Raw genomic sequence first — 72,089 nt, forward strand, 5'->3', positions numbered from 1 at the left:
AAACTTTTAACATGTTCGCGATTCATTGATATTGATTTTGAATGCTAGATCCGTTTTGAATGTTAAATGGAGAATGCAGGTATGCCAGATTGGAAACAGATTATGAGTTATATGAAAGGATTTTAATTCCTAAATAGCATGTATGTATGCAAAGTGCACCAATTATCCATTTGATGTAGATTTAGATTTCTTTGTTGTTATCGTTTATTCATTGAGCCTTACTATGATAACTAAGTGGAGACATTCAAAATGTCTTTGTTTACACAGAAAGTTAGTCAATTAAAAGTTTCAATCCTAAATCTGGTAATCTTATCGAGGATTTCAAGTTATGTAGAAGTTCATCAGATTTGGTTTTTCTAGAAATTAAAGACATCTTTCAATAGGCAATTAATTTAACGAAATCATGGCACGGAATAGGACGTAACACATTTTCAATTATTTCAGAACTTAACAAAAAAATGTGCTACAAAGGTGTAGAATATTCGTTTAATTAAGAGACCAAGATTTAAATTAGTTACAAACCTCGGTTGCCTGTTGCTTGCCAGCCCCTTGGGAGGATAAGCCGTCGTTTTCATGAAGACATGTTGCAATATATTGGTTTACAAGGCACCATCGCGTGTGTTGACAGTTGCACTGTTTATTGACAATAGCAACCAATAATCTAAACTTGTTGTTTTGCCCTCAATGTCATAATCAGGCAAAGGATATCAGCAGTTGTGTGAATAGCATTAAATTAATCATTTTTTTTTTTTTTACATTATTCTGCGATTATAAATTCAGTAACTGTGAGGGGAAACTTCACATTATCTCGATGCACTCTCGGATAAACTATTTCTCATAGTCAAGGTGTTAAGAATGCTAAAACGTTATTGAACCTGTTCACTAACTTTAGGATTGTTTTGTTGTTGTTTTGTTGCCGTCTTTCATTCGATTTCATATTGACGCTATTGTCATCCTACTTTACAATATGATAATGAGAAATCGCTAAAGTTATAAAAAAAGTTTTGTTTTATCATTGTTGCCATCAATACGTAGTTTTTAAGTTTATAAGATATTGAAAACACCATGGATGCCAAGCATATACTAGTGTTCAATTTTGGCGACCTACATAAAATAGTACAGGCGAAGCGATGTCGTAGATATAGCATACTTACTAGGTATTGTCTTGTTTCAGGAGTGTGGTAGAATGCGTTTGTTGTCATAGGATGCATTTGAGCTTTATGATATTCCGTTGGATGTCCTTTAAGGCTTGAGTTTTGACAATTCCGAAATGTATATGATCCATGTTTAACTAAATTCAGGTTACTTGTGCACACTACCATGTTTGGGTGGCAAAATTATAAACAGAGTTTAGAAAAACGTATAAAACCTCGCGATGTTGCGCTCGCTTTAACTGTCATGTGTAGAAATTTAAATAACTAAGTTGAGGAGCTACTCATATCACAAAAGGGTATATTTGGCTCCACTAACACATTACTTAATACACGGATAAATTCCTTATGTTAAACATTAACTAGGAATGTTAATATGGCACGACAATTGATCGTAACAGAACAAAAACATTTTATTAATTGCCAATTGTCTTTCATCTTGAACAGCACCGTTAGGTAATATTAACATCGTAAACAGGAAATAATATTAAAACAAATACATACTGCTCAAAACTATACACCGACAAACTAAAGAACCCACTGTGAAACGTAACATAAATTCGCACGAAGTATTCCGTTATAGACGTATGATGTAATTGCCACTACGCACGTAAGGTTACATATGCATAATACAATGAACACTACAGTGACAGCTTTACTGCCATCATCTTCCAAAATAAACCGTTTCCAGACAGACAGTCTTATTTTTGTCGAGAAGATGTAAAGATGGATAACCACTTTCCACTTCCTAATGAGCTATAAGAAAGATAATCCCCTTTTACACATTGTTCAACTTATTACTTTTGCGGTTTTTGGTAAAAGCCCTTTGGCTGCGATTTATTTTTCAGCATTAGATTGTTTTGTCGTCTCTTAAGCCAGTACATCTATCTTATTACACTAATAAGAAAGAAAATGTTGAAGTCCATGGTATCACTTTCCAAACTTTGCTTATATTTGAAACATTATCTCATCGAAATTCACACATGGTACATACCCATTAAATAACCATGCTGTTTAAGATTAATCATATCATGAACTAGCCCTGGTTTTATGTTATGTTTTTTTTCTTGTGTCCAAGCTATTCATGTTATGAATCGGACAAAATACAGTGCCTTTTACCTTACTTAGTATATTTAAAAAACAACAATCAAGGTGCTTCTGTAATACGGCCCCTGGGTTAATATTCAATATTGATCCTATTTGGATGTAAGAACAATTAAGCTATTCGGACTACGCGATATAATAACGGATTTATTCTCTAAATGGAGTCAATGATGTGGCTTCCAAAGATATCTTTGTATGGAAACGTATTACACGTATGTAGTTCCTCTTATTTTTTATATGCTAGTGATCCTTTTTCGTTAAGCTTTATAAATATAAAAAAATGCATTCAAAAGGGGTTGAACATTGCTAACACACAAAATATATCAATCAAAATCAAAAGATTTCACGTATGGCAGTTAAAGCGGGAAAATTCAGTTCATTCGAAGAGCATCTGAATTGGTTACTCGTAAAAACCGAAACACTTTCGTTATGTCGATGCGTTTTATTGGGAGTCCTACACTTGAATCAATCACAAAGATAGATTTTCGTTACTTTTCAGCACCTTGGGATTACCTTGGGACGTCGTTTTCTGAAGGCAAGAGATACAAGGTAAAATAAGATAACTCTGTATTCATAGTCGGGAAATATGATTACAAAAGAACATTATCTTAATGAGCTATAATCCGACATGAATAACGAACATACATTTCTTAACAATGCATAACAATGTCGCAATAGCATGGTTGAATGCATAATCGTGTGCAGTGAAAGTTGCCCTTGTTATTGAAGATAAGAGAGAATAGAAACTAAGATTATTATTACACCATTCATCAAAGTCATGACCAGACATATCACCAGTTTTATGAATAGCAGTTATTAAATAATCATTAATACTCAATTTATTGACATTAATCTGCGATAACCAGTTTCACATTCGTAAACAAATGAAACGTCGTAGTATCCCCATGCATTATCCCCAACATTTCTCATTGTTATAATAGCTATCACGTTAATGAACACTTAAATGTTTGTTTTGTTGCTGTTTTGTTACCGTGTTTCGCCGATTTCATTTGGCAATCTAGCAATTTAACATCACAGTGGTTAGTTTTTGAATCCGATATCAGAATTAGTTTTACTGACGGTATAACATGGTTATAACAATACGTGCTCGTGGGAAAACGCTGTTTGCAGAATATATATAAAATGTGTTTGTGCATCCTGATATATTCTATCCGAATAATGTTTTAGCGGATATAACAGAATGTAACTGTAGCATGTGCCCATACAAACCGTAACAATTATGAAAGTTGTATCTTTCACAACTTTGACTTAATTGTGTACTCATATGGCTTACGAGAAACGGACAAGAAAACCCAATATTTTTTAAAACGTTCTACTTTTGAAACTGTATTGGTTAGTGAAAATGCTATTGTTGACGCAAAGAGGACCCATGTGTTTGCTGAATATTGGCATATGTAAATTTTCTACAAAATAATTGCACCATACTATGACAGAAAATAATGTGGTAAACCGTGTGTCGTTAGTGTGACGTTTTGACTTTATTCGCTGAAAATGTTAATGTATTGGGAGGTCGTATGTGGTAAAATGTTCATGAACGGTGGAATACCAGTCGACGATGACGAGAAGCCAGGTCAACCATATACTGTTGTGGCTTGAAACATGAGTCCGAGCGGACCAAAACAAACTTTGTTTCTGAAACCAAAAGTTTATAAGTGATTTTTTCTCAAGCATAAGTCTTTGAAACTAGACGTGTTTTCTTCTCCTCACATGTCGAGCTAATTTTAAGTGGCACCAAACTGTGTGCCATACCAATTATCAAGGACAATGATATTTCCAACAGAATGTACACTAGTTAGGTCAATCAGGTCACCAGTTATTATGGAAATTGGGTCTACCACAATACAATAGCACGTTACAGGTCTATGTTATCTGTCTAGTAATCGCGGTGATACCAGTTGGTCAAAACCTCCATTTCATTCGAATATTTAGGTGAAAAACTAAAAGGGGTTACAATGAAAGACAACCAAAGACAAAATTATTCCCTGAATGGACTTCGCCTTTAGATGTGTCTTTACTCGTAAAGTACCCATTTGAATCTTTCTCAAAAACAAGTTTGAAGTTCACAACTTACAAAACTGATTTTCCTACAGACATCACTACGTTTTGGAAGGTATGGGACCCCAAGGTGGGAGGAAAGGCGAGGAAGCGGTATCAGTTCAGGCGAAAAGAGTGACATGCCTTGGACAATGTTAAAGTAAACGAGACGTCTAGTAATATTTCTGGAAAAAAAATTGTGCATGCATTTAAGAAAAACAAACTCATGTACTCAAAACAGGCTTTGTATTGGTATCTGAAAGAAAGGCTGATCAATATAGAAGATGTATTGGGAAGTCTGAAAATAGGTGTTACATAGCAATAAGCTGGCAACATAGAAAAGTGTTAATGCAGACATTTAGTAAAGCCAATGATGACATATCTAACAAAGTGAAAACACAATCGACAAGGTCATTGAGACCTTCTTGGGCCGTTTACAAAGGCTAATCTATGTTCCCTGTGTTGGAAGCTGCAGATTGGCCAAAAAACACTAAATTTGTCATATGTTATCTGAGGAATATTGAACACCCAGTATTGACATAAATATGAAATTTTACAATGTGTATAAGACTCTCTGATTAGTGAAGGTTTTTAATTCCCGACAGATTCCTTTTGGTATTTCAAGCGGGATTTTTTGCATGTGATATTAAGACTATAGTTTAAGTCTTAAAGATATAAGAACATTGGTACAGAATGTGCGAGGAAAAAATACTTGTGTTGTACAGTATTGAACAGCGGGATGTAAAGAACAAAGAAAAACATCTTCAACCATATGGTAATACTACTTGGTAATACTCCTTATACACATTTCATCAGGCAAGTATAAATCATGATTGAAATTCATAAACATTTAAGAAAATTAAGATTTGATGAATGACTTTATACTTGCCTGATGAGGTTCCTCCACCTCCCCTTTTTCTCCAAAATAAAATTGACGATACGGAATTAGCTGGAGGTTATATAATGCGCTTTAATGACATGGCCATGTTTAGTCACGTGATCTTTGTGTATAGCGGATAGTTTAAAGTTAAAAGGAGATATTATCCTTATGCACCAAGCAAGTTTAAATCCATTTATAAAATATATATGTTGCTTAAATTTCATGAAATGTATTTTGGAAAAAGGAGTTATATTGCATATATGGGACTGTAAATATGTTCATTGACTTCTGGAGATAAATATTAGAGAATGCATTTGCAGATACCTTCACAACCTTACAATACGAATACTAGCTAAAGGTGTATGGTACGTGTATTGCATATACACAGGAAAAATATAGTTTTCAAGAGCACTAACGAATCGTATGGATATAATATTTGTGGAGACAGTTCAGCAGTAAATCCACCAACTTAGATCCTGTCTGGCTAAAAACTGTCAAATCTTTTCCTAAGTCACACATCGCCAGTTTTTTTAGAGTATTTGTTAGAAGGATGTGCTCTCATAATATGTTTTTTTTCTTGTTTTCTTTATCCTATGAGATCATTTTTGAGATTGTATTACATTACTTATATCAGTTTTACACTTATATTTGTATCCATGATTCTTGTTTGTGATTTTCTGTGTTTGTGTTCTTTGTCTTTCACCTTTACTCTGTCCTTTAAACGGGGTTTATGTTTAACTCTTGGCTAGTGAGCTTGTTTCTGTATTTTTTCATATAAAAATTTATACTGCCTCTTATCTTATAGTTATATATTTATTGTTACATTTATTCTATATGTTTTATAGCATATACATGCTTAATAACTTAATTTATTTTGTTGCTGTATATACTAAATCAATTTTATCCTTCCCTTTTTTTGAACACTCAATTTTGAAATTGGTATATTAATCAAATCATCTGCAAACACAATTTGGTTTATATATATATATATCGACATGGGCAATGTCTTGCTAGATATATTTGTTTATAACACCATTAATCTTTGCCCTGTTATCTCAAAATAAAACATGGAAAACGTCTTTCCAATACTTATCTTCAAAATAATTGGTGGAATACTTAATATTTTAGTGTTTGCATTAATATTAAACAAAATGCAAAGTGTAGTCGTTCCCAATGATAGCGACACATATTTAACATCAAAGAGTGCCATATTGTCATGAGGCAATAAAGGAGGATTTACCCCTTAACTCCTCTGTTGCAATAAATCGGACAGCATCAAACCTAATATTTCATAATTAAGTTACGTTTTTCTCTTTGCTATTTGCGGATTCATCAACATTCTGTATGTGTAGAGTGAATTTTCACGTGCACTATTAAGCACGTGCAAATTGTGAGTACTCCTCTATCGAAAACAGCTTTATCGTTTTCGCAATAATACATAATGTACATGAATAGACGATGATTTATTTTAAGAACAAAGTATGATCTAGTTTTTTTCGGGTGAGTATAAATAAGTGTATGTGTAGACGGCTTGTTCTAAACATTTGAGTCGAAGTATGAAACCAGGAACACAAAGATGTTATAAACCAACGTTTTACTATTTCATTTTATTGACACACCGTGCTAAAATATCGAGCCTGCTTGTAACTGTTTATAAATTGTAATGTCGTTTTACTTTATTAACATAGAAGTTGCCTACTCCGCTACGTGGGTATATGATGAAAAAAATGTTCTTGTTTTGTATAATCTGTTCTACTTATAATACCCTTTGTTTCATTTAAAATGGTGAAGAAAAAGAAAAAAAAATATCTATTTAAAGTCGTCATTTTTAGCAAAATATTGCCTCCCGACGTAACATTTATGACGTAATTTACCACGCCGTATACACAAACGGATTTCACGAAGTGTTTCAACGTGTATTTTAAAAAATTTCTAAGTTCAAATTTATTGTCAATAGAATTATATTGCATGAAAACATAAGATTACCGAGAGTAAAGTCCTTTGGTTTAGCTGCAATATTAATATTTCACACGATGTACTTGCAGCGTTGTTAAATATTGAAAATCTTGACATTATAAACCGTTCATATACATCCGAGGTTGTTTCGATTGAAAATGGCCGATTTGTACCGAATGCTCTAAATTACCTCTGCGTTTGTAAGGTACTACCTGATCTCCTTGTCAATAAGTCATATCAGCGAAACATTTATGAAACAAATCATGCCATTTATCAATCCAACCTATTTTTCTCCCATCTATCCGTCTCCAGTTGTTGTGAGGTCTGTAATGCACCAGTCAATTGTAACCACGGCCCCCAGGTCCGGGGAATAGCTGGGACTTTGACTTTCTGTCCAGCCAACCCCTGGTAAAATCCCCGCACTGCGGAGACGAACTGATGGTTAAATCCGCGCCAAATGCCCCCGCACCCACGGTACCAAAGGTAAGGCCCATTCCATGCTATAGTTTACGCGAAGACAAAACCACCGCATTCACTCGGCACTGCGGGCCACCTGAAAGGTAAACTGGGGTTACAATTGACTGGTGCATAACTTTTGTGTCGTGATAACATAATTCTTTGTTCTAGTTTCTCCTTCAGTGTTGCGTCAATGTAATCACGATAACTCACAATTATATTACACTATTATGCTTGATGTAATTATGTTACGACAATTGAACACTGTGCACATACTTAAAATACGATTTCAAATGGAACCTCCGATATATTTAACTTGCAAAGCATTAAAGAACAACAAATTGACAGCGAAGGTAACACTGATCAATTAAACATTTGTATCAGCAGGATTTTGTGACATCAAATACTGTTGAGGCAGTTAGTATAAGCCCTGTATCCTGTATAGAAATAAACGCTCCGTGTTTAGATTTTTCGGAGAACAATTGTCATCTTTGTATTGACAAATAATTAAACAGTACGCGTAAATAAAAAAAAAAATTAGAATTAGTGTTGCTTAATTAGGTAACCTATTTTCCGTTGATAATTGAAAAGCTATTTTGCAAACAGACAATTATGTAAAAGTCATTAAAATAAAGTCATTTTTTCTTAACATAGCCTTTTACATTTTTGTTGTATAAGATAACAAATCCATTGGTTACTAAAATCGAATTATATTCACTCATGTACGTCCATGGTTCTCTAGAAAACACCAAGTTGTATAAACATCTGCTTTCGTTTTACAATTCTGTTGCTTTGGACTACAATCACTTTATATGTTTGGATTTCAAACAATGATAAGTGATACGAAGTTGCCTTGCTGTAAAACGTCTAATGATTATCATTTTCACATCATTTTCAAAGAAAACTAGGTGGTCATGGCTTCATTGATTACATAAATGGAAACCTCATTTCAAAATAAAATGTACACAGCTTCTTCAATTGACATCACTTGAAGAAATGAATTTATCAAACTCTGAGATATTCATCTTTTTTTTTACTTTCAAATTGCAGGGATTGGACTTAATTCAAAATATATAATACCGCTAATAATTTGCATAAGACTTGATTGTCATAATTACAAGTTGCAAGTTGTGTTTGGTATAAAAATCAATTTCTATGCCATTTCTAGCTTTGCCACCCAAACATATGAGTTTGCACAAATAATCTGATATTAGATATAAATGGATTTGATACATTTCGGAATTGCCAAAAAAGTATTCCCCCATATATTACTTTCGTATCATTAATGGCTAGTGTCCATATTTAGCGATACGCACAGTCAGGGCCAGATAATAGTGAAGCAGGCTGGGCCAACAAATGGCTCTCCAAAAAGATACATTTCCAGACGAAAAGGAAACCATCAAGTTCATAAAATGACTCAATAAAGAAGAAGGCCCTCATTTTTCGATAAAAATATATCTTAGTTTAGCAACTTATTTTTCGATCCCGTATAAGCGCAGCTCGGTGTTTAGAGTTATGTCCTTTTAACTGTGATTTTTTATTACGTTTTTACAATATTTACATATAAACTTATAACATGTCATTTTATAAAAACATCTGGAATTCGTTTAATGCTTGAATGTGACCATAATTATGAGTCGACATGGCTTAAAACAGCGCTACTCAGATACAGTATCAGCTTTTGGAACCTTTTGTAAATTGGGATGAAATCAGGTACTTTTTAACCCCAATGTATGGAGTTGTGCTATCCTTAGCACCACGAATTTGACGTGCATTATGCATTATGTACAGTTAGAAGGAATAAACTCATGATTTGGAGTTCATTCCTTTCAAATGAGGGTGGTGTTTTAAGCCTTTCGAGACTTTCTGACATCGTTACACTGCATTCGTTCATAGTAATGAATGTTATTTAAAAAAATCAAAGTTGTTTTAACTACAGTTCAAATTTATATACAACTATTTGGACTTTACTATCCAGGGACTGACCAAAATGTTTATACACAGTTGGCCTCAATACCCTTAAAAGTAGGTGTTTCAATTAAAGCCGATATGCTTTCAAAAAATAATATTTGTTCCATTTTTGTATCATATTGTTGTATATATTTTTCTATGGACGAGACATTTTAATCGTTAGTGTCCATATTTGGCCACCAGCACAGTCGGAGTCTAATAGTGTTGAAGCAGTCTGGTCCAATAAAATAGCTCTCCAAAACTATATATGGCTATTTTCAGACGAAAAGGAAATCATTAAGCCTAAAAAATGAGAAAAGACCTAAAGTCCAAAGGCAGGTTCTCATCTTGTTATTTTAAATCCTGCCCCGAATAGTCACATACTTAATTTTGTATGAGCACTCCAATATAAGCTAGACATGTGCAAAGAAGATACACTGTCTAATGTATGATAATAACATGAGTTGGTAAGTTGATTTTGCGCTTATTTATGTTGCGTATGTTTCCCTTCATTTTTGAAAATTCATAGAAGTAATATTGAGTGAGATAACTAATAAAATATGGATTAAGGAACCAAGATGTTTGACCGGCAAGAAATTCTTTTTTACATTCACAACAGTAGATGATTGACCAGGACTCTTGCCATCATCGACTAGTGTTCAACCGTTCATAAATACAAAGACAAACGTCCTCCCACGTAATAACATTTTCAGCGAATAAAAGCAAGACGTCACACTTACTTAACACATTTTAGCACCAAATTATCCTGTCAAAATATGTTGCAATCATGTTATTAAAAAATTACCTGTTTCGAAAATATGGAGATAGATTTGCCCTAATCGTTATATGTGTGTTATCAAGTATACCAAATCACTAGTAATAGCGTAAGATGAAAAGCATAATGTTTCTATAATGCATGTTCATTGCATTTTTCTTTTTTTGTATCAATATTCATTAAACACATATGTTGTTATTGTGTCAATTATAGCTTTTTACTTACCAATACAGTTTCAAAAGCAGGATAATTCAATATGAGTTAGTGTCGTATCTCATACACCATGTGAGCTCTCGGTAAGTCACAGTTATGAATGATGTTCTAAATTCTTTAAAAGAAATCATATAGGGTTATTACATAATTTTATATTATATAACAACAGCAGTATCAATATGAGTTACATATATAGTTCATGTATCACCAATAGCGGTTGGTAAATATTTCATATCATTTAACCTAATGCATACATCGTATATATTAGCTTTAGAAATATTCTTGTCAGCAGCGTTTGTACAAAGTTTGATACACCTTTCATAACAGCTACGATTTGGAATGGAGAATGCGTCAGTAACATTCTTTGTAATATCCGTCTAACTTTACTGACATCATGATAATCGCGATACATTTTGTCTATATTTATACTAATAAACTATAATATTTGAGGATGTATAATACATTTAATGCTTATTTTCCACACAACGTTCGAATATATATCTATATATATATATATATATATATAATTCGGTTTATGTTTAAACCTTTTGCTTCTGAGCATGTTTCTGTAGCTTTTTGCATAAATATAATACGAAAAAGTCGTTTTACTATTGTTAATTCTATCTGACAATTGTATCAAACGCATGAGTTTCCATTCCGCTTCATAAAGCATTGCGTTAAATGTATTCCATTTATTCGAAATGGCATAATCGTTTGGCAACAACATTAAACTCGTACTTAAATGGTACATTACAATGAACGTTGTTCATACCCAGGGTAATTCATTCCCTTCAATGAACTGTAGTGTTTAGGCCTTCCGAGATTTTCTGACATTGTTAAACTGCAGTAATGCATAGAGCTGAGTGTAAATAAAACATCAACTTGATTTTACTTCGATTTATATTAGTACAAAACCATATGTACATGAAATGACCAAAATAGTTATACACCGATACCGCAATACCCTTTCAAGTAGTTTATTTTCAATGAGAGCCGAAATGTTCTCCAAAAGGTTTCTTCCCACGTATCGCTTTAGTGTCCTTTTGGAAATGCATGCGATGTATATTTTTCCAAGGACGAGACATTCTAGTGGCTAGTGACCATAATTGGCCATCAGCACTGTCGGAGCCTGATAGTTGTAAAGCAGGGTTGGCCAATAAAATGGCTTTTCAAAACTATACATATCTATTTCCAGACATAAAGAAAATCACTAAGCTTAAAATTAAGGAGAAAAGGCCCTAAATCGTAAGGCAGGTTCTTATCTTGTTATATTTAATCATGCCCCGACCGGTCACATACTCATTGCTGGTATGATTACTCCATTGGATGAATACATTAATATTTAAACGTTATAGCGACTTTGCGAAATCGGCATTTTATTTTAATTCCCATCCACATCCTTTATCATATCCGATAGTGAAAATACAGTGCATGAATGTGACCGTACTTATAAGACAACGTGATGTAAAAAACAGTACTGCCAAGATACAGAATCAGGTCATGGAACATTTTGTTAATTGGTAGAAAATCGTGTTTTTTGTTAACCATATGTATGGAGATTTGGTTTCCATGGCACCACGCATTTTCGAACACGTCATGTACGGAAACGACAAAATGGCTACAGCATAATAGCAACATTAGTTGTTAGGTTGATTTAGTGCTTACTATGAGGATTAAGTGTCTTGATATAATTTTCTAAAGTTTTGAAAACGTTGTCTTAAGCAAAATAACTAGCAAAAGGCAGGTTTCATGAACAATTTTGTTCGGCTGGGTGTCTTGTTTCCAGCCCAAACGGCACATGTGTTGTCATTTTCAAGTTGTATTTCCGCAGTTCCCGAATACTTTCTCCCCATTGTAGACAAACGTCTTTTGGCTTATTTAAATTGTACAGAAGTTGTCAAGACGAGACATGAATGTCACTTATGTTAGCTCAAAATATTATGTACATATATTTTAGAATCTTTTTACTTACAAATGTTTGCTATAGTTCAGCATGTACAGACCCATTTAATGTTGATGGTCCACATGACATGTATATAAAGTTGTAATCGTCGACGATAATTTCCAATGTTATTTCTGTCTGCCAATTGATGTGCAATAAGCACGAGTTTCCATACCACTTCTTCAAGCATTCCACTAGCAGTATACCTATCAACTGGAACTACATAATCGTTTAGCAACTACAATAAAATACGTTTGGAGTCAGCTGAAAACAAACGTTCACTCAGGCTTGTATGACTGTACGCAAACTTTTAACATGTTCGCGATTCATTGATATTGATTTTGAATGCTAGATCCGTTTTGAATGTTAAATGGAGAATGCAGGTATGCCAGATTGGAAACAGATTATGAGTTATATGAAAGGATTTTAATTCCTAAATAGCATGTATGTATGCAAAGTGCACCAATTATCCATTTGATGTAGATTTAGATTTCTTTGTTGTTATCGTTTATTCATTGAGCCTTACTATGATAACTAAGTGGAGACATTCAAAATGTCTTTGTTTACACAGAAAGTTAGTCAATTAATAGTTTCAATCCTAAATCTGGTAATCTTATCGAGGATTTCAAGTTATGTAGAAGTTCATCAGATTTGGTTTTTCTAGAAATTAAAGACATCTTTCAATAGGCAATTAATTTAACGAAATCATGGCACGGAATAGGACGTAACACATTTTCAATTATTTCAGAACTTAACAAAAAAATGTGCTACAAAGGTGTAGAATATTCGTTTAATTAAGAGACCAAGATTTAAATTAGTTACAAACCTCGGTTGCCTGTTGCTTGCCAGCCCCTTGGGAGGATAAGCCGTCGTTTTCATGAAGACATGTTGCAATATATTGGTTTACAAGGCACCATCGCGTGTGTTGACAGTTGCACTGTTTATTGACAATAGCAACCAATAATCTAAACTTGTTGTTTTGCCCTCAATGTCATAATCAGGCAAAGGATATCAGCAGTTGTGTGAATAGCATTAAATTAATCTTTTTTTTTTTTTACATTATTCTGCGATTATAAATTCAGTAACTGTGAGGGGAAACTTCACATTATCTCGATGCACTCTCGGATAAACTATTTCTCATAGTCAAGGTGTTAAGAATGCTAAAACGTTATTGAACCTGTTCACTAACTTTAGGATTGTTTTGTTGTTGTTTTGTTGCCGTCTTTCATTCGATTTCATATTGACGCTATTGTCATCCTACTTTACAATATGATAATGAGAAATCGCTAAAGTTATAAAAAAAGTTTTGTTTTATCATTGTTGCCATCAATACGTAGTTTTTAAGTTTATAAGATATTGAATATAGAAAACACCATGGATGCCAAGCATATACTAGTGTTCAATTTTGGCGACCTACATAAAATAGTACAGGCGAAGCGATGTCGTAGATATAGCATACTTACTAGGTATTGTCTTGTTTCAGGAGTGTGGTAGAATGCGTTTGTTGTCATAGGATGCATTTGAGCTTTATGATATTCCGTTGGATGTCATTTAAGGCTTGAGTTTTGACAATTCCGAAATGTATATGATCCATGTTTAACTAAATTCAGGTTACTTGTGCACACTAACATGTTTGGGTGGCAAAATTATAAACAGAGTTTAGAAAAACGTATAAAACCTCGCGATGTTGCGCTCGCTTTAACTGTCATGTGTAGAAATTTAAATAACTAAGTTGAGGAGCTACTCATATCACAAAAGGGTATATTTGGCTCCACTAACACATTACTTAATACACGGATAAATTCCTTATGTTAAACATTAACTAGGAATGTTAATATGGCACGACAATTGATCGTAACAGAACAAAAACATTTTATTAATTGCCAATTGTCTTTCATCTTGAACAGCACCGTTAGGTAATATTAACATCGTAAACAGGAAATAATATTAAAACAAATACATACTGCTCAAAACTATACACCGACAAACTAAAGAACCCACTGTGAAACGTAACATAAATTCGCACGAAGTATTCCGTTATAGACGTATGATGTAATTGCCACTACGCACGTAACGTTACATATGCATAATACAATGAACACTACAGTGACAGCTTAACTGCCATCATCTTCCAAAATAAACCGTTTCCAGACAGACAGTCTTATTTTTGTCGAGAAGATGTAAAGATGGATAACCACTTTCCACTTCCTAATGAGCTATAAGAAAGATAATCCCCTTTTACACATTGTTCAACTTATTACTTTTGCGGTTTTTGGTAAAAGCCCTTTGGCTGCGATTTATTTGTCAGCATTAGATTGTTTTGTCGTCTCTTCTGCCAGTACATCTATCTTATTACACTAATAAGAAAGAAAATGTTGAAGTCCATGGTACCACTTTCCAAACTTTGCTTATATTTGAAACATTATCTCATCGAAATTCACACATGGTACATACCCATTAAATAACCATGCTGTTTAAGATTAAACATATCTTGAACTAGCCCTGGTTTTATGTTATGTTTTTTTCTTGTGTCCAAGCTATTCATGTTATGAATCGGACAAAATACAGTGCCTTTTACCTTACTTAGTATATTTAAAAAAAAAAACAATCAAGGTGCTTCTGTAATACGGCCCCTGGGTTAATATTCAATATTGATCCTATTTGGATGTAAGATATTTGTGATAGCTGGTGCCGGGCTGGTAGGCCAAGAGGCGAAAATTATTCTGAATATGTTGAGTACAAAAAAGCGAAGTGTGCATTTAGACGTAAACACAGAAGAACAGTTGAAGAATTTCTGCAAAATCTGGACCATACGATTGAAAGGGCGGCTGAAACAGATTCCGATTATTTCTGGAAATCAGTGAATTGGTGATGGAATTAAGTTTAACGGGGAGATGTGCAGAGGCCGGGAGAAAATTACAGAGCAGTGGGGCTTGTATTTTCAGTCACTTTATTCCCCATCAGAATCACCCGAGTTCGACGAGAATTGGAGAGAACATATAACAGAGGCGGTGGAGCAGTCATTTGCGGAAATTACCCTTGATCCAAAAGTTGTCGTGTCACCAGAAGTTGTGAAAAACGCGATAAAGACATTACCAAAGGGAAAGGCGTGTGGGCCAGATAGTGTTAGGCATGAACATTTGATTTATGGGCGAAACGTTGTGTCCAATACTCTTGCAAACTTGTACACTAGTATGTTGCGTCTAGGATATATTCCTGATTTGATGAAGCGTGGTGAAATAATTACACTCCATAAGGGCGGGAAAAAGTCAAAAGACGACACCAATAACTTTCGCGCTATCACGTTGTCTTCTACACTGCTCAAACTTTACGAATTAGTACTGCTAAGTCGATGTAAGGACTCTATTACTCATAAGCTGGACAGACAGCAAGGTGGATTTCAGGATCATCTTGGTTGTATCATGACGTCATTTTCACTCCGGGAATGTCTGCACTTTGCTAAAGAAAACATGTCAACAGTGTACCTTTGTTTTTTGGACATTAGACAGGCCTTTGACCGTGTCTGGACCGACGGTCTTTTATTCAAGCTTATTCAGCTAAACAAGGAGCGTGACAAAGATACCTCATCCACAGTTATTGACAGTAATACCTTGGTTGCGTTTCAAAATATGTATTTAAATGTGACTAGCCGTGTAAGACATCAAGGACTCCACTCGAAGGAATTTCCAGTTTTACAAGGCACCAGACAGGGCGGGAAAAGTTCACCGTTAATGTACCTCCTTTTCATAGACGGATTAATCAAAGAACTGGAAAATAGTGGCAATGGTCTTTGTATCCATGACCTGAGGATGTGCTCCCCGACAGTGGCGGACGACATGGTATTGGTGTCTTTTTCTAAAACGGGACTAGATAACATGCTAGACATCTGTTGGGATTATTCTAGACGGTGGCGGTATTTTTACAACCCAGGTAAATGCTCAGTCGTTGTGTGTAATTTCTCAAGTAGCATTACCAGACCACAGCAAACATTTTCACTTGGTCAGAATTTAGTTGCCACCGTTGGTAAATACATGCACCTGGGTGTTGTATGTGATGAACATCTATCTGCCACAGAATCAATGCGCGAAGCGTGTATTAAACTAAGAGGGGCTTACTTTAGCATTTGTAGTAGTGGCATATGTCCTGAAAAGATCAGTGCTATAACATTGAGGACAATTTACCAGTGTGAAATCCTTCCAAAGGCATTATATGGATGTGAAATGTGGAATCAGTACTCGGCAAATGACATGAGAAAGTTAGAAGTTGCCCATCGTCATTGTATTAAGCACATGCAAGGCTTCCGCAAAATTATGTCATCAAACTTTTCACTGTGCACATTGAATATGACAGATATCGAAACAATGGCCAGTTATGTCGGCTCCCATGCAAGTTTTTAGCCAATGAGTTATTTGTGAATAGGCTTGTGCGATTTCTGAAATTAAATAAACAGTTTGGATTTATACCCGACGTTTACAGACTATTAACAAAATATAACCTGTTGTACTATTTAAATACATATGTAAATGATGCCATATTTCCATCGAAGTTTGCATGGAAGAAGCTACTTGACATTAACGTAACTCGACCAGTAAAACATAAATTGTTTGTGGATATAACGAGCGTAGGGGGTAACCTAGCACTTGAAAATGTTGTGCAAGAAAATAAATGCTCCCCTCTTTGGAGAATCGCCAGAAACAGTCCAAAAGATCGTCCACTATGTGTAAAATTTTTAAATGCTATCGGAAACGTTGTTTCACGCCCATATCCACAGCGATGTAACTTGTGCAGTTTATTGACTGAAAACATGACTGAACATGTTCTTGGTTTTTGTCATATAAGAGACAAATGGCAGAACGAAGTATGGAACTCTATCATTAAAGCGTATGGTATTCGCAAGTTTAGCTTGTTTATGTCAATGCCCTATGCTGATCAGTGCCAGTATTTGTTAAGTGTTGCTTCGGCAAGTAGTAACGATTGCTTAACTAATTATGATGTAATGGTTGCATGTGTTAGGTGTTATGCTTAAACTATAGCACCTTATCTGAATGTACTGCTCGTGTGCATGTAAACTAGTATGTGATCTACAATATCCGATATTAATTATGCATTACTGTATTTTGTATTATTTATTGTTATGAATTGCTTGATTATCAACCACATTTTGTAAATGTGAACAGATGAAACATGTACTTTATATATATATTATGTGATATCACTGTATATGTTTATCAATTGTAAATACGTGCTCTTCATAATTGGAGGAAATAAATAAATATAAATATATATTCGGACTACGCGATATAATAACGGATTTATTCTCTAAATGGAGTCAATGATGTGGCTTCCTAAGATATCTTTGTATGGAAACGTATTACACGTATGTAGTTCCTTTTATTTTTTATATGCTAGTGATCCTTTTTCGTTAAGCTTTATAAATATAAAAAATGCATTCAAAAGGGGTTGAACATTGCTAACACACAAAATATATCAATCAAAATCAAAAGATTTCACGTATGGCAGTTAAAGCGGGAACATTCAGTTCATTCGAAGAGCATCTGAATCGGTTACTCGTAAAAACCGAAACACTTTCGTTATGTCGATGCGTTTTATTGGGATTCCTACACTTGAATCAATCACAAAGATAGATTTTCGTTACTTTTCAGCACCTTGGGATTACCTTGGGACGTCGTTTTCTGAAGGCAAGAGATACAAGGTAAAATAAGATAACTCTGTATTCATAGTCGGGAAATATGATTACAAAAGAACATTATCTTAATGAGCTATAATCCGTCATGAATAACGAACATACATTGCTTAATAATGCATAACAATGTCGCAATAGCATGGTTGAATGCATAATCGTGTGCAGTGAAAGTTGCCCTTGTTATTGACGATAAGAGAGAATAGAAACTTAGATTATTATTACACCATTCATCAATGTCATGACCAGACATATCACTAGTTTTATGAATAGCAGTTATTAAATAATCATTAATACTCAATTTATTGACATTAATCTGCGATAACCAGTTTCACATTCGTAAACAAATGAAACGTCGTAGTATCCCCATGCATTATCAGGTACAATATTTCTCATTGCTATAATAGCTATCACGTTAATGAACACTTAAATGTTTGTTTTGTTGCTGTTTTGTTACCGTGTTTCGCCGATTTCATTTGGCAATCTAGCAATTTAACATCACAGTTGTTAGTTTTTGAATCCGATATCAGAATTAGTTTTACTGACGGTATAACATGGTTATAACAATACGTGCTCGTGGGAAAACGCTGTTTGCAGAATATATATAAAATGTGCTTGTGCATCCTGATATATTCTATCCGAATAATGTTTTAGCGGATATAACAGAATGTAACTGTAGCATGTGCCCATACAAACCGTAACAATTATGAAAGTTGTATCTTTCACAACTTTGACTTAATTGTGTACTCATATGGCTTACGAGAAACGGACAAGAAAACCCAATATTTTTTAAAACGTTCTACTTTTGAAACTGGATTGGTTAGTGAAAATGCTATTGTTGACACAAAGAGGACCCATGTGTTTGCTGAATATTGGCATATGTAAATTTTCTACAAAATAATTGCACCATACTATGACAGAAAATAATGTGGTAAACTGTGTGTCGTTAGTGTGACGTCTTGACTTTATTCGCTGAAAATGTTAATGTATTGGGAGGTCGTATGTGGTAAAATGTTCATGAACGGTGGAATACCAGTCGACGATGACGAGAAGCCAGGTCAACCATATACTGTTGTGGCTTGAAACATGAGTCCGAGCGGACCAAAACAAACTTTGTTTCTGAAACCAAAAGTTTATAAGTGATTTTTTTCTCAAGCATAAGTCTTTGAAACTAGACGTGTTTTCTTCTCCTCACATGTCGAGCTAATTTTAAGTGGCACCAAACTGTGTGCCATACCAATTATCAAGGACAATGATATTTCCAACAGAATGTACACTAGTTAGGTCAATCAGGTCACCAGTTATTATGGAAATTGGGTCTACCACAATACAATAGCACGTTACAGGTCTATGTTATCTGTCTAGTAATCGCGGTGATACCAGTTGGTCAAAACCTCCATTTCATTCGAATATTTAGGTGAAAAACTAAAAACTAAAAGGGGGTTTCAATGAAAGACAACCAAAGACAAAATTATTCCCTGAATGGACTTCGCCTTTAGATGTGTCTTTACTCGTAAAGTACCCATTTGAATCTTTCTCAAAAACAAGTTTGAAGTTCACAACTTACAAACTGTTTTTCCTACAGACATCACTACGTTTTGGAAGGTATGGGACCCCAAGGTGGGAGGAAAGGCGAGGAAGCGGTATCAGTTCAGGCGAAAAGAGTGACATGCCTTAGACAATGTTTAAGTAAACGAGACGTCTAGTAATATTTGTGGAAAAAAAATTGTGCAAGCATTTAAGAAAAACAAACTCATGGACTCAAAACAGGCTTTGTATTGGTATCTGAAAGAAAGGCTGATCAATATAGAAGATGTATTGGGAAGTCTGAAAATAGGTTTTACATAGCAATAAGCTGGCAACATAGAAAAGTGTTAATGCAGACATTTAGTAAAGCTAATGATGACATATCTAACAAAGTGAAAACACAATCGACAAGGTTATTGAGACCTTCTTGGGCCGTTTACAAAGGTTCATCTATGTTCCCTGTGTTAGAAGCTGCAGATTGGCCAAAAAGTACTAAATTTGTCATATGTTATCTGAGGAATATTGAACACCCATATTATTATTATTATTGACATAAATATGAAATTTTACAATGTGTATAAGACTCTCTAATTAGTGAAGGTTTTTAATTCCCGACAGATTCCTTTTGGTATTTCAAGCGGGATTTTTTGCATGTGATATTAAGATTATAGTTTAAGTCTTAAAGATATAAGATCATTGGTACAGAATGTGCGGGGAAAAATACTTGTGTTGTACAGTATTGAACAACGGGATGTAAAGAACAAAGAAAAAACATCTTCAACCATATGGTAATACTACTTGGTAATACTCCTAATACACATTTCATCAGGCAAGTATAAATCATGATTGAAATTCATAAACATTTAAGAAAATTAAGATTTGATGAATGACTTTATACTTGCCTGACGAGGTTCCTCCACCTCCCCTTTTTCTCCAAAATAAAATTGACGATACGGAATTAGCTGGAGGTTATATAATGCGCTTTAATGACATGGCCATGTTTAGTCACGTGATCTTTGTGTATAGCGGATAGTTTAAAGTTAAAAGGAGATATTATCCTTATGCACTAAGCAAGTTTAAATCCATTTATAAAATATATATGTTGCTTAAATTTCATGAAATGTATTTTGGAAAAAGGAGTAATATTACATATATGGGACTGTAAATATGTTCATTGACTTCTGGAGATAAATATTAGAGAATGCATTTGCAGATACCTTCACAACCTTACAATACGAATACTAGCTAAAGGTGTATGATACGTGTATTGCATATACACAGGAAAAATATAGTTTTCAATAGCACTAACGAATCGTATGGATATAATATTTGTGGAGACAGTTCAGCAGTAAATCCACCAACATAGATCCTGTCTGGCTAAAAACTGTCAAATCATTTCCTAAGTCACACATCGCCAGTTTTTTTAGAGTATTTGTTAGAAGGATGTGCTCTCCTAAGATGTTTTTTTTGTTTTCTTTATCCTATGAGATCATTTTTGAGATTGTATTACATTACTTATATCAGTTTAGCACTTATATTTGTATCCATGATTCTTGTTTGTGATTTTCTGTGTTTGTGCTCTTTGTCTTTCACCTTTACTCTGTCCTTTAAACGGGGTTTATGTTTAACTCTTGGCTAGTGAGCTTGTTTCTGTATTTTTTCATATAAAAATTTATACTGCCTCTTATCTTATAGTTATATATTTATTGTTACATTTATTCTATATGTTTTATAGCATATACATGCTTAATAACTTAATTTATTTTGTTGCTGTATATGCTAAATCAATTTTATCCTTCCCTTTTTTGAACACTCAATTTTGAAATTGGTATATTAATCAAATCATCTGCAAACACAATTTGGTTTATATATATATATATATATATATATATATATATATATATATCGACATGGGCAATGTTTTGCTAGATATATTTGTTTATAACACCATTAATCCTTGCCCTGTTATCTCAAAATAAAACATGGAAAACATCTTTCCTATACTTATCTTCAAAATAATTGGTGGCATACTTAATATTTTAGTGTTTGCATTAATATTAAACAAAATGCAAAATGTAGTCGTTCCCAATGATAGCGACACAAATTTAACATCAAAGAGTGCCATATTGTCATGAGGCAATAAAGGAGGATTTTCCCCTTAACTCCTCTGTTGCAATAAATCGGACAGCATCAAATCTTATATTTCATAATTAAGTTACGTTTTTCTCTTTGCTATTTGCGGATTCATCAACATTCTGTATGTGAGTTAATTTTGCACTATTAAGCACGTGCAAATTGTGAGTACGGCTCTATCGAAAACAGCTTTATCGTTTTCGCAATAAAACATAATGTACATGAATAGACGATGATTTATTTTAAGAACAAAGTATGATCTAGTTTTTTTCGGGTGAGTATAAATAAGTGTATGTGTAGACGGCTTGTTCTAAACATTTGAGTCGAAGTATGAATCCAGGAACACAAAGATGTTATAAACCAACGTTTTACTATTTCATTTTATTGACACACCGTGCTAAAATATCGAGCCTGCTTGTAACTGTTTATAAATTGTAATGTCGTTTTACTTTATTAACATAGAAGTTGCCGACTCCGCTACGTGGGAATATGACGAAAAAAATGTTCTTGTCTTGTATAATCTGTTCTACTCATAATACCCTTTGTTTCATTTAAAATGGTGAAGAAAAAGAAAAAAAATCTCTATTTAAAGTCGTCATTTTTAGCAAAATATTGCCTCCCGACGTAACATTTATGACGTAATTTACCACGCCGTATACACAAACGGATTTCACGAAGTGTTTCAACGTGTATTTTAAAAAAATTCTAAGTTCAAATTTATTGTCAATAGAATTATATTGCATGAAAACATTAGATTACCGAGAGTAAAGTCCTTTGGTTTAGCTGCAATATTGATATTTCACACGATGTACTTGCAGCGTTGTTAAATATTAAAAATCTGGACATTATTAACCGTTCATATACATCCGAGGTTGTTTCGATTGAAAATGGCCGATTTGTACCGAATGCTCTAACTTACCTCTGCGTTTGTGAGGTACTACCTGATCTCCTTGTCAATAAGTCATATCAGCGAAACATCTATGAAACAAATCATGCCATTTATCAATCCAACCTATTTTTCTCCCATCTATCCGTCTCCAGTTGTTGTGAGGTCTGTAATGCACCAGTCAATTGTAACCACGGCCCTCAGGTCCGGGGAATAGCTGGGACTTTGACTTACTGTCCAGCCAACCCCTGGTAAAATTCTCGCACTGCGGAGACGAACTGATGGTTAAATCCGCGCCAAATGCCCCCGCACCCACGGGACCAAAAGTAAGGCCCATTCCATGCTATAGTTTACGCGAAGACAGAACCACCGCATTCACCCGGCACTGCGGGCCACCTGAAAGGTAAACTGGTGTTACAATTGACTGGTGCATAACTTTTGTGTCGTGATAACATAATTCTTTGTTCTAGTTTCTCCTTCAGTGTTGCGTCAATGTAATCACGTTAACTCACAATTATATTACACTATTATGCTTGATGTAATTATGTTACGACAATTGAACACTGTGCACATACTTAAAATACGATTTCAAATTGAACCTCCGAGATATTTAACTTGCAAAGCATTAAAGAACAACAAATTGACAGCGAAGGTAACACTGATCAATTAAACACTTGTATCAGCAGGATTTTGTGACATCAAATACTGTTGAGGCAGTTAGTATAACCCTGTATCCTGTATAGAAATAAACGCACCGTGTTTAGATTTTTCGGAGAACAATTGTCATCTTTGTGTTGACAAATAATTAAACCGTACGCGTAAATAAAAAAAAAAATTGGAATTAGTGTTGCTTAATTAGGTAGCCTATTTTCCGTTGATAATTGAAAAGCTATTTTGCAAACAGACAATTATGTAAGTCATTAAAATAAAGTCATTTTTTCTGAACATAGCCTTTTACATGTTTGTTGTATAAGATAACAAATCCATTGGTTACTAAAATCGAATTATATTCACTCATGTACGTCCATGGTTCTCTAGAAAACACCAAGTTGTATAAACATCTGCTTTCGTTTTACAATTCTGTTGCTTTGGACTACAATCACTTTATATGTTTGGATTTCAAACAATGATAAGTGATACGAAGTTGCCTTGCTGTAAAACGTCTAATGATTTTCATTTTCACATCATTTTCAAAGAAAACTAGGTGGTCATGGCTTCATTGATTACATAAATGCAAACTTCATTTCAAAATGAAATGTACACAGCTTCTTCAATTGACATCACTTGAAGAAATGAATTTATCAAACTCTGAGATATTCATCTTTTTTTACTTTCAAATTGCAGGGATTGGACTTTATTCAAAATATATGATACTGCTAATAATTTTCATAAGACTTGATTGTCACAATTACAAGTTGCAAGTTGTGTTTGGTATAAAAATCAATTTCTATGCCATTTCTAGCTTTGCCACCCAAACATATGAGTTTGCACAAATAATCTGATATTAGATATAAATGGATTTGATACATTTCGGAATTGCCAAAAAAGTATTCCCCCATATATTATTTTCGTATCATTAATGGCTAGTGTCCATATTTAGCGATACGCACAGTCGGGGCCAGATAATAGTGAAGCAGGCTGGGCCAACAAATGGCTCTCCAAAAAGATACATTTCCAGACGAAAAGGAAACCATCAAGTTCATAAAATGACTCAATAAAGAAGAAGGCCCTCATTTTTCGATAAAAATATATCTTAATTTAGCAACATATTTTTCGATCCCGTATAAGCGCAGCTCGGTGTTTAGAGTTATGTCCTTTTTACTCTGATTTTTTATTACGTTTTTACAATATTTACATATAAACTTATAACATGTCATTTTATAAAAACATCTTGAATTCGTTTAATGCTTGAATGTGACCATAATTATGAGACGACATGGCTTAAAACAGCACTACTCAGATACAGTATCAGCTTTTGGAACCTTTTGTAAATTGGGATAAAATCAGGTACTTTTTAACCCCAATGTATGGAGTTGTGCTATCCTTAGCACCACGAATTTGACGAAAATTAAAATAACAAAATATTATGTTCTCATATTGTATATGTATTTACTTATAACTATTCAGGAAGTGTATGCCATATTTGGGCATGTACGAGCGCATTTATGTGATGTGCTTATCGAGTTGACCTACCACTTCTCCAAACATTTCGTTAGCACTATGCCTATCATCGCGAACTACATAATCGTTTGGCACTAAAACTTGTATGACAAGTTGAACTAACATATGGTGATACCAATTACTGTACAGACCATTTATTTGAACAGCAGAGTGTGTAAGACCTATAGTTTGAGTTCCTCTGTGCACGTAAACTTCAATATCGAAAACATTACATCCGTGATCATTCAAAATACACGATTGTCTCACAGGTCGTATATGTGGCAAGAAGATTTTATGATATATATAATTATATTTTGTAATAAACTTGAAACACACGTTACAAATTATAACATAAACTATTATTACGGTTAGATGCTTGTGTTTGCAATCCACTGTTCAACTGACCTTGTTATTTTTATAATAAATCGGATATCACACAGAGACCAGTGACTCTGTTTCCTATGAAGAACAAAGTAACTAGTTCTAGGGACGATGACAGTGCTGTACCGTCTGCTGCTGTCAATTGCCAATCTAATCTTATACCATATATAGTTGAAAACAGCATTCCTGAAACAGACACTGCTATTTTGATATTTGTATGAATATCGAAGGATATCATTTCAAAAGTGTATACATACGTTTAACATATACGCGATTCATTATTATTGAATTTGAATGAAAATCCGTTTTTAATATTATATGGAAAATGCAGGTATATTAGATTTAAATCAGATTAGGAGTTAGGGGAAAGGATTTTAATTTCTAGATAATATATATGTTTGCAAAGTGCACCAATTATCCATATAATTATATTTAGAAGTTTGTGTTGTAACGTTTATTCATTGAGCATAACTATGGTAACGAAGTGCAGACATTCAAAATTCCGTTGCCAACAGAGAAAATCAGTCTTTAGGGTTTCAGATATTTTAAATTAAGGAAAACTTTTTCAAAATTTGTTAATGGTCATTATAATCTCATATCAAAGTACAAAAGTAGTCTTAAATCACTCATTGCTGATAGTGTTGCTCATCCCGATTTTTATTGTGATGTTTTAAAGAAAATTCGTAAAATTAAAATGTTTCCAGCAGGTAGTTGGGCAGATAGACTGAATTACTTGGATTTTATTTAAACCGTGGATATAAAGGCAATATTTTGAAGAGCACTTGCCTTCTTGTTTTTGAAGATGAATACCTGAAACAAAATATTGGGTGGAATATAGCATCCTTTCATAACTGAACTTTCAGTGCTTTGATTTTTGTGAAGAATTTGCTAATTCATGTTATCTTTAAAACCGTTTTTGGCGAACACGTGTTGACTGACTCCCGAGTGTTTTGACTGTGACTTAGTTTTTTTCAAATATTTTACGTTTTCAAATCATTTGGAAGGAGAGAATAGCATATACAAGTCGCTTTTATTTTTAATAATGTTTTTCTTTATTTGTTTCCAGTTTAAGTACAATGATGCTTTTTATTATGAAACTCTATGATCACACAGTTTTAAACCTTTTATTTTATAAGGCAGATTGTGTGTGATGTTGCTGATGACTGCATCGTATCTTTGAAAAGTATTTGCATTAGATGCTCTGAATTGATTCCCTCCGTCTGCAGATAGAGTTGGGATCTCTAATCATAGAAGTACTTGGGGTTTACCTTTTCGTTTTATTGATAAGTTTCCTCAAGTTAATGCATACTTTGAGAAGATGTACCTTTTGCGTTTATCTTTATTAAGGATTGTTGGGATAAGAGTGAGTTTTGTGCACATAAACTGGTTTAAACCCCCAGTAAATTTACATTTTACTGACCGTTCCAAGGCGGTACCTAACAATTCTTGATAAACATACCAATTATTATATATATATATATATATATATATATATATATATATATATATAGTATTTATGCACTGTGCTTTTTGTAGTTTTGTGCTGTTCTATGTTTCTTGTTTGTGATTTTGTGTTCTATGTCTTTGGCGTTTGTCCATTGCCACTAAACCGGGTTTATGTTTAAACATTTTGCTTCTGAGCATGTTTCTGTAGCTTTTTGCATAAATATTGAGAATATTTAGATATAATGAAGTTCAGCAGGTTTGATTTTTCAAGAAATTAAAGACACCTTTCAATACACAATCAAAGTAATTGAATCATGGCTTACAATAGGACGTAACACATAATCAATTATTTGACAATTGCAAGGAAAATGTTCTACAAAGGTGTAGAATGTGCGTTTAATTAAGAGTCCAAGATTTAAATTTATTACAAACCTCAGTTGCCCTTTGCTTGTCAGCCCCTGGGAGGATAAACCGTCGTTTTTCTGAAGACCTGTCGCAATATAATGGTTTACAATGCACAATTGCATGTGTAGACAGTTGCACTGTTTATTGACAATGGAATTAAATAATCAAAAAATTGTTGCATCGCCCTTAATGTCATAATCAGGCAGAGGATATCAGGAGTTGTGTGAATGGCAGTCATTAAATCATTGTAATTTCTAATTGATATCATTCTGCGATTGTCAATTACGTTAACTTCACAGAATCACGATGCACTCTCGGATAAAATATTTCTCATTGTCAAGTTCTTAAGATAGCTATGACGTTAATGAAATAGTTCACTATGGAGTCGTGTTGATGTTGTTTTGTTGTTGTCGTCTTTTCTTCAATTTCATGTTGTCACTATTTTCATCTTACGTCACAATATGATAATGAAAATCGGCTGAAGGTTTTAATAATAAAAAAATAAATGCAGAACCTTTTCGTTCTATCATTTATTTTTCACGCACAAACTCACGCACGCACGCATGGACATTTCGATAAAAATGATTTTTCGCATGTATTCTCTGATATTACATATATACTTTTCATTAGTGCTTTTACAAAATAAAGATATCCAATGGTCATGTTCATCTCAACATCCCTATATGTTTGAGATCAACTTTACTGTTATTCCCTTCACTATATTTCGGAAAGAGTTGCAAATTGATCTATAATTTATATTTAATATTTGTGCTTTCGATAGATTTCTCTTCTAGGTTGTTATCATATAGCAACTCAACATATTTCATAAAATACTCAACTAAAGATACATTCTGACCAATTGCATTTTAATGAAGCTCACCTCCGATACAACAAAAATAACACGAAAATCCAATCTACGGTCACCGTGGCTGACTATACTCCATAGCTAGTTTTCACGTTAACGTGTAAGTTTTTTTTAGACAAATTGGCTTCATGTTTATACGCGGAATTGATTGTGTGCTTCTAAAGGGGGTGTCTTCAAGATTGTATGAATTATACGTCTTTCAATGAAATAATGGAAATGACAGTGACATGCTCAATTACCTAAAAATCTTACCAAGATTCTGGCCAAAGGATCATTGCCGAACACACACTTAACGAGATACGCTACTTCATTAGACAACACACACGCTAGACAAATATTGACATATCTTTAATGTTGTGGTAACCATGTCAGTACAAATTAAGTTAAAAACTAACCATGTTGCGTTCGCGTCATAATCGTTATGTGTAGGCATTCAAAACGAACTAAGTACGGAGCTACACATATAATAAAACGGTACATTCGGCACAACTATCACATTAATTAATCTCGGAAAATGTAAGTCTATAATCTTAACTATGAAAGTTTATAAGGCATGACAATAAATCGTAACAGAAAAAAAACCCATTCCGAATAACTTTGATTAATTGCCGATTGTCTTTCATCTTAAATGGGACCGTGAGGTATTATTAACAGCGTTAAACATAATAGATTTACAAATTACATTGACGAATCATATAACCCACTGTGGAGTGTAACACCTGTTTGTAAGAGGCATGCTTTGTTAGACGTATTATGTGATTACCACTGCGCACGTAAGGTTCCATATGCATAATAAAACGAAAACTACAGGGACAGCTTTACTGCCGACATCATTCAAAACAGACAGTCTGATATTTGCCGACAAGATATTAAAATGGATAACCACTTTCCAGTACCTAATGATGTATACAAAAGATAATCCCCTTACACAATGTGCAACTAAATACTTTTGCGGTGGTTGGTAAAAACCCTTGGCTGCTATTTATTATTCAACAGTGTTTTGTTTATATCAATATTATAACTCTAATCTAATGGTACTAATAAGAAAGAAAATGTTAAAGTCCATGGTACCATTTTCCAAACTTTGCATATATATATATATATATATATATATATATATGGAACATATTGCCTCATCGAAAATCGACGGTACGTGATGTAACTTAGATACGTCATACATTACCATACTGTTTAAGATTATACATTTTTTGAACTAGCTCTAGTTTTATGTTATATTTTTTTCTTTTATCAAAGCTATTCATGTTACGATTCTGATAACACACACAGTGCATTTTATTCCTCAGTTGAAATATTTTAAAAACAATCAACGTGCTTCTGTGATTCGGCCTCTGGGTATACGGACTGCGTGATATAAATAACGGAACTATACACTAAATTGAGTCAATGATGTATTACCGTAAGATTGACTTAAGTTGCATATTGAATGACCAGTGAGTTTGTTTTCGATGTAGAGCAAACACATGATTGGCTAGTACTAAGGACATTGACATAATTGCTGCCAATGTCTAACCAATCTTAATCAGATAGATTGTCAATAAGAGAGTCTTTGGAAGTATAACTTGCATCTGGATTACAATTTTCTTGAAATCGTGACTGCCAAGGTTATCTCGTTCAAAATGTATCAACACGTTAAACACTGATGTGGTCTATTTTGTCTTTATTCTATTCATACTAATGCTAATTTTGTGAAGCTTTATAACAATTAATTTTTTTTATTTTTATTGCTATCACTCAAATTAAATTAATCAAAAGCTTCGGTTTCAGGTCTGGCAGTTTCATCGGGAATATTAAGTTCATTTGAAGTGCAACTGATTTGGTTACTCGGAAAATCAAAGACATTTTCAATATCAATCAGTTTAATGTCATGAAACAGGCCGCAGCACGTTTTTATTTCTTAAAGAAAATTCAAGAAAGCATGCTCAAAAGGATTTGAGTCCTAGATTTAAATAAATCACAAACGACATGTTATGGTTACTTGTCAACACATTGGGAGGTGAAGACGTCGTTTTCCTAAAGGCAAGAGATACAAGATAAATTAAGAAGGCTTTTTATTTATAGTCGGGTATATGATTACACAAGAACATGAGCTATATTCAGACGTTAAATACGCACATACATTACATAACAATACACACCACTGTCGCAATGGCATGGTTAAATGCATAATCGTGTACTGTGAAAGTTGTCCTGGTTATTGACAATAAGGGGGAATAGAAACTTATATTGTTATTACACCATGCATCCATGCCATGATCAGACGTAATATATCAGCAGTTTTATGAATAGCAGTTATTAAATAATCACCAATACTCAATTTATTGACATTAATCTGCGATAACCAATTTCGTATTCGTAAACAAATGAAGCGTCTGAGTATCCCTATGCGATATCAGGTACAATATTTATCATTGTCATAATTACTATCACGTTAATGAACACTTAAATGTTGGTTTTGTTGCTGTTTTATTACTGTGTTTTCACCGATTTCATTTTAGCACTCTTGCCATTTTACCTCACAATGGTTTGTTTTCGAGACAGAAATCAGCATTATTTTTACTGACGGTGTAATTTGGTTACAACATTACCAAAACGCTGTTTGTAGAAAATATATTAAATGTGTTTGTACATCCTGATATATTCTTTCAGAATTATGTTTCAGCGGATATAAAATAGAATGTAACTGTAGCATTTGCCCATCCAACCCGGAACTATCATGTAAGCCGTACTCCTCTTTCTTCAAACGCTGCTGGCAAGAAAGATTCAAAAGCTTTTACATACAATATATGCGTTCAATTCAATGCTCTCAAATATATAAAAATCACTATTGGTAATATATGAACACAATATGCAACTCATACTGATACTGCTGTTGCTTTTCAATTCAAAACTGTGTCATAACCATGTATGAGATTTCTTGTAAATAATTTAAAACATCATTCACAACCTTCACTTACAGTGTGGTATCATGACTTATGAGATACCGACAGGAAACCTACTCATATTGACAATGTTCTACTTTTAAAACTGTATTTGTCAGTAAAAATGCTACTGTTGAAGCAAAAAATCCCAATGTGTAAATATTGGTACAGATGAAATACAAATGCAATGCACCTGCATTATGGAAATGATATATATTTTATCTAACGCCATTTCTACAGTTCTGGTATATATGAAAATGTGCTAAAATTTGTGACGTTAGTATGACGTCCTGACATTATTCGCTGAAAATGTTAATGTGTAGGAGGACGTTTCTTCAAGTGAAAAGCATACTTCTGAGCGATGGAACACCAGTCGATGATACATGAGGCCTGGCCATCCCTCAACCGTTGTAGCTGGAAACAAGAATCCTTGCAGACCAAAAACAAACTTTGTTCCTAAGACCAGATGTTTACAAGTGATTTTACTCGAGCATACGTTTTCGTAATTCCAGAACATGACGCTATACATACGCTTACTATATTAGCGCCAGATCAACTTATCAACTAATGTTGCTGTCACACTGTAGACATTATTTTTCTTCGCACATGTCGAGCTTATTTTGAGTGGCTCAAAACTGTTTGCCAGACCAATTATCAAGGACAATAATACTTCAAACAGATTGAACACTAGACGGGTCAAACAGTCACCAGATATTCTGGAAAGGGGATCAATTCCATGATACATATATTTGCCTTTCATTTGAATAAGCAAGTCCCAATGTTTTTTCTTGGATTTTACATCAAAAAGCTTAGGCAATGGATGCATTGACAATTCATTGGGAGGGGATGTTTGCAAGTGCGTTACCCTTATCGTTTTCGATTCCAAGGGTCATTCAATATATGAAAAGAAAATGAAAGCAGGAACACAAATGTTTTATAATGCAACGTTTTCAAAATGCTTATTCTTTACTTTTTGATTTTTTGGACACTCCTTGTGAAAAAATTGTGCATGTAACTGTTTATAAACTGTAATGGTGTTTTACTTTATATTAATAAAAGTTTCTTTTTAAAAGTTTTTTTTGTAAAATCTATTATTCCCATACTGCCCTTTGTTTCATTTAAAATGGTGAAGAAAAAGAACAGTTTTCTTTGTTTTAAGTCTTCATTGGAAGCAATATATTGCATTCCGACGTAGAATTTATGTCATTCTTTACGACATGGTATACACACATTGGTAAAGTGAGGTATTTAAAGTGAATTTTATATAACTTAGGCCTGAAAAAAAATGTCCGTTTCGGGTAACCCGACCCTACCTATAAAAATGCGCCGACCCTTACTATTTTTTTCTGTTTCTGAGCAAAAAAAATATTCGTTAACGAATAGAGATTGACGAAGGGCGGATAAATGCAGATTTTAATCAAAATTATTGTTTATATGATAAAACAAAGTCAGGCAATGACAGTAATGTAGGAAAGACTGCCATGTGCAAGAAAACACTCTGAACTTACGACAGATTTTGAAAAAACAAACAAAAAAAACCTACCTTCGGACTCCACACACATTGACCAACCCAATTGCGTTCATACCCCGATAATGACATCAACCCCGCAATTCATTCCTTAAATAAATGTGCTGTTTGTAAAATTTTGCGATTTTTGTCCCAGTTTCTGGTTTGTGATTGTTTGTTTTTGTGTTCAATGTCATTGTGTCATGGTTACATATGCAAACTATTGCAAATACTGAAATCATATCAAATTATTATTGAAGAACACACTAAGTCTTCAAGTACAATGTAACCTCTTTCAGAACCACATATTAATTCTATGTTATAGATTCACTTTCAGTGTTGCTTAAATATAGTCAGGTGAGCTCAACATTATATTACACTATTTGGCTTTCAAGTAGTTATTTAATGAAAATTGACCAGTGTGCACATACTGAAAACAGGGTTCAAACGGTAACCCCCTATATATTCAACTTGCAAACCATAAATGACGACACATTGACAGTTACGGAAACACTGATCAATTAGACACTTGTATCAACAGGATTTTGTGACACGTAATACTGTTGAGGCAGTGAGCATAAGCGCAAAGCGGTATAGAAATAAACGGTCGGACTTTAGATTCTCCAGAGAACAATTGTCATTCTTGTATTCACAAATGATTAAGCCGTACACGTAAATCAAAAACTAATTGAAATTAGTTTTGCTTAATTAGGTAGCCTATTTTCCGTTGATAATTAAATAGGAATTTTGCAAACAGAAAACAATGTATGGATATCTATACGGCATTCAGATAAAGACAATTGTTTCTGTCTTTTACATATGGGCTGTATTAGATAACAAATCTATTGTTTACTAAGATCGAATTATATTTCACCCGTTTAAGTCCATGGTTTTCAAGAAAACATAATATTGTAAAAACATCTGCTTTCGTTTTACTCTGCTGTTGCTTTGGACTTTATATGTTTGGATTTTTGGATTTTGGATTGTAAAACGTCTCATGATTTCATTTTTACTTCATTTTCAAAGACAACTAGGTGGTCATGGTTTCATTGATTACAAAAATGTGCACAGCTTCTCCAATTGACATCACTTGTAGAAATGAATATATCAAACTCTGGGATATTCATCTTTTTTACTTTCTAATTGCAATTTCTATGCCATTTATAGCTTTGCCACCCAAAAATATGAGTTTGCAAAAATAACCTGAAATTAGATCTAAATGAGTTTGATACATTTCGAAATTGTCAAAACACAAGCCTAAAACTAACGATGAGGTTATCTTAACTAAGAAAAAACATTTTAACACACTTCTTAAACATGGAGAAACATAATTCCAATACAAATTGTTGGTGAAATTTACGATGAATGGTATAGTACATAGGAATACATGGCTCAATAATTGAAATAATCGGCTATCACCCATACATATATAATGATGCGAGTGGACTGACGGTAAAAGTTTTGCGGCAAAAAATCTGATAAAAGTGGCGGTGTCAGTTTGTCAAAAAATCTGAACATGATTTAGCTAACAATTAGTATAAAATATTGACGATTTGCGAACTCGCTCCGCCTCTATTTTCTGTAGTTCGCCAAAATTTAAAAAAAGTTTCTATCTTGGTGATACATATCACGTTCATGGCCTCCTTCTTCCTCAATATATATGCAAACTATGTGGAAATGACAAATAAAAATGTATCTGTTTTTCTTTGTAAAGCAGCAAAAATAAAATAACACCGATCAATTTCTTGCCTTGGTTACTGAAAATTTCTTGACTGATTTTGCAAACGCTTTCTGCTTTTAGTTATGTAACTTTTTTCATGTGCATAGATTGATGATGAGTGAAAACATGCGTGATACTTTGGATATTTATTTCTCTGTAAGGCGTTTCATTATTTTTATCTAAACACTACTAAATGATATTATGTATATTAAAAGCTTCTTTGCATGAACTGCAGCACTGTTTTGCAATGGTTGTATTGTGGATAATGGCGATTGTTAACTTACACATAACTTTTTGTGCCCATTGGGAAATAGATAATACGTTTAACAAAGTCTGCAATGTTCAAATTGATAATACCTCCCTCAGTGGGATCTATGATACCTCAGTGTAATTTGTTATTCAATTAAGAGTATGCCTTTGTTTTTCAACGTGCTTAGTTTACGCTTTTTATAGTACCTAACCAAGCTGTTCACAACGAATTATTGATATTGGTTTGTGGGATGATAATCACAATATCTTCATGCAATATTAACATTAGTAGTAAACGTTTAAGATCGTACAAGTAAACACGAATGTTTCCCTTGTGATATCATGGCGTCGAATGTATTATTTTAGGATATGAGTAGCACTTCGACAATGTTGAAATGTAAATGGCTACATATCATATTTCTTGTATTTGTGTGAATAAATTTACACATTTGCAAACATCGTTTTCCTTTGATCAAGAATTGTAAAAGCCGTCTAATACCTTTCAATGAAAATAGGTTCGTTTTTAAATTCGCCCCAAAAACATTGCATAAAAAACACACCAATGCAACCGACGAAAACACGGTAACAAAACAGCAACACAAACATTTAAGTGTTCATATGCGTGAAAGCTTCTATGACCATGAGAAATATTTTACCTGATATTACATGGGGATACTCAGACGTTTGATTTGTTTACGAATACAAAATTGGTTATCGCAGATGAATGTCAATAAATTGAGTATTGATGATTATTTGATCAATGATATTCAATAAAATTGATGATATCTTATGTCTGATCATGGCATTGATGAATGGTGTAATATCAATCGTAAACTATGTTTATTTTTCTTACTGTCAATAATTAGTGCAACTGTCAACATACATCTTTATAGCTTTTGGTGCTAACTCGGTGAAATATATTAGCATATTATACTAAAACAAACAAGTATCGCCTTTATAAACTGTTTAATATACCTTTGCCACCATGGATAACAAAACAACCTACATCCGACGTCTTGAATGTCATCAAGACCTGCCCGTATAGCTGGACCCATCCAGATGTCCAGATATTTTTGGTGACTAAACTACGGATCTTGCCTAACACTGTAGTAGTGCTGATTTTGACCTCATCCAGCTGATTCTAGACTTTCCAATATCCATATCTTTTGCGGCATTATGACTTCCGGGTTATAACGAAGTATTATAATAGCGATAAATACGGACTATTAATCTTTCCAGGTTTGTTCTAGTTTATTTATTTTGATAAGATTTGTCATTTTAATGAGTTTATATTACATTGTAGTGATTTTATTTGAATGTCATGAGCTATAAATCGCTTGAATGTTTACCTAGTCAGTTTGTTCTGGTCGGTGGGGTAGATGGTTTGGAAAAGACTGCGGTAACTATTCTTATTGGATTTCTATTAACAACAAATAATTCTCATTTATTCTAAGGCAATTGTTTTGAAAATTAACTCAAATAATACATTAATCTGTTTTACTGTCTGACAGTCATAATCTAATAAGGAATCTGTATGTACATTACCAGGTTTAACTAATAGTCTTATGAATGAACATATATAAATCATCATCAATATAAATTATATAATTTATACTGCTGTGTATATTTTATTACTATGTAAAAGACATTTAACTTAGAAAAAGTAATTATGTCACCTGTGTAGTTTTCTTAATGATTTGTTACTTGATAGTTATGTTTAAATATTATGATGACCACAGAACTAGTCGCATACACCAATTAAATCGGGTCAAGATTGTCTAGAAACCCATCCATAAATAAGCCTGAGAGTTACTTATTTTTTTGTAAAAATATATACTTAAGCTTTTTATGTTCCATTCCTTTCTTTACATATATGATTAGAATATGCTGGTGCTATCTTTTGAGATCATTACTTTCCATTAAGAACATCACTAAAATTGGTTGGGGTGCTAGATTGGTAGCAACATGGTGGACAGCAAGTGCCTGTTGACATGCTATTGTTGGTTTGGCAGCGAATGAATATTAGACAACTATATTGGATGGACATACGTGTTGGTTGAACAATTATAAATGGACGGATCGGAAGTGTTGGGTGGACCACCAGTAATGTTTGGACTGCTTGCTAGACAGAATGTGTGATGGACAACTTGTGTTGTTTGAATAACTGTTGGATAGACAGTTATTGTTTATTGGACAGTTCAATGATAATATAAATATATATATAACTTAATATTTTTATATGACCTTGTACTTTAGTTATGTTTTGCATAGACAATGTGCATTATTATGTTTTAATCTATGAGCAACTCTTTTTATAGCTATTCAAATAAATATTAATCATGTAAAACCATTTTTTGTTTGCTATTATTTGTATAATAGTATCAGGAATTTTCTACAGAAATGATCAATTTGTCATAAAAAATTGCACATCAAAAAAGTATGAATTCATTGTGTTCATTATATGTAGATTCTCATTAAAATAAATATGTTGAATCACCATGTTATACCGTCAGTGAAAATAGTTCTGATTTCGAATTCGAAAAAAAACACTGCGAGGTAAAATGGCTATAGTGCCAAAAATGAAATCGGCAAAAACACGATAACAAAAAAGCAACGACAACACAAAATATTTAAGTGTTTATTAACGTGAAAGCTATTATAACAATGAGAAATGTTTTACCTGATATTGCATGTGGATACTCAAACGTTTTATTTGTTTACGAATGCGAAATTGGTTTTCGCAGATTAATGTCTATAAATTAAGTATTGATGATTATTTAATAACTGCTATTCATTAAACTGCTGATATATTATGTTTGATCATGGCATTGTTGAATGGTGTAATAATAATCTAAGTTTCTATTCTCCTTTACTGTCAATAACAATGGCAACTTTCACAGCACACGATTATGCACTAAGCCTTGCTATTGCGACATTGTTATGTATTGTTATGAAGTGTGTGTGTGTTATAGTGTAGAATCTTTGTTAGGTTTTAGGTAATTAAGCATTGTCATTTCCAGTGTTATATTGGAAGACATATAATACATACATTCTGGAAGACAAATTCAGCGTTTAAAAGCATAAATCCAATTTGTCTAGAACAAAAAACTTAACTTGAAAAGTAGCTATGGAGTTTGGCCAGACACCGTAGTTTGGAGTTTCGTGTTGTTTTCGTTGTATTAAAGGTGAGCTTCATTGAAACGCATTTGGTCGAACTATCTCTTTAGCTGAGTATGTTATGAATAAAGTTGAGTTACCATGTGAGAACATTCTGAAAGAGAAATGCATCGAACGCACAAATAAAGCATACAATTACTGAACTTTACAACGTGCAACTTTTTGGTTATAAAAAAGCAATATTATTGACCTCAAGCATATAGTGGTTTTAAGATTAACTTGGTTATGTAAAGTATATGATATAATTATGTATTCTAAGGTCATACTTTCATACTTTGCGTGCGTGTGCGCAAAAGGGGCTGCTTTTGATTTTAAATTTAAAGAAGCGTCTTAGCAATCATTTATTATCATATTGTGAGGTAGTATGGCAATAGTGTCAACATGAAATCGAAGAAAAGATGGCAACAAAACAACAACAAAATAATCCTTAGTGTAGCAGTTAATGAACGCGTTCTGAAGAACTTGACAATGAGAAGTATTGTTTTCGAGAGTACATCGATTATACTGAGAAGATTCCTCTCACCATAGCGGTTACAATCGCAGAATAATGTCAATTAAAGATTACAATGATTTAATTAATGCTATTCACACAACTGTTTATATCCTTTGCCTGATTATGACATTGAGGGCGAAACAACACTTTTTTATTATTTCTTCCCATTGTCAAAAAGCAGTGAAACTGTCAACAAACGCAATTGTGCCTTGTTAACCATTATATTGTGACATTCTGTAAAACGACGACTTATTCTCCCAAGAGGGCTGACAATAACAGGCGACTGAGGTTTGTATTTCATTTAAATCTTGGACTCTTAAAAAAAGCACATTCTACGCCGTTATAGCGCTTTGCCTTGCAAGTTGTGAAAAAAATGAGAATGGGGTATGTCCTATTGTATGCCGTGATTTAATTTCTTTGATTGCATATTGAAAGATGTGTTTAATTTCTTTAAAAATTAAATCTGCTGAACTAAACAGTTTCGATTACATTCTCAGATGTAGGATTGAAACGTTTGATTGAATGATTTTCTGTGTAAACAAAGACTTTTGAATGTCTGCCCTTTGTTATCGCAATAAGATGCAATAAATAAACGACATCAAACTAGAAACCTAAATAAACATATATGGATAATTGGTACACTTTGCATACACACATGGAATTTAAATCCTTTCACATTACTCATAATCTGTTTTCAATCTTACATACTCGCTTTCTTCATATAATATTCAAAACGGGTCTAGCATTCAAAATCAATATAAATGACTCGCGTTCATGTTGAACGTTTGTATATAGAATATACTATAATAGGACGCTTTTCTGGTGACCTGTATCACTTCAAGTTCGGTGTGTAAACAGTGTAACACATATCCACCGAGACCGCAGGTCGAGACGGATACATGTTTACTCACCGAACGAGACGTGATGCAGGTGACAAGAAAGGCGTTTTATCGTAGTATTCCATTTATTAAATACATTTTTATTTTATATTAATATATTATTCGATTTTAATTTGATTTAAATTTACCGCCATCTGTCAAATGTCAAAATAAGGAATGGCTAGCGAATATGAATATGTAACGGAATTTTGTGTATTGAAGTCAAGGGAGGCTACTACAGCGACACAAATCAGAAGCTACAGAATTCACTTGATTGAGGAAAATAAGAAAAATAAATAAGAAAATGTATCTTAGCAAAATTAACAGATTGTTAATACGAAAACAATGACAAAATGTCACAGTACAAAAAACAACACCAAAAATCGGTACTCATTTTACGAAAATACACTAATCATCATTTCCTGTTGACGTTAACGCTGCCATTTTTAAGTGAATATTCGTGTAAATTTTTGACCATCATTATATACATAATTCAGGGAAGTTGGTGAGTCAATCGCTTTTTCTTTCAATGTTGCGAATTCGCCGTTTTCTTTGTATTGGTGAGCTGCTCATGTTTATGGTAATTCTAATCTATGAACTTCGAAATGGCTGGGAGTTGTTGGTCCCAGGAAATGGCAAAAATCTAGTTGTCTAGATAGGTTGGAAGTGTTCTCTGCTTCGACCTTCGTGCTTATCATCATGTTACTATTGAAGAACAATGTTCCTTAATATGCACATGCTTCTGGATCCTGAGTGAGGTTAGACAATTTTATATAGTTTGGTTTTTATATAACCGTTGACAGATTGTACCGTTTTTTTTGTCACGTTATTATAGCAACACGAAAGTAGTTCTGAGACTACACACGGTACTCGCATGATACGGAATTAGAAAACGACATTATGGTGATTTTTCAATACGGCGTGCTGTATTTTCACTGTTGGATATGAAAAAGGAAATTGATAGGCCTATATTAAAGAGTCGTACACGTTTGAGTGAACGTTTGCTCTCCGCTGATGCTAAACTAACGTCATTGTAGTTTCCAAACGCTTATGTTGTTCCCGATGATAGGCATACAGCTCACGAAGTGCTTGAAAAAGTGGCATGGGAACTAGTTTGGCAAATCAATCGGTAGAAAAAAAAAACATTTGAATTTATGGACGATGATTAGAACTTTATATACATGTCATATGGAACATCAATAATAAATGGGTCTGTACAAGCTGCAATATTCCATCCGATTGCTGAATAGTTGTAAGTAAAATATATGCAATATGAGAACATTATATTTTGTGCTAGAAAAGTGACATACATTTCTCGTCTTGACAACTTTTCAACAATTCAAATTGGACGAAGGACGTTTTTCCACGATAGGGAAAAAGTATTTAGGAGCTGCGGAATACCAATCAACGATGATAAAAGGCTCGCCGACTTGGCTGGAAACAAGAAATCCTAGCCGAACAAAATAACAAGGTTCATAAACCAGATGTTTGCTAGTTATTTTGCTTTAGACAACGTCTTCAAAACATAAGAAAATGATATCAAAACGTGACACCTACTCCCATAGTAAGCACCAAATCAACTTTCCAACTAATGTTGATATCATAATGTAGACATTGTATAATTTTAGTACATGTGGAGTTTGTAAAATGCGAAGTGCTATAGACACCAATACTTCATACATAGGGTTTAGATAATACCCGATTTTGTTCCAATTTACAAAATGTTCCAAGAGCTGATTCTGTATCTTGGTAGAGCAAGGGGATTTGCGCCAAGTCGTCTCTTGAGTATGGTATGAAATGCAATTACCGAATTCCAGGTTTCTTTATTAAAAATGGCAGGATATTTGCTCAAATGTAAATATCGTAAAGCGTAAAAACATCAAAATGTAAATGATACATTTTTTTCTATCAATATGCAGCCAACACATTTGCGTCAACAATAGCTCTTTTCACAAGGCTATTAACACAATTTTAAATTGGAGGGCAACAGCGGTATAAGTATGAGGTACTTATATAGTTCATGCATTACCAACAGCGATTGGTACATACTTATTTTCTTTGAATATATTGCATGCATTTTATATGGTAATTTTAGAAATTGCAGCGTTTGTAGAAAGATAAAAACATCTTTCATATAGTTACGTATATATGTAGTATCCACTTAAACATTATTCTGCTAGAATATTTCAGGATGTAAAAACACACTTAATAAATATTGCAAACAAGGTTTACTACAATCTCGTATTTAATAACCATGTTATACCGCCAGTGAAATTGTTCTGATTTCTGATCCGAAAACTAAATTCTGTGAGAAAAAATGGCTAGAGTGCAAAAATGATATCGGCAAAAACACAGCAACAGAATTAACCATTTAAGTGTTCATTAACGTGATAGCTTTTATGACAAATGAGAAATATTTTAACTGATATTGCATGAAGACACTCAGCCGTTTCATTTGTTAACAGATACGAAATTGGTGGTCGCAGATAATGTCAGTACATTGAGTATTAATGATTATTGAATAACTGTTATTCATAAAAATGGTGATATCTCATGTCTCATCACGACATTGATTAATGGTGTAATAACAATCTTAGACTCCATTTTTCCTTAGTGTCAATAACCAGGGTAACTTTCACAGCACACGATAATGGGTTAGACCATGCTATTGTGACGTTGTTATGTATTGTTATGCAATGTATGTGTGTTATTACCGTCGCAATATAGCTTATTGGGCTAATGTTCTTTTGTTATTATATACCGGACTATAAATAAAGAGCCTTCTAAATATATTGTATCTAGTGCCTTCCGGAAAACGACGTATTAATATCCCAAGGTGCTGACAAGTAATAATAAAAAACGTTATTTGTCGTTTATAATCAATTTTAATCTAGGACTCCCAAATTACGCAAATCCAATCCTTTGCAGCATGTTTCCTTGAATTTTCTTTAAGAAATAAACACGTATTGCAGACTGTTGCATGGTATTAAAATGATTGATATGGAAAATGTCTTTGATATTCCGAGTAACCAAATCAGTCGCACTTCGAATGAACTGAATATTCCCGATTAACTGGCAGACGTGAAACCAAAGATTTTGATTGACATATATTGAGTGTTAGCTATGTAAGACCCCATCTGTATAAATTCTTAATAGAGCTTCACAAAAAATGATAACTAGCATGTACAAAATGTAGACAAATAAACCACATTTTTGAAGAGATAGTCGTGGCAGTCACGGTTTCAACACAATTGTAATCAAGATGTAAGGTATACTTCCAAAGACTCTTTTCCTCACTGTCTATCTAATTATGATTGATTGGACCATCATAGCAATTATTTGAATATCCTTAACACTAACTAATCGTATATTTGCTCTACATAGAAATCAAAATCATGGTCAGGGGTGGTTTTCAATTTGCAACTAAAGTCAATCTTACGGTTAAACATCATTGCCTCATTGAATGTCTAGTTATTTATATCACACAGGCCAGTAACCCAGGTGCCGTATCACAGTATCGCTACGGTTGTTTTAAGACTTATCCGATTCGTAACATAAATAGCTTGACCCCAAGAAAACACAAAACATAAAACTAGATTGTTCAAGAAATGATTAATCTTAAACTGTATAGTAATTTAATGGGTATCTAAGTTACATCACGTACACCGATTTTCGATGATGTTTTCAATATAGGCAAAGTTTGGAAAGTGGTAATATTTTTTATTATGAGATAGATTTACTAGCAGAAGACAAGACGATGAAATTTACTGTTAAATAAATAATCGCAGCCGAAGGTTTTGAATAACAACAGCAAAAGTATTAAGTTTAACGATATGCAAGGGGATCTTTTGTTTTTATCATAAGGTTTTGGAAAGTGGTTATCCATCTTTACATCTTCTCGGCAGATATAAGACTGTCTGTCTGAAAACGGCTTATTTTGGATGATGACGGCAGTTAAGCTGTCCCTGTGGTTTTCATTGTATGATGCATATGGAACCTTACGTGCGCAGAGGCAATTAGATAATACGCCTAAAAAGGAATGCCTCCTGCAAAATGGTGTTACGTTCCACAGTGGGTTCTATGGTTCGTCTTTGAATAGTTTTGAGAGTTTGCATAATGTATGACTTTTATTAAAATACCCAGTTGGAAAATACCTAACGGTGATGTTCAAGATAGAAGACAATTTGAAATTAATCAAATGATTTTTGTTCTGTTACGATCAATTATCATGCCATGTTAACACTCCTTGTAACTTAATCCGTGTATTTAGTAATGTGGTAGTGGTGCCAAGTGTACCATTTTATAAAATGATTAGTTCCTCAAATGATTTCATTGAAATAATTATTCATGACAGTTAAAGCGAACGCAACATGGGGAGTATTTTATACGGTTTTCTGAACTCTTATAACTTTTTTTGTATAATTTTGCCTACCAAACATCTTAGTTTACATAAGTAACCTGGATTGGGCAATATATGGATCTTATTTTATACATTTCGAATTTGTCAAAACTAAAGCTTTAAATGACATCCAACGGAATATCATAAAGGGCAAATGCATCCTATGACAACAAATTCATTTTACAACACTCCCGAATCAGTAAAACACCTATGTTTGCAATATCTACATTGCTTCGCCCGTACTATTTTCTGTAGGTCGCCAAAATTGAACACTAGTATATGCTTGGAATTCATGTCTTTTCTTTCTTCAATGTTTTATAAACTTAAAAATAACGTAGTGATGGCAACAGTGATAAAACAAAACTTTCTATACCTAGCGATTTATCATTATCATATTGTAAAGTAGGATGTCAATTGCGTCAATATAAAATCGAAGAAAATACGGCAACAAAAAACAACAACAATGAAACAAAACATTCCTTAATGAACAAGTTCATTAACGTTGTAGCTTTCTTAACAACTTGACATTGAGAAATATTTTATCCGAAAGTGCATCGTGATATTTAAAAGTTAATGGAGTCGCAGATTAATGTCAAATAAAAATTACAATGATTTAAAGACTGCTATTCACACAACTCCTGATATCCTCTGCCTGATTATGTCATTGAGGTCGAAACAACAATTTTGGATTATTTTTTCCTATTGTCAATAAACAGTACAACTCTCAACACACGCAATTATGCATTGTGACTCATTATATTGCGACCTGTCTTTAGAACAACGACTGCAAATCCTCTGAAGGAGCTGACAAGCAACGGGCAACTGAGGTTTGTGGGAGTGAGGTTGTGCACAAAAACTGGTTTAAACATTCAGTAAATTTGCATTTTACTGACAGTTCCAAGGCGGTAGCTAACAATCCTTGATAAACATACCTAGTTTTATATAAAGTATAATTATGTGCACTCTGCTGTTTGTAGAGTTTTGTGCTGTTGTTCCATTTTCCTTGTTCGAGATTTTTTGTTTTTGTGTTCTATGTCTTTGGCGTTTAACCTGTGCTATAAAACAGTGTTCATATTTAAACTTTTGACCGCTGAGCTTGTTTCTGTAGTTTTTCACATAAATATTGTAATTATTTTGGACTCTAAATTAAACGCACATTCTACACCTTTGTAGTAAATTTTCCTTGCAAGTTGTGAAATAAATGAAAATTTGTTTTGTCCTATTTCATGCTATAATTAAAATGGTTGGATATTAAAAAAAATTCTTTATTTTTCTCGATTGAATTCCTAAGTGAAGAATTGAAACGTTTGATTGATCGATTTTCTCTGTAACCAAAGGCATTTTGATTGAATGCTCCCATGTTTCCGTCATAGGACAGAACAAGGACGAGTTATCATAGTTAGACACAATAAATAAACAATTACAACAAAGGAATCTAAATTTACATAAATGGAAAATTGCTGCACTTTGCATACATACATGATTTCTTAGAATTAAAATCCTTTCACATAAGTCATAATCTGATTTCAATCTTACATGTGACAATTACTCGTACCTGAATTCTTCAAAACTGATATAGAATTTAAAATCAATATCAATGAATCGTGTATATGTTTAACACTTAAAACGAACGAACGTTTTTCTTTCTTATGCCAAAATAATTGTTGTTGCTTAACGATTTTTCTGCTCCCGTTGATAGGCACACTGCTGACGAAAGCTTGAAGAAGTGGTATAGAAACACAAACATTTGGCACATTAATTGGTAGACAGAATTACATTTGAAATTAACATCGGCGATCACAACTTTATATTTATTTATTTATTCATATTTATATTTATAAATGCCCTGTGGTACAATAATATCAAATTGATATGTAGATGCTGGGCTATGGCATACACTTGCTGAATAATTAAACATCTACATCATGACAACATGATAATTTGTGCTTAATAAGTTACTAAATTGACTCGTCTTAAATATCTTTGAGCAATTTAAATGAGACATTTGTCTTCAATATGGAAAAAATATTTAGAAATTGCGGAACACCGATCATTAGAGGCTTGCCGACTTGGCTGGAAACAAGAAATCCTAGCCGAACAAAATACAATTGCTCATGAAACCAGATGTTTGCCGGTTAATTTGCGTAAGACCGCGTCTTTAAAACATATAAAATGATGTCAAGACGTGACGATTACTCCCCATAGTTAGCACCAAATCAACCTACCAATCAATGTTCCTATCATACAGTAGGCATTCTAACGTTAAAGAAAACCCCCGATTTTGTTCCAATTTACAAAATGTTGAAAGAGCTTATTCTGTGTCTGGGTAGAGCTGAATTTTCACGCAACGTTGTCTCATGAGTATGGTTTGGCATGCATTTAACGAATTTAAAATTTCTTATTAAAAATGACATGATATTGGTTCATATGTAAATATCGTACAAACGTAAAAACATTAGAGTGTAAAAGGCACAACTTTAAAGACAGAACTATGCTATTACGGCATTTGCTTTATATAGATGTGTTTAACGTCCTGTGATTTCACGTTCGTATATGTAAACGATCTGGACACGACTACGTGACTGTTCGGGGCATGAATAAACAAAACAAGATAAGAACCTGCCTTTTAATTTAGAGTCTTTCTCCTTTATTTTAAGTCTGGTTTCCATTTTGTCTGTAAATAGTCAAATATAGTTTGGGAAAGCATGCTTCACCACTATTTGGCTTCGACTGTTCTGATGGCCAAATATGGATACTAACCATTAAACTGTCTCGTCCATGGAAATCTAAATATAACAACATGAATCTTGAAAAGGAACTGTACAAAAGTTATTTGGGAGAAAACTGTTTTAAAAGCATATCAACTCTAATTGAAAAACATACTTTAGCGGGTATTGCGGAAACTATGGTCAGTTTATGGATAGTGAAGTCCAAATGATTTTATACTCATATAAATCGCAGTAAAACTTGTTTTATTTACATTCGGTAAATAAATATGAACTTGTAATGCAGTTTAAAAATAAACAGAAACTCTGAAAGAAACTGCAGTTGTTAAAAGGGAATGAACCCAATTTCATGAGTTTATGAATAAGAAGAACAAAGAAAAAGGACATCATGGACTAAGCATATAGCACAATAATGGATTGTCAGACGAACTCATTCTAATGTGTTTGGCCAAACTGTACAATGGGACCCTATATTTTAACAACAAGGGACGCAAAGTCAAAGTATTCGAAAACGGACACTGTGTCGAACATACATTGAGGGTTTAACGTCATAATTATGTTAACAGGAACCTGGTACGTAGTTCATGCATTTCATTCTTTTTTTCAGTCAGACAAGAACGAGGTACAAAAAGAAGCATTTGCTGATATAAATTTCTCGTCTGGGCTACCGAATAATTCTTAACTGATTCAAACGCATACCGAATGTGTACGTACTCATTCTGCCCTTAGATTTGTAGCTTTGTGTACAGATCGATGATCAGTGAATACGTGGCTTATAATTATGATGTTAAATGTCCGGTTAGACGTTTAATTATCTTTAAATACACATAATAAAAGACCATTATGTAACTTAAAAGTCATTTTGCTCGAGCATTGCAGCACTGTTTGGCAATGGCTGTATTGAAGATAATGGCAATATTATCGTTAACGTTAATATAGAACTTTATGTGCCCAGTGGGATTGATAATAAGTTGAAAACATTTGCTATGTGCCAATTGATGTTACTTTCCTCGGTGGATTTCGATTCTCTGGCTATCAACTGTCAAATCATTTGCTAAGTAACACATCGCCAGATTTTGTAGCGTATTTTGAAGCCGTACAATTGATCTCTTTTTTAATGTGCTTATTGTGTTAAATATTAGCTCTCATAAGAAGTCTTTTGCGTTTTCATTATCGTTTTTAATTTATATTTTATATTCTATTTCGTTGTTAGGCTTAACCTTTTTAAACGCTCAATTTCGATATCAATATTCTTTTAATCATCTGAAAACACAACATCCACATAGGCAGTAATTTTGCTTATAATATCTTATAATTATACGAATTGTTTCGTCTCAAAACAAAACGTTAGAAACGTCTTTCTTATATTATGTTCAAAATAGGTAATTGGTGGAATACTTTTTACCTTTTTATCTTTGCATTTATATTTTCAAATAAATCAACATTTTAATGTTAATCCATTCCAAATGATAGCTGCAAATATTAACCTTAAAATAGTGCCATAATGTCATTAGGCAATGAACGAAGCGTATGACTTACCCAAAACTCTTCTGTTGCAATAAATCGGCCAGCATTAAAGATCTTAAATTATGTGTTTTGGTTTTTGTTGTGTTTTTCTTTTTTATGTCTCAATTTTACGGATTTTTCAAAATTCTGTATGTGTAGAGTACAATACCACTTGCCACATTCAGCACGTGCAAATCGTTATAACGGCATTATAAAAAACTGCTTAGTGATTAATTTGTAATGCCGTTTTACTTGATATATATATAAGTAGATTATTCTTATCTAGGTGCATGACAAAAATGTGTTCCTGTTTTGTTTTCAATATTTTCTTATTTTACTGCCCTTTTTCATTTAAAAGGGTGAACAAACGAAAAGTTTTCTTTGTTTTAAGTCTTCATTTGAAGTAAAATATTGCCTTTTGACGTAACCTTTTTGACATAAATCACAAATGGATTATGTGAAATGTAAATCAAAAACATAATTGGAATTAGTTTTGCCAAATTAAGTAGTCTTATAACCTAATCATTGAAAAGGTATTTTCCAAAGAAACAAGAATGTTAGAGGCATTAAAAGGCAGATGATTCTGTTAACAAAGCTTGTCACATTTTTGTTGTATTAAATAACACATATATTATTTACTAAAATTGAATTATATTTCACCAATGTACGTCCATGGTTTTCAAGAAAACATTAAGTTATATAAACACTACCTTTCGTTTAACAATTCTGTTGCTATGGACTACATTAACTTTTTATGTTGGGTTTCAAACAATATAAAGTGCCACGATGTTGTTAAACGTCTAATAATTTGCATTTTCACATCACGGGTTAGTCATGGCTACATTGATAACATGAATGGAAACTTCGTTACAAAATGAATTGCACACAGATTCATAAATTGACATCACTTGAAGAAATGAATATATCAACTTCAGAGATATTCATGTATTATTTTAATTTCTTTTCGATTGTTGTAAGTGTCGGAATTTGTAATCAGAATAAAAATAACTTGTTATTATTTGAATGAGAATTGATTGTCAGATTATATGTGTGGGGGTGTTGATAAGACGTTTGTGTCTCTAGATTATTGGAACAAAATAATACCCAAGTTTACAAAATCTATGACCTTGCTACGCCCTTACTATTTTCTGTAGGTTGCCAACATTGAACATATACCTGGCATTCACGGCATTCCCTTTCTTCAATCTGTTATAAACTATAAACTATTTAGTGAGGGCAAACCAAAAATGATTCTGTTTTGTTCTGCATAGGAACAAAAACATAATAACACAGATTTCCAGAATTGTTTAAAACTCAGTGCCACTTCAAACAATCTCAAAGTAAGATTCGACGCAATACCGTTGTAAAAACGAAATCATGGACAGAGCCTTTGCAACACGAATGGAACGTCAGACGAACTGATCACTATGATTTACAACTACAAAGACTCCAGAGTCAAAGCCTACTTTAGTGAACAATGTGATACATTGTGGTTTAAACGTCATAAGTATGTCAACAGAAACTTGGTGCGTATTTCATGTATTTTCAGTCGGACAAAGCCGAGTTAAAAATGACACATTTACCCATTATCATATCTCGCCTGGACTTCCGAATATTTCTTTATTTTGCAAGTTATACCAAATTCGTACGCGCTCATTCTGTCCTTACCTTGGTAGCATTGTTTATGTGCATAAATAAATGATGAGCGAAAACATGGGTTATACTTTGGATAATTAAATGCACTGTAAGGCATTGAATTATCTAAACGTTAATATAACTAAATATGATAATGTTTCTTTTAAGTTACGTTTTACTAACACAGCCAGCGCTGTTTGGCAATAGTTGTATTTAAGCTATGGCGATTTTTAATTTCCATATGGAACATAATGCACGCTGTGGGAACTAGAGAATACGTTTAAAAAATCGGCAGTATGATAATTCATGCTACGTTCCTCAGTGATACGTCAGTGTTACAATTAAGCTTTGGTGTACCAACATGCCAAGTTTACACTTTTCATAGTATCATACCATGCTATGGAAAAACTAAATATGGTTAATTAATTAAGGTTGAAGGGATGATATTGACAAACATATATTAAGTCCAAATTAACATTGGTAGTAAGTGTTTATGATTACACATCCATCCGTAAAATGTATCCCCTTTTAATATTATATGAGTAGCACTTCCCCAATGTTGAACTGTAAATTGCTACACATTACAATATTCATTGTATTTGTGTAAATAGATTAACACATTAAGTGATCTTTCAATTAACATACATTGTATAAAGTCGTATTATTCGATGGTTGCTACTGATTAATGTTCTTTTCTCAGACAATTGTAACAAATGAAATCCAATTTCACTTCTTAATGAATTACGATCAATGTATTCCATTCATTCGGAATGACATAAACGTTTGGCAACAACACTAACGAGTCTGGCATAAGTTAAAACAAACATACACCCGTACTTGTATGACATATTGCAATGAAGTACTTTTTTAGACCGATAATTCAATTCCCTCTGTGCAAATAAACATTCAGCTTAAACACTGCAACCGCCATTATTCATACGAAACCATTGCCAAACAACGGATGCGTGCCAAGAAAGTTTTAAGATGGATATCAGTTTCTTAGTAAGAGATTGTAAAACAAAATAATATCACTGGTGTTGCCAGATTCTTGATGTTTAGTTTAAATGTTCAAAATGGTCGTATAATCAACAACATTCATATGGTCTTATTTCAATATATAAATGTACCTAAAACCAAAAGTTACCACACGATAATAAACACGAATGCATCCGTTTTCTATCAAAAACTATTTGTTTTACTGCCATAAACTGGTTCTTAAAGATCGGGGTTAAACCGGACTTCGAGTAATTAACTAGTTGTCTGTGACAAGAATAAACTCCTGTTTTTGTGTCATATTACCTGAAAAAGTATAGGATTTTTTTTTTGCTAAGATTTATCAAAGGGGCTACTTCTACCAACGATCCACAACAAACCTGCAATAAATTACTGCAGTTTTCCATGAAATTAATACTGGAGTTTAACAATGTCAGAAAATCTCGAGAGGTGTTTAAAGCCAATGTTTAAAAAAGCTCCAGTATTGGGAAACATTTAAAGGTTCGAAACAAGTGTAAAGGAAAATACTTACACGAACAGATGCAACAAAACATGCAGCATACATGCCTATAACACCCTAATCTTATAATGAAAATAAGAATTCTCACCTTAACATGCGTTTCGAAATTTATTCAAAGCAAAATGATTAAGGCGATGTAGTCTACGAGTTAATACTTTGTCCAGGTTGAATGTAATTAACTTATGAGGAACAACAATGATGTTTTCAGCCTTTCAAGATTGTCTTACATTGTTAGACTGCAGTAGTTCATAGTACTGAGTGAAAATATAAACATCAAATATGTTTTACCTACAAGTCATATCAGTATAGAACCATTTGGACTTCACTATCCATAAACTGTCAAAAAAGTCAAAACAAATTATACATCGGTGTCCGCAAAATCATTTAAAGTAGGTGTTTTAATCAGAGTTGAAATGATTTTCTCCCAAAAATGGCTTTTGTGCAAATCTTTTGAGATTCATGTTGTTGTTTTATTTTTCATGGACGAGACATTTTAATAGTTAGTGTCCATATTGAGCCATCAGCACAGTCGAAGCCAAATAGTGGTGAAGTAGGCTGGGCCAGGAAAAAGGCTTTTCAAAACTATGTTTGACTTTTTCAAGCCTAAAAACAGCATTAAGCTTACAATTAAGGATAAAATGCCCTACATCCAATGGTAGGTTCTTTTTTTATATTTTATCATGCCACGACCAGTCACTTACTCATGTCTGTATATTCACTCCATTTGATAAATAAATTCATATTGAAAGTAGAGCGACTATGTTAATTCGGCACTGTGTTTACATATCGGCTAGTGAATACACAGCACGTTGAACACTTATATATTTAGCAAATTATCGTATAGTATAGTTCTGTTTTTAGAGTTGTGCCCTTAACCCTTTGATGTTTTTACCTTTTTAATAATATCAACATATGAACCAATACAATGTAATTTTTATAAAGAAACCTGGAATTCGTTAAATGCATGGCATACCATATTCATGAGACAACATGGCGTGAAAAAACAGAGAATCAGTCTTGGAACATTATGTAAATTGGAACTAATTCGGGTATTTAAAAACCCTATGTATGGAGTTTTTGTATCCAAGGCATCACGCATTTTACAAACTCGACATGCACGAAAACGTTAAAATATCTACAGTATGATAGCAACATAATTTGGTAGATTGATTTGGTGCTAACCATGGAGAGTAATGTCAAGTCTGGATATCATTTTCTCATGTTTTGAAAACGTTGTCTTAAGGAAAATAACCAGCAAACATTTGGTTTCGTGAAAAATGTTAATTTGTTCGGCTAGGTTTCTTGTTTCCAGTCAAGTCGGCAGGCCTCTTATCATCCTCTTGGCGTTCTGCAAGTCTCAAATGCATTTCCCTATAGAGGACAACCGTTCTTTTAATTTCTCATTAAAATAGTTCAAAAGTTGTCCTTTGTTTACTCAGAATATTAGTCAATCAACAGTTTCAATCCAACATCTAGGAATTTGATATCGAGGATATTTAGTAATAAAGAAGATCAGCAGAATTTTTTTTTGTTTTGAGAAATAAAGGACATCTTTCAATATGCAATCAATGTTATAGAATCATGGCATGAAATAGGACGTAACACACTTTCAATTTTTTCAGAACTTGCAAGGAAAATGTGATACAAAGGTGTAGAATGTGCGTTCAAATTAGAGTCCAAGATTTAAATTAATTACAAACTTCAGTTGCGTCTTGCTTGCCAGCCCCTTGGGAGGTAAGGCCTTTGTTTTTCTGAAGATAGGTCGCAATATAATTGTTTACAAGGCACAACTGCGTATGTTGACAGTTATACTGTTTATTGACAATGGGAAGCAATAATATAAAATTGTTGTTTTCATCTCAATGTCATAATCAGGTAACGAACGTGAGCAGAGGTGTGAATAGCATTGATCTAATCATCGTATTTTTATTCACATTATTCTGCGATTATAATTTCCGCAATGGCGAGGGAAAACCTCACAGTATCACAATGCACTCTCGGATAAAATATTTCTTATTGTTAAGTTGTTGAGAAGGCTATAACGATAATGAACTTCTTTACTCAGGAGTTGTCTTGTTCTTTTGTTGCCGTCTTTGATTTCATATTGACACTATAACCATCTTACTTCACAATAGGATAATGAGAATTCGCTGAAGGAATAATTCGGATCAAAGCATATAAAATCAAATCAAATTTTGTAACATCGTTTATTTCTCACAAACACACACACACATACACGTACAAGCTTTGACAGACAAGTCCATAATCTTACATTTCTTCTCAATTAAAAACAAAATCATTGTTTTACGTGTGAGATCAGAACTTTTTCATGAATAACATGGACTTACGGTGAAAAATAACATAGCCAGTTAAAGGTTTTAGTACCAACATTACTTAACTATATAAGTACATTTTCCCAGTAAAAAAGACAATTTGAAGTATTATTAAGCATATTTGAGATCACCACAAGTTAAATGTTTCAGATTAAACCTGCGGAATAGGAACACAATCATACCTAAGTATATGCTTTGTGTAAATCAATATTAAAAACCACAATAGGCACTACATTGTATGATGCATACGTGTTTTGTTTTGCACAATAATGAGCATATTCGTTTTCAAACAATGCCAAACAATCTTTATTTATATTGACAAATGATTTCACTGTTCGATATATTAGCAAAACGCTTTAGGAAGTGGTATAGAAACAACCCCTTTTTTAAATTTCATTTTGACTGAATGTCAAACATAAATGTCATCAGCAGAAATGTTGGCAAATATATATTCTTTTGTCCATATCACATATGGAAAATCATCATCAAATGTGTTTGTTGTTTGGAAAAGGCTACTACGTTGGTTCTTTGGTAATAGTATGAATATATTTCATGGTATTGCGTACTCATATAACACTACTGAAGTGACCGGTCAAGCCGCAAATTCTCGAAACTTATTCAGCTTAACATGCTTAATTTGCTTATTTAAATAAAAAAAACAAGTCAAAATACATACTTATATTGGATTTTGATAAATGAAAAATGTTTTTTTGTGATTATTATAAACTAATTCCTAGCTAAAGAATACAAACTTTTATAGAAGTAAATATTACCCGAATTATCGATAGACGCAATCAATGGGCTTAGTTCACCATGTTATTAGTGACTTGAGATATTCCGAGAAATTTGGGCATTGTCATGACTCCTTATAACAAGATAAAAACTTCTTTTTTCTCTCACGGTCAATAGTCTATTGTTTTATTCAGGAGCTGCAGAAGATTCAAAGAGCCATTTTACTGGCATTACGTACTTCCTCGATTTGCCGGGATCGAATCTATACTGAAGGTAAAGCTTGCAGTATAGCCTAAGATTTGAGACAATACTCATTGAAATGTCTCGCTCGCGAAAACATATACAAGATAATGCATTTCCAAAAGTATTGTACAAAAGACAAACAATTAACATATACCTCATAATTGTTTGCAATTAACGAAGAATGAATAATCAAATTGGAAACCTTTATTTCTTTTTTTCTTGCACGTCTCTGATGGTCATACTTATATTAACCGTATTTAAAAAAAAATATTTAATGTATTTATTTCCTCTCAGTACTTGAAAACATAATCAATGATAAACCAACTTTAAGGCTGAATAAGTATTAAATACAAGTGAGCGTAGTACAAAATTCGTTTCTTCAATGTGAATGAGCTCTTAAATAACTTTGCCTAGTGTTTAAATATGAACAATATTTAAATAGTACCGATTTGGAGTTTAACTTGAATTTTAATCAACTCTCGGTGATTCAACTCAATCAAGTTGCATTGTAAAGCACCATAAGGCCGTGCTTCCATGCCTGTGCAAGGAAACAGCACATGTGTTCTCGGACACGTTGGCTGCACGTACAAGAAGTATGTTTATGATAGAAAAACTCATATCATACTGTTTTTGCTGATGAGTTTCTCGATATCTGATGCTGGTTTTATCAAGGTACATTAAAGTGTTGGGGGGCGAGGGATGGAGGAGGCAAAAGAGAAACTTATATTAATAACTCAGTTAATATGTATATTAATGGGTTTTTCGATCAAAATGTGGTTCTTCGCAAGTATACCATAATATTATATAATATTAAATATATTACATGAGTACTATTAACATAATTTTAACCTTCAATGGGCATGTTCGTCTCAACACAGTTTCGATGTTTAACCGGATAACATAAATAGGAACTATTTTGTGATTTTCATCTCAACTCCCCTATATGTATTAAAGCAACTTGACTGTTATTACTAGTATTCATTTTCGGGAAATAGTTGCAGACGGGCTTTGATAAGTACGTGGAGGTTGTGGAGTTCAATAATTTCTATTTCATAATGATGCTTTCGGTGCATTTCTGTCGGAATATGTCATGATATGGCTACTTAACTAAATTCACAAAATACTAAGCTTAAGAAACATGCTGATCATATGCATTCGAATAAAGCTTAACTTCAATAACACGGAAAACAACAGAAAAATCCAAACCTACGGTGGCTGGCCATATTTGATAAATTCTTTTCACGTTAACATGTTATTTTGTTAACATTTGATTAATTGCCAGTTGTCTATAATTGCCACTGCGCACGTAAGGTTCCATATGCATTATTTAATGAACACTGCAGGGACTGCTTAACTGCCGTCACCATACAAAATAAATCGTCTTTTATTTGCCGAGAAGATGTAAATATGGATTACCACTTTCCAGTACCTAATGATCTATAAAAAGGGTTAATTCCATTTCACAACTTATCACTTTTGCGATTGATAGTAAAAACCTTTGTCTGGCTGCTATTTATCATTCAACAGTATATTATATTGTCTTGTCTTCTGCTAGTAAATCTGATTGCATTAATAAGAAAGAAAATCCAAGTCCATGGTACCACTTTTCAAACTTTGTCTATATTGGAAATATTATCTCAACGGTGGTACGTAATGCAACTAAGATAACCATTTAATTTCAATACTGTTTAAGAGTAAACATTTCTTGAAATAGCTCTAGTGTTATATTATGTTGTGTCCCAGCTGTTAATGTTAGGATTCAGATTGCACACCTGTGTCTTTTATACCTCAGTTAAAATATTTTAAAATACAACCAAGCACCATTTTTAAGGCTGCCATGGGTTGATATGCAACTTTGAGTGTACCTTTACAATGAAAGGAGTCAATGATGTATAACCACAATATTGATTAAATTGCATATTTTCTAGGTGCTTCTGTAATACGGCCCCTGTGGAAATATTCAATATTGGTCCTTATTGGATGTAAGAACGATGTAGCTTATCGGACTGAGTGATAAAATAACGGACCTATTCTCTAAAAAGAGTCAATGATGTATAACCATCAGATTGACTAAAATTTGCATACCGAATACCACCCCTGACCAGTGAATTTGATTTCAATGTAGAGCAAATATGTGGTTAGTTAGTGCTAAGGACATTGACATAATTGCTGTCAATACCCAACTAATTTTTATCAGACCCATAAAGAGGAAGAGAGCCTTTGGAAGTATAAATTGCATCTGAATTATAATTGTCTTGAAACCGTTGCTGCCAAGGATATCTTTTCCAAAATGTATGAAAACGTTTCACACGTTTGTGGTTAATTTGTCTATTTTTATATGCTAGTGGTCCTTTTTGTTAAGCTTTATAAATATGAAGAATGCTTACAAAAGGCGTTTTACATTGCTATCACATAAAATATAACAATCAAAATATTCTGTTTCACGTCTGGCAGTTAAAGCGGGAACATTCATTTCATTCGAAGCGCAACTGATTGGTTAATCGGAAAATCAAAGATATTTCCGTATCAATCACACAAGTTAAATGTCATGCAACAGGCCGCAGTGCGTTTTAATTCCTTCAATTAAAAAAAAAAATGCTCCAAAGGATTGTACTTGCGTTGTTTTTTTTTTAATCCTAGATTTATATTAATCACAAACGACAGGTTTTTGTTACTTGTATGCACCTTGGGAGGTAAAGACCGTTTTCCTAAAGCGAGAGATACAATATAAAATTTGAAGACTTATTTATAGTCGGGTATAATATTACCAAGAACATAAGCCCAATAAGCTATATTCCGACATGAATAACACACATAACAATACATAACTATGTCGCAATATCATGGTTTAATGCACATTCACCAAATGGTGTGCTGAAAGTTGCCCTGGTTATTAACATTAAGGACAAACAGACTCTTGGATTGCTATTGCACCATTCATCAATGCCATGGTTAATTATCAAGAACAATGATTCGTCTAACATAATGGACACTGGACAGGTCAATCAGTCACCAGATATTTTGGAAATGGGGTCAACAAATATATATATTTCTCATTTGAACAAACTAGTCCCAATGTTTTGACCTTTGATCCACATCAAGAAGCTTAGGTGCTGTATGCATTGACAATTCAACTTGTAGGGGATGTTTGCAAATGCGTTAACCTTATTGTGTCTGATTTCAAGGGATATTCAATATATGGATATGGTTCAATGCATAATCAATATGATAGCCCCGAAATGATTGATATGTCCTTAGTACCCAGAACTGAATCGATTAGTAGCAGCCCCTTGGAAATACAAATTGTACCAAATTTACATCATCAGTTCAAGACACTAATATTTAATCCCAACACACCAGTATTCAGTAATGTCAGCAAAACAGTTATAAAACGAATATTTTCATTTTACAGTCCGACAGAGCTTTCTCCCGTCAATCTGTCTCCCGATGTTGCGATGTATGTGACTATTTGGTATGCTAACATAGGCACACTCCTTAAAATACTAAAAATATATCAAATTACTATTGAAGCTCCCACGATATCTTCAAGTTAGATGTGATTGTTTTCCGAATAATCGAATTATCTCAATGTTCTTCTTTCTCTTTCAGTGTTGCGTCAATGTAATCAAATGCACCCAATATTTTATTGCACCAATTGGCGCTATGTAATTATGTCACTATATATATATTGAAAGTGTATCATTTACGACTTATTTATACAGAAATAGGAAGATTTGTTAGCATACTTAAACGTATTGCCCTTATTATGTAATAAATAGGAGATGTGTTAAATCAGCATTATACGATCTAAACAAATGTTCAACCGATGTGTTTTCGTTTAAGCTACCGACAAGGGTTTAATGAAAGTAACTTCCTTAAAAGTGTTCTTAATCTCTTCTATTATCTTAAACAAAAAACAAGTATACCCATAGCGGATTTCATTGTATTTGAAGCATTTGTCACAAGCACTGATAGCTATGTATATTTTTATAGCTTTTTCTCTCAATTTTTGTATGCCGTTTTTAAATCTGCCCCCAAACATATTTGAAACACGGAGATAATTTAACTAGACATATTTTTTTGCGAATTTGACGATGAATGCTACGGTAAATCGGAGTACATACCTCAATAACTGAAAATATCGGCAATAACCCATGTTTAATGACGCGAACCGCAGCATATCTGAAAACAATGCAAGGTGCAGTCACTCTTTAAAATAAGTCCTATCAGCAAAAAGCTAATAATAATTTTTCAATATTGACAATCTATGATCTTGCTTCGCCCGTTCTTTTTTCTGTAGATCGCCAAACTTGAAGACTAGTATATACTTGGTGAAATATGATCACATTCATGGCCACCTTTCTTTCTCAGTATGTATTATATATACAAACTAAGTAAGATGGCAAACGATAGTATATCTATTTTTCTCTGTATAACAACAAACACTGGATATCAGTGTAACTACTTACAATCACAAAGTAAGATATGACGCAAAACAACGAAATCATGAAACAGAGTCCTTGCCACATAAACGGATCCTCAGACAGGCTCATTATTATGTGTTTGCCCAATATTTATGCAAAAAGCTACAGAAACAAGCTCAGTAGGAAACTTTTTAAACATTAACCCGGTTTAGTGGCACTGGGTAAACACCAAAGACATAGAACATAAAATCACAAACAAGAAACATTGAAGATCAGCACAAAACTCCACAAACAGCACAGTGCATACATACTATATCTTAAAATGGGTATGTTTATCAAGAATTGTTAGATACCGCCTTGGAACGGTCAGTAAAATGTAAATATACTGGGGGTTTAAACCAGTTTATGTGCACAAACCTCACTCTTATCCCAACAATCCTTAATAAAGATAAAACGCAAAAGGTAAATCTTATCAAAGTATTCATTATCTTTAGGAAACTTATCAATAAAACAAATAATAATAAACGTATAGGTAAACCCCAAGTACTTCTATGATTAGAGATCGCTACTCTATCTGCAGACGGAGGGATACAATACATCGATCCGAGATCCCAAGATAAGCTCCGCCCCCTTAGATATTGTTACTACGCGCCCCAAGCGTAAATTCAAAACGGCGGCTCTCGCTGCTACGAAAGCATCAAAATCCGATTCTCTTGCGAAGATTCCGGACAATATATCAGTTAAATATTTACCAGATAAAGCCAAATTATAGGGAAAGGTCTTAGAAAAGGGATTAAATTACTTTCTACAAGGTTATATTCATGACATTAAAGTTTTGGAAGAGGAAAATATCTGCTATGTTACCGCGAGATGCTGGCCTTCAATAAGAAAAAACGACAAGCCTCATATGTTAAGTGTCGATGTGGAGAGGGATTCCATACGATATACGTATTGCTCATGAAAGGCAGGGTATGTGGATTTCCAATTGTATTTAAAAAAATATATTATACAGTAGCTTTCTTCTTAAATATACATTGTGTAATATAAGCACTTTTGGATCGCCATGTCTTTTACATTTCATGACGTAATACGGAAAACGAAAAAAAAATTGCAAGTCGTCGAGTAGAGAAAGAAGTAATATACTATATGTTGTATTTCAATTTATTGGTTTTCATATTTCTAGATACTGCCTCGTTTTAGACATTTAACATCTGGAAAGTCAAATGATACTTCACGGGTCAGTGTAGGATAAACACATGCCAATTTCACAGCATGATATCATGCTTTTGTTTTGACAACTTCTGTCAACAATCTCTGTTTTCATTTTTTTATAGATTGAGCGGTCATTGTTCACACGTGGTTGGCTTAATCAAGTCACTCCAGGAACTCAATTTGTACAACTTCACCCATGTTCCTGATCAACAAAGTTACACAAGTATTTCCCAACAATGGAATGTACCGAAGGGATCAAAGATCAAGCCAGTTAGAGTGAACCAAGTCATAGTAGCACAGTCGGAAAAGGAAACCTGTCCTTTGCCAGACGGATACACACACCAAGTTTACAAATTTTAAATTTAATTAAATAAATGAACTACAAACACACAATTCACTTTACAATGCTTTATTCCAAACATAAATAAACTAACAGTTATTCAATTATATCAAAGAAGCAGAAATAAAATCATATGATTCCTGTATAATATTTAAACAAATTTTAACTCTTGCTTCTTTGAGCAGAAATATATTGACATTTAAAGTTTGTTTATATTCCCACCAGTTGCTTTAAAATCTGAATTTCATAACACTTTGATGAAAGTGCAAACTGTAATTCTTCAACTTGGACTTCTTTTTGTGACAACTGTTCTTTTAGGGAAGCATTCTGAGCGGTAAATGCAAACATATCCAAAGGTGATGTCCCTGAAAATAAATACATAACAAATTTTACATTTAAGACAAGATGTTTAAAACTAACTCCTACCATTTCTCAAGAGTGTGGGAATACCTCTGATTGAAATGCAGCACCTATTGATTTACCAAAAGAGTTCACACCATTAAATTACCACACAACCTGTGAAGACCGAAGTAAAACAGAACTGACAACAAGATCACAGGCATTGTTAGAGTGTTGGTTTCACTTACATGGACATTCGGTCTGTGTTTCTACTCCTTGTACAGTGTCTGCAGTATCCTGGACCAGCTTTTCTCTGAAAGAAATTGTTGTAATGTTGATATAATTATATGCAAATTTACACACAAAAAAAACTGAATAATTTCCGTGTAATAATGTTCTCTTCAGTTCTTTTGAGTGTTCTGTTCTGTAACATACCAAATACTTGTATTAAAATATATGTAACTATAATGCTGTTGTTTGGTATTGAAAAAGGAACAGTGGCATTTATCCTACATGGTACATGTTATTCAATCTTTCGCGCACTCCATAAAGATAAATAAAACTCTTACGTACAGGCATGTGATATCTTGTATAAAATGCATACACTTGCATTTTATGTATAAATGCTGCCATAAGTTTCCTTTCCAAGTGACCGCTTTGTGTGGAGTTTTCTTGAAGATGTTATTCTCCAGCCATCTGCTGATAATGGGTCAGATACTCTTTAGATGGTCCATTTCCTCCATGAAAGTGCTTAAATATGCATAATAGTAAAATATAATTAGTGTGACAAGACTCCACAATGCCAGTCAGTAACATATTTTACAATAAAACAGTAGTTTAAACTTAACACATTCTTTACCTGATGGAAACTGTTTAAGGTTTCAACTAGCATGATCATGGAAGTCAATATTTAGGACACAAGAAAGTAAACAAAATAAACATTTGCAGAATTCAGAATTTTAATTGAAATGATTGTATTTTGATCGTTTTACGATAAAACCAAATTTTAATTTACTAACCTTTGAGCAGACATCTTCGTGCTGGTTTATCCTGTTAACATTCAGTTTCTCGTGTGGCCGTCCACAGGCTTTAATCCAGCATTTGCACTTTTCAATGTCGGATTATAGGTAGGAAATCGTTTAAATCGGCCTCCATTTAGTCCCTCCGGATACCTTTCATCCGCATAACATATTCCCCATCCGCATCGGTTAACCATTTTCACAAATAAGTCTTAAAACTTCAATAAAATGTCCGGTTGTCAACAGTTATCGCTGCTGTGAGTGTGGGTAAAGATGGCGGACGGGACTCGGTGAATAATATGCAGCTTTCTCATTGGTCAATAATGATTAGTCTGATTGACAGGTCGGATCGATGTATTCAGAGCACCTTATGCAAAAACTTTTCAAAGAAACGATGCAGTCATTGTTTGAAACTATAAACATTCCACACAGTCTGCTTTATAAACTTAAAGGTTTAAAACTGTGTGATCATCGAGTTTCATGATAAAAAGCTTCATTGTACTAAAATTGGGGACAAATAAGGAAAGCATTATTAAAAATAAAAGCGACATTTATTAGCTATTTTTTCCTTCCAAATGATTTGAAAATGTAAAATATTTGAAGGAAATGAAGTCACATGCCAAAACACTCCCGAGTCAGCCAAAAACGTGTTCGCCAAATACGGTTTTAAAGATAACATGAATTAGAAAAATCTTCATAAAAAATCAAAGGACTGAAAGCTTAGTTATGATAGGATCTATATTCAACCCTATATTTTGTTATTCATCTTCAAAAACTAAAAGGCAAGTGCTCTCTAAAATATTGCCTTTATATACACGGTTTAAATAAAATCCAAGTTATTCAATAAGTCTATCTGCCCAACTACCTGCTGGAAACCTTTTAATTTTACGAATTTTCTTTAAAGCTGCACACTCACAAATTGAAGTTTTTGGCATCTATTTTATTTTTTGTCTTAGAACGAACCAATTTTTGCGAAAATCCATGAAAATAAGTGATATAAGATCGCTGACAAAAAAATAGATAGCAGAATTTTATATTTAAGTTAAAAAAATAATGTTTTATGCATTTTTTCATAAACCGTTAGTAACGGTTTAAGCCATAAAACATTGATTTTGGAACGGAAATATGCAAATCTGCGATCTGATCTTTTGTCAGCAATCTTTGATCATTGGTTTGTAGATATTTACGCAATAATTTGCTCATTCCAAGACAAAAAATAAATAGGTTATAAAAACGTTAAATCTGAGAGAGTGCAGCTTTAAAAAATCGGTATGAGCAATACTTTAAGCAATCAGCGATTTAAGACTACTATTGTACTTTATTATGAGATAATAATGTCCATCAACAAATTTTAAGAAAGTTTTCCTTAATTTATAATGTCTAAAACCCTGTATTAGAAGTTTTTGCGTCATAAGTTTACTGCGAGAGCTGATTTGTTTACATCTGTACGTATTCTAGCAAATCTTATCAACTGTGCAATAAAAACACCATATGATGGTGAACTAGGAACATCACCATCTAAAGAAGGGTAGTTAATTATTATAAAATTAAAATCATCACGTTTATCATAAAGATTGATACTCAATAAATCTTCATTAACATCGAGCTGCAGATCTAAATAGGATGCTTTTAAAACGGATGTATTAGATATATTAAGCTGCAATTGTGAAGGGTATATCAAATGAATGTTATCTGTAAACAAAGGATTATCTAAACTTAGAATATCATTAATATATTTAAAAGTGCCATTGAAATTATCAACAAGAGCTAGATCTCCAGACTAAGATAATTTAAACATTTATTCACTTTCATAGCAGTATAAAAAAGAGGTCTGCAAGCGCAGGTGCATAATTGGCACCCATTGGAATTCCAATCGTTTGCTTATATAAACATTTACCGAATTTTAGAAAAAAAATATTAAGTACAAAATTTAAGGCTTCAATGACATCGGTGTATGTCCATTAGATATATTTATCTGAGCGATCATTAGTGAAAAAAGATTTTTCATCATTTACTGCCATGTTAGTAGTTTTCCCCTTGCAAAAGTGTTTTCGATAAGAGGAGTCAATTTGTTTGTAACTAAAGATTGTGGAATAGATGTACAGAGCGTTGAAAAGTCATAAGTATTAAGCTCTGAGACATTATACCGTCTTTTTTCAAAATCATTAACTAAATCTAAAGAATTATTGATAGACCAAAAGAGATAAATTCAAGATTTCTAATTAACTTTCTCATTCATTTTACTACATTTTTTTCACATGAAACTTTATAGCAGTTAAGCAGGAGTAAAATACTTAGTAAAATTGAAACCTGTTTAGTAGAACAAGAAATGAAATTAACAATAAATCGTGATTTATACGGATTTTTATGCATTTTAGGCAACCAGTGTATTGTAGGAATGTTTTTATGATCATCATTCCAAAGAACTTGAAATTTAGCATTAGAATCAATATGATTTTTTTATAACACTTTCTTCATCGAGTTGGCTAAAATTGTAAGTTCCAGAAGATTGTGACTCTTCAATAATAGTATTTACATAATATAAACGTCAAACTATGATTATATTATTAGCTGCTTTATCAGCTGGTACAAATACAAGTTTTTTATGTAGAGATTTAATATCCATGATCAGCTTTGGAGTTATCAAAATAGACTTTGGGGGAATGGCCAACGGATTATTGTAGAAAAACTCTTATTTTCTTATCTATTAGGTTCAATATTTTATTCATCCACGGCAATAAGGCATTTGGTTCGACCCCTTCTCTTTTGCACCAACGTTCACAATATTTGGACAAAAACCGATAAATGCGCCCCATGCTTCACAACTACAGGGACTCAAAGCCTACATAAGCGGACAATGTGGTAATCATACATTGTGGCCTAAACGTCATGATTATGTCAACAAAAAATTAATCCGAATTTCATATATTTTTTTAGTCGGACAAAAACCGTAATTAGTAGGTCACATTTGATCATTTTTTAATCTTTTTCAAAAGATCATTATGTATCTTAAAAGCTTCTTTTTACAAACACGGCCAGCATTGGCAATGGTTATGTTTAAGATAATTGCGATTGTTAGCTTCCATATGGACAATAATGTGCGCAGTGGGAAATAGAGTTTATGTTAAACAAAGTCTGCAATGTGGCAATTGATGGTACGTTTCTCCGTGATACGTCAGTGTTATTAGCTATGCAATTAATATATGGCTTTGTTTTACTAACACGCCAAGTTTTTGCGATTTATAATACATAACCATGCTGTTCAAATCGATTCATGGTTAATTTATCAAGGTTTTAGGAAAATATTCACAATTGTATCAGGCAATATTAAGATTGGTAGTAAATGTTTAAGATTACATTTGCAACCGTAAAATGTATTCCTTGTGACATCATGGCGTCGATTGTCTCTTTCCATGATATGAGTAGCACTTCCTCAATGTTAAAATGTAAATTGCTACACTTGACAATATTCATTGTATTTGTGTAAATAGATAAACACATTAAATGATCTTCCACATAACATAACTCGTATAAAGTCGTATTGTTCGACGGAAACTACTAATTCATGTTATTCTCTCAGACAATTGCATCAAACGCACGAGGTCGGAATGACATACACGTTTGCCAAAAACACTTACGTGTCTGGTATCAGTTTAATACTAGTATAATGAATGATTTACAAGACTATGGCACAATTTTAAATTGACACGCGACATCAGTATCAGTATGAGTAACATAATTAGTTCATGTATGACCAAAAGCCACAGGTACATATTTGACATCTTATGCATACATTGTTTATATTAGCTTTAGAAATACTTTTCAGCAGCGCTTTTAGAGAAATGATCATGAGTACACCTCTCATAATGGTTACGGTTTAGATGGGCAAATGCTACAGTTACATTTTATGTAATATCCGCTTAAAATATTGAGCTAGAATATTTTAGGATGTACAAACACATCCAAAAATTGTGTTCTACATAATATAAAGCCGAATTGGTCGACGCTTGCTGCTAAAGGTTATTATCTACGTCAAGCATACAAGACGCATGAGTTTCCACTCCATCTCTTAAAATATTGCATAATATGTATTCATTTCATTCGGACATACTCTATTGGGAACAATACTATCTTGCCATGCATCAGTTAAAAACAAACCGAACACTCGTACTTATATGACGCACTATACGCAAGTATTTTGTGGTACATACCGATAATTTGAACAGAGCAGACCAATAATTAAGTTCCCTCTGTGCGTATATTTTCCATCTTAAATACAACAACTGCGATTATTCAACCGAAACTATTGCCAAATAGCGGATGTGTGCCAAGAAACTTTTAAGATGGATATCTGTTTCTTAGTTTCTTAGATATTGTGAAACAAAATAAAATCACTGATGTGGCCGGATGCTGGTGGTTGCAACAAACTGTTTTTTGCAAACAAATTTTGTTATATAATTAACAAATATCATATTAAATTCATTCTTGTAAATGTTCCACAATCAATAAGTTACTACAAAATAAATACACGAATACAGGCTTTTTCTATAAATAAAAAAACTATTTGGTTCACTGCAGTATACCGTATACATTGCAGTTAAATGCAGTTTAATGTCAGGATGGCGTAAAAAGCCTATATTTAAAAACACTCCGGTAAAGGCAAAAACTGGTAGGACTCACATTCGAAGGACAATACTCAAACGATCAGATGCAACAAAACATTAGTCTACATGCCTATAATACTCAAACCTTATAATGAAAGTCATAATTCCGCCTGAATATGCGTTTTGAGATCATTCAAATCTTTAACAGCAATCCAGTCTACAAGTTAGCATAATGCCGAGTTTGAAGTCCCTCCATACGAGTGTAGTGTTTTCAGCCTTTCGAGATTTTATAACATTATTTGACTGCATTAGTTCATTGTACTGAGTAAAAATAAAAACATCAAATGTGTAAAAACGATTCATATCGGAATAAATTTTTACCTCACTATCCATGAACTAACAAAATATTGTATACAACGATGTAAGCAAACCCTTTACAGTAGGTGTTTCAATTAGAGCTGAACAAGCCTTGGCTGAAACAGCGCTACGCAGAGCTTTGAGAACAATGCAGTGAAACGTTGTTTCAAACTATCACCAAGCATCTATGACCTCAGGCCTCGTCCAAAACATCGTAGGAATGTCCAATGTAAGTGTACAAGAAAGATGTCGTACATAGGCTATATGAGGTCAATGCCAGCACTACCCCTGTAATTATTACACTCTTAAGGTTGATTCTAAAGTAGTCCAAAAAATCTAGGACATCTGTTACACGGGTAGGTCTTGATGACAACCATGACGTCGGATGAAGGTCGTTTCTTCAACCACAGACCAGCAAATGCACACCAATTATCCATATATAATTATTTTTAGAAGTTAATGTTGTAATCATTTATTCATTAAGTATAACCATCATAACAAAGTGTAATCATTCAAAGATGTTCAGCAAATTTGATTTCTCGAGAAAGACATCTTTCCATACGCAACCAATTTAATGGATTCACTGCATGCAACAGGAGGTAACGCAATTTTTATTATTTCAGAACTTGAAGGTGTAAAATGTGCGTTTAATTGGGAGTCCCAGATTAACATCATTTACAAATGTCATGTACCTGCCGCTTTTCATCACCTTAGTAATAAAAGCCGTCTTTATTCTAAAGACATGTTCCAAAACAGTGATTCACAAAGCACAATTGCGTGTGATGACAGTTGCACTGTTTATTGACAATAAGAACGATCTAATCTAAAATTGTTGTTTCGCCCTCAATGTCATAATCAGGCAAAGAATATCAGCAGTTGTGTGAATAGCAGTCATTAAATCTTCGTATTTTTATTGACATTATTCTGCGACAATAAATTCCGTACTGGTGATGGAAAACTTCGCAGAATCAAGATGCACTTCGGATAAAATATTTATCATTGTCAAGTTGTTAAGCAGGCTAAAAGGCTAATGAGGAGTTGTTTTTTTGTTGCCATTTTCTTCGATTTCATGATGACACTATTGCGATCTTACTTCACAATATAATAATAAAAAATCGCTGGAAGTATTCAAAGGTTTAAAATATAAAAAATAACAAAACATGCAGGCCCTTTATGTAAAATTGTTTATTTTTTTCACACACACACGCGCACCCGCACGCACATGCACGCGCACGCACGTAAGCAAGCAAACACGCAATGACAGAAAAGCAACAACATAATCGTCTCTAGTACTAGCTTCTCTTACATTATCTAAATAGGAATCAAAATCTCTATTGTTTTTGTGATATCAGAACTATTCAATTAATAACTTGGACTAATGGACAAAAACAACACAGCTAGTTAAGAGTTTTATCACCACATGTTTTCCCAGTAACAAGAATAAAAGTCAATATAAGTGCTATTGATTATACAAGAAAAATGAAAAAGAATAAATTTTAACTAAAGCATTTGGCCATAACTGTGTAACATATTCATATTAGTACTGATATTAACCTGGGTTTTCATTTTGAAAATAATATTGAATATTTTTTTACACTCAATACTTGAACACTTTATCAAGAATTAACCAAGTACACGGTTAAATACGTATTCAATACTTTTTTCGTATTACAAAATGCGTTGCCTGAATATCAATGATCTCGGATCAGTGGCTGCACGTATTTGTATGTTTTTGACAGATCAGCTCATATACGAATTTGGAGATAATAAATGTTCGCAAGTATGCCCTTATATTCAATATGTTAAATACTTGACATTAGTGTTATTTATATTGTTTAGACATTCCATGGTCATCTTCATCTTATCTAAGTTCCGAAAACCAAATAACTGACAATATCATGAACCATATAACACTAACAGGAACTATTTTGTGACTTTTCATCTCAACACGCCTATATTTCATATTTATCATTACGGAAAGAGTTGCAGACCGAGTTTGGTTGATAAGTACGTGAAGGTTGTGATGCTTAATACTTTTTATATTTGTCCTTTCGATGCTTTTCTGTTACAGAATGTTATCATATAGCAGCCTACCTAACTTCAAAACATACTCAGCTAAACATATTCTTACTACGAATATGCATTTGATCAAAGCTCACCGTTCAATAACAGAGAAACACATGAAAATCTATACCTGGTGGCTGGTCATATTTCATAGCTGCTTTTCACGTTAACCTGTTTATTATCTTTTTATAACCCAACAGGATTCGCGGTTCTTATATGCGGAATTGTCTGCTACCAAAACTGTTGTCTTTAAGATTGTATGTATTTTTCTTATACCGATAAATCAATTTACATATTAGTTACACGCTCATTTGCCTTAAACGTAACTAAAATTCTGCCCTAAAATCAAGGTCATACAAACACAACGTCATAAGACAACACACACGTTAGACAAATATCAAACTTTCGTTATTAGTGAATGTTGTGGTTGACGAGGTCAGTTTAAATTCAGTTATAAACTTCTATTTGTTTAACAAATTACACCGGCGAAAAGAAGAAACCACTGTGGAACATAACACTAGTGTGTACAGGTCATACTTTGATAGACGTATTAGGTAATTGCCACTGCGCACGTAAGGTTCCATATGCATAACATAGTGAAAACTACAGGGACAGCTTTACTGCCAGCATCATTCAAACTAAACCGCTTCCAGACAGGTTTGATATTTGCAGAATCGATGTAAGAAAGATAACAGCTTTCAATACCTTATGATCTATACAAAAGATAATTTTCTCCCACCTCAGATAGGTAGATCCAATAATTTAACAATGCTAGAAATTCTTATCTTGCCCACGGGCGAAGATAAAATGCCCGTATGAAACCCCCTTTTTAATGGTCATCACATTGAAGTTACCTCCCTTGTTGAAGACTGTCGTCTGTAGCATCATAGAAACCTTGTCTTGTGGCAATATTTAGAATGCTAATTAACTATTTCTCACTTCAAATGTCACAATAAAAAAGTATTCACGCATCTTTCATGAAATAATGCTCCACTCTCATCAGTACTATTTAAAGACCGCTTTGACTATTAACATAATCTGAATCTATGCTCGCATATCCATGACAACCACGAATTATCATATATCCATACGCATTATTTTCGCTTTTCAAAAAAGAGTTCCGGCAAAAAATACATTTTTTCTTAATTTTGTTTAACTGAGGTGGGAGAAAAAGCATCTACCATAGCCGCTCGTATAAGATAGGTTCATCCCGACCCTCGCGCAGGGTGTTTTGCGGAATGAACCTATCTTACACTCTCGGCCATGGAAGATACTTATAATCTTGCACATTGTCAAACTAAATACTTTTGCAGTTGCTGGTACAACCTTAAGCACCAATAAATGTTATTGAACTTATAAGGTAGTAAATGTTGAGGTCCAAGTTACCACTTTCCAAACATATATGGTAAAAACTTTCTTATCAAAATTCGGTGGTACTTAATGTAACTTAGATACGCATTAAATCACGATACTGTTTACAACTAAAACATTTTGAACTAGCTCTACTTTAATGTTATGTTGTTTTCTTTTTCTTGTGTCCCATCTAATCATATTCCGATTCGAATAGCACAAAATGCCGTTTATAGCACAGTTAAAATACTTTAAAAACAAGCAAGGTGCTTCTTTAGTACTACCACTGGATTGATACTCCATATTAGCCTTAATTGGATTTATGAACGATGTAGCTAATAGGACTGCGTTTTATAATTAACGGACTTTTACAGTGAATTGAGTCGATGATATACTACCATAAGAATGACTTAAATTGAATATTGTTAAGGTGCTTCTGTAATACGGCCACTGGGGTAATATTTAATATTGGTCTTAAATGAATTTAAAAACTATGTGGCTAATCGAACTGTATGATATAGATAACGGACCAATACAGTAAATGGAGTCAATGATGCATAACCATAATACTGGTTAAGTTTCCTGAATACTAGCCCTGAACAGTGAATTTGTTACCAATGCAGAGCAAATGCACGATTAGCTAGTGCTAGGGACGTTGACATAATTGATGTCAATTTCCATCCAATCTTAATCTGATACATTCTTTAGGGTGTATAGCTTACATCTAGTGTATGACTGTCTTGAAACCAAGACTGCCAAAGATATATCTTCCAAAATGTATAAATTCGTAACACGTATGCGGTTGATTTGCCTACTTTTCATATGCTAGTGATATTTCTTTGTTAAATTTATGACTATTATATAGATAATGCAGACACATAGTGTGTAACATGGCTACCGCTCAAAATATATCATTCAAAAGTTTCGGTTTTACGGAGTTAAATCGGGAATATTTAGTTTCTATGAAGTGCAACAGATTTGGTTACTCGGAAAATAAATAACACGTGTTTCCATATCATAAATATTAATGGAATCATGTAATGCAATAAGCCATAACACGTTTTCAGTTCTTTTTTTTTCAAGGAAACCTGCTTCAAAGGAGTAGAATTTGCGTTTAATTGGGAGTCATAGATTTTAATCAATTACAAACGTCAAGTTTTTGTTACTTGTCAGCACCTTAGGAGATTAAAACGTCGTTCTCCTGATTGCAAGATCTACATGATTCATTTATATGACTCTTTATTTGCAGTCAAGTATATTATAACAAAATAAAAACCAATTAGCTCAGTGAGCTATTTTCCGACATGGATAACAAACTAACATAGCAGTTTCCGACGGAAAGCAGTTTCCGACAAATCGCTTTTTCGCTACCTTCTTCAGATCTTCATAAAGAATCTACTGCCTTTCAATTATATGGTAACTTGGCAATCAAAAGTTAAAATTCTTACCAAGACATGTAAGTAACTTTAATTATTATTTAATGTGTTTTTTTGTTGTTGTTTTTTGTTGTTTTTTTGTACAAAAACTTGCGCGTGGGGGATTGCGCATGAGTGTGAATCTAATTTGCATATCCATGAATAGCTACTTTGTTGTTCTAAATTGACTTAAACAAACGATTATCAGTATGTACATGTTTGTGAACACTGTTGTCGTGCTTGTTTCACACCCACATTCACTAAAATGTTGACTAATACAAGTTCCTATTCGAAATGAACCAAATTATCATTGATATTCAGTGTTTGCCTGATTTCGAGAATGAATTGACTGTCGTAAATTTTAAGGTTTAATTTTCGTAAATGCTGAAAGTTTAAATAATATTTCTCTTATTACAGTCCTATAATAAGAATATTAAATAAACGGGTAAACACACACAATAGGCACCTTATATCCGCATTGCATTCGATTCGTCGGAAACATCTGCTCATCGCAAGCTAATCAGAACAGTGTAAGTACCCTCTTTGCGCTCCTATTAGATACACTATATGTGACGTCACACAAGTGAAAAATATATCAACAATAGTAGCTTGAGCTGTAGTTATCAAAAATATGACAATTTTAGTAAGTATTTAAACACGTATGAATAATTTAATTAAAACTTGTAACAACTGCCGGAAATTGCTTCTGAAACAGTACGTTTCAATAGCTTTGTTTACCATGCATAATGGTGTGTCTTGACTGCCTCAATGTTTATTGGCAATAAGGAAGAGTAAAGTGTTACTTTGTTATTACGACATTGATCAATTCTATTACCAGACATACTATATCAGCAGTTTTGTAAATAACTGTTTTAAATGAATCCACAAACACAAATTTATTGACATTGCTGCGCGATATCCAATGTCGT

Source organism: Mya arenaria, chromosome 10 (genome assembly GCF_026914265.1).
Source record: "Mya arenaria isolate MELC-2E11 chromosome 10, ASM2691426v1".
NCBI lineage: Eukaryota > Metazoa > Mollusca > Bivalvia > Myida > Myidae > Mya > Mya arenaria.